This window comes from Ruditapes philippinarum, unplaced genomic scaffold, assembly GCF_026571515.1.
Source record: "Ruditapes philippinarum isolate M1 unplaced genomic scaffold, ASM2657151v2 ctg5470_1_1_1_1, whole genome shotgun sequence".
Classification (NCBI taxonomy): domain Eukaryota; kingdom Metazoa; phylum Mollusca; class Bivalvia; order Venerida; family Veneridae; genus Ruditapes; species Ruditapes philippinarum.
Genome location: NW_026861221.1, coordinates 37,607 through 109,695, shown reverse-complemented (window position 1 = coordinate 109,695; position 72,089 = coordinate 37,607). Strand labels below are relative to the sequence as shown.

The following is a 72,089-nucleotide window of genomic DNA, read 5'->3' as shown; positions in this document are numbered from 1 at the left end:
CGTCCTCAAAGGTACAGGCTACCAAAATTATACCCTGCTTTCTTACATTGAAAATTGTTGATAAATTTCTTCATTAAACCTTTAAAATGATTGTCATGCTGCATTCTTACATTAAAATTTGCATGGAAGAGTGGCTGTGTTTTCTTCCTACTCACTATAACAGTTATACTAACACGATGTTTTTCTCTCACTGCTAATGAATAGATAATACTAAATAATAAGTCTGTCATTTCACAGCTGTAAGGATCCATTCTAAGCTGATTTTGAAATATTTAGTTGAATATTGAATATGGCTTTTATTATTAAACCTCTTTAGATACTTATGTTGTGCCTGTTGCTTTTGATTGACCATATCAAAACCTGTATTTATTAAGGTTTTAAAAATGCACTGTGTATTCGTAAATGTTAACAGTGTTTTCCAAGCGAAAGCAAATTTTCAAAAATTTTGGTTTACCGCAAAACAAACGTACGTCCAAACGGGAGTTATCGCGAATGAACGAAGCAGCGAGGGCAGCAGAAAGCATTAAGGTATTCCGCTTCGTAAAACGGAAGGGAAACAAGGCGCCCCTACTAACTTAATTTATATCAAATGAAAGATTATTTAGTAAGCGTTCCAGGGATTCCATTAAAATAAAAGAAATGTACACAATATGAAGCAGGCAAAGCCTATAAAACGGGGAAATCGGGGAAAAAAACTAACAGAAAGTCAAGGGAGTGTTATAGAAGATGTTAATGTATTACAGACTACAAGTAAAATAGAACGCTGATGTAGTTCTGGTGTAACATTCGAGATAAAAACATTATTTATATATATACTTTGTCTTAGATTTCTGCATTTAGATTTATTTTTCTTGACAATAATTAAAATGCAAAGTACCTTATTACCTGTCCTTTTTACTTTTATTGCTAGAATTTAGGATCATTTCACAGAACATATTGTTACTTTGTGACTGAGGGTTTTAAATTATTTAAAATTGCGCTGACCAAGATCAGCAAATGGCACTGTTTTACGAGCATATAGATCTACAAAATTTAAGGTTATTTGACTTTTCAATTAAATGAAACATGACACCTATTTCAATTTTGTTTTATTGTTTTCGATTACGATTATTACTTTAATTATATACAAAAATAAAATGTAAATTAAAATACTTTATTCAACCAGAGATATATCTGTTTCTCTTCTAACGCTTGTCTATGCATTTCAATACACATAACTGAAAAAATTAAGTATTACTAAGTGTTAAAATGTATTTTTAGCTTCAGTTAACGTGACCTCAGTCATCTCTAGCTCCAACCAAAGTTAGATAAAACCACGAGGAATCAACCTACAAAACATAAGACATCAGGAAATAGAATGAGGCTGCATGAGCAAATATTTTAATTTATCAGTCTGGTATATAACCGAAATATTGACCTTTTTTAAGTGTTTGATTCCTCTATATTGTATAGAATCAAACCTAATTTTTACCAACCAAATATGAAAGACAACAGTTTATATCATGGCTTTGTAAGCAAAATATGAAAATCTATTTCTATCACCGGTGACGTCGCCTTTCACTACCAAAGTAAGAGGACCACCAGCATATGAATTTGTAAATACAGGATTAACAGTTCATTATCTTGAAATATACATACTTCGAAAATCCGCTATAAAATGGACATATTAATACGAAGTGAGATTCATCCTCTATATCCACAGACATACATGTTGTGCAATTCATTTGAATCTTGTTATACCTCTATGTCTTTTAGATTCAATATACTTAAACTTATTTTTGCAAGTACAAATCGGTGTTTTGCATTTTTCTAATAAATTAAGAAAAATAGACTTTACTTTAACGGGCTTTTTAATCTATCAAATGTTTATATTTTTCTCAGAAAATGAACTTTAAGCACAGTTTGTAAAAAGTATAGTCATTCATGTTGCCACAATAAAAAATCCTCTTGTATACAGCTACATAGTTAGACCAAGTTTTTATGAATATTTGATATGTATTTAAGAAATAAAAACCTACTAGAACATCTCATAAAGTTTAAATGACACCCACAAAGCAAATAACATTAAATTTATATTTTCTTGCGCGTGACATACAAGGAGATTTAAAAATTCTTGGTCTAGTTAGATAAGATCCAAGAAAGAATTATATTTTTACTATACATTTTTGCATGACGCAAATGCTTTATCATTTTAATAACATTTATTTCGGAAAAAGGTGTATTTCAAAATCAATGTGTTGTGAAATGAATACATGTATTACGTAATTAGCCATAGGAAAGCGTAATATCAAAATCGTTTGTACATGAACATTTTTCGTAGAGAAAATTTCACAATTTTATTGAAAAACTTAATGCCTATATCGGCATTGGTGTTACAAACAAAATACGTAATAAAAATAGAGAACAGAACAGAACCATACACTTTATATCTAACTTGGGCTCAACATCCACCATCATAACATATATTATACATGTACATGTATATTTATTACAATGCATGCATCAAGAAATCATGTTATTATAGATTCAATCAGTTTAAATATCACATAAAAATACATACAAAACCATATAGTTAATCAAATTAATTGAGAATGTCTATAAAATAAATTACTACATCAATAATATCATAATGAAACGCTTATCAATCTGCTACGTTGTATCGTCTTTCAAACGCGTTAATACAAGATACTGCCAATAATTTTATTATAACCAATTTTCTTTTAACAATTTGCCTCTAACAATTATATGAAATGAGTGAAAATATATACCACATTTCACGAAAAACGAAAAAATAACCTTTTTAATTAATTTCATTATCAAAGAAAAATGGTAACGAATCTCCTTGTCTGCTACATTGACCGTCAATTTCAAATTATTGAATTTTGGTTAAATTGTCATAATTTTGTTATTTATGTACGGATTTGAATTAAACTTGGACGGACTTAGACTTTCTTACCAAACAAATTTATTGAATAATTTGATAAGACTTTAAATTTAAATTTACAATGACTGTCAAGGTCAAATAAATGAAATTCTCCTATTTTTTGTAACTGGCTATATATCTAGGTTAAACGAATTTATTTCGGAAACTCTAAGCGTATTAAAAGACTGGAACAGGAACCAACCAGTACTAAGCAATGAGTGTAAAGTTTTTTTTGCTAACGGTAAAGATGTCTTGTTTAAACCCATGTGGCCAGCAATCTTTAAATTACTTATCTTACGCATAAATCACTCGGCCTGAACGCCTCTAGCATGATTATTTTTAACAAAAGCCTCATACACACATTCAATATGTTGTTCGATGAGTTCAAGACTCAATTAAACAATTAATTATTATAATACGGTCATCTACTGTACACTTACGCTTGTGTGTGCGTGAATGTGCGTTGGTGTATAAATGTGTTTGGTTACTAGCAAAAATTTATAACTAAATGGCTCAAAAATAATATTAAATTATATGTCAGTTATTACAGATATTTGTGATTTATGGACTCAAATATTTGATATAAAATATTTTGTTTACAATTTGTTATGTAACATGCACTAGTTTTCCTACGTCTGGCATTGATAAGTGAGGTATCATTTTACCTTTCACGCCAGAAAATCAGTCGACACCAAAGTCTAGATATACCCTTTCTTACCACGATACCAGGCAATTCGTTGAGCTTTCATTTCTAAAACAATTCTTTAGACTACATATCGGCAAAATTTTGCATTCCGCTAAATGTCACAACCGCAGTTAAATGTCTACTGTTAAATGTCACAAATGTTACGTTAAATATCGCAGGATTTTCCCTTACCGTTATATATCGCAACACTACTGTTAAATTCGCAATATCTCAATTCATTTACTAAAACTTGAATAATGTCAATATCAACGTTATGTAAGTGCACTGAGGACCAGTTATCTGTCAGTTAGGAAGGCTTTACTGTGATGTCTAATCTATTGGTTGAATTAAAAATTATCGTTGCCGGTTTTATAATTTGACGACCATTGGTTATGCCAAAGGGCCCCTTTGGTGATAAAACGCATTTACAATGTATATACTTTTTTCATTAATAAAACCAGATGTCATGGGTTCAAGCAAGAAGATTGACCAAGAAAGATTAAATAAAAATCTAATCTTAGATCAGTATTTTTATACTGTGTGTCGGCCTTTCATCTACAATCATGTTTGTTTGCGGTTTTAGTGGTATTATAGGTATCATTCTATATTGTCATAATTAGATTAGTTTTATAAATGTCATTGATACCCCAAAACCTGATTAGTTTATATGCTTTTCTTTCTTTGTATTTTTCATTGCAATTAAAAAAGTATTTGCGTGACCAGTGTATGCATTTGAACTTCTCGACCTAATAACCCGGTCACATATTCAAGGAATACGCCCACGGAAGAGCCACGGATTAATTCCGGCATCGTCTGTAGCTACCCGTACTGGTCAGTAGCTCTCCGTATTGTAACCGTAATCAGTCGTAGTTGTCCTTGTATATCCGTAGCGATCCTACATGCACAAAAATTTGCTACGGAAAAATCAACCGTAGCGTATCCCTACTAGTCCGTATTAATCCGTACTGATACGTACTGGTCCGTACGAAAACCGTACTAGTCCGTACTGTTTCGTTGTCCATCAACTTGTCAAGGATTTCCACGGTTTTGTACGGAGAACTACGTATTTGTACGGTTACCCTACGTATAAGCTACGGTTTTAATACGGATTAATACGGCATTGTCACGGAAAGCCACGATCGTAATACGTTGTACTACGGAGAAGCAAGGATTAGCACGTTCTTATACGGTTTATTGCGTTGCAACACGAAACGGTACGGAATGGTACGGTCCACCACTGTTTAGTACGGATGAATTAAGTATCATGTACTTTTCAAGGGTATAAATACTACCTTCTTGTTAAAACAGACACATTTGCGGAAACATTTAATAAATGATAATTGCAATTTACTGGCTGCAACTTTATATTGAAATGGCTCAGAATGCGGAGGCAGTGATCGAGCTGCTTGATTACATACATATAAGTAAATTTATACTAATATCGTACTACAATTCATAAGTAATAGAATAACATTTAATGTTACATATTTTACAAACATTGGATCGTGAAATTAGAGTAAATATGTACATAAAACGAAGTGTCTCATAAGCCTCGGAGGCTGGCACTTAAGTGATAATAAGATTAATTAACAAGCTTTTTACATATTTTTAAAACATAAACATCACGATAATTAATGTAATTGTAAGATGGACAGCAAGAGAAGCAGTATTGATCACTATTTTTCATTAATGATTACTAGTCCATAATTAATCAGGTAAGAGAAGACAGACGAGATGGTGGACTAGAAATGGGCTTTTACGAAGACCGCTTCAAGTTTAGTATGAGGCTCTCATGGCCGAACTTGTTGAGGATCCAGCGTCCTTCAAGAAATTCATTTTAATCGGACCCGATGTGTCTCGGGGGTCGGACGCGATTAGGCCGAGTCCTCTCCGCCAAAATCATTGAACTCTGCAATTCGTTTTCTAGGTGTTCTTTTCTTTTGAGGCATTTTAAAAATGAGCAAGCAAGAGGTTGTGGACGGATGCATTAGGTCCAGATAGATCCGTGGCAATTCGTTCTTCTCCGTATCAATACGTTCTTCTCCGTACTCATACCGTTATGTGTCCGTACTGGAACCGTAGCGGACTACGAAATTTCACATTTCCGTAGTAATCCGTGAACGATTAGACCGTAGCTCTTCCGTGGCATTATCCGTGAATATGTGACCGGGGCATAAATTATCTACAAAAGCGAAGGAGAATGGAAAACACCTTACTTATTGGTCCAACCTGGCGGGCTGGTGATTATAGAAGATGATACTGACATGTAAAAATAATATTATTTGATTTTGCTTACTTTTTTAAATAGCAGCAAGCCTTGTTATAAGAAATTGTTGCGCTGGTTATATCATGTATCTGAATTCTATAGTTTGATGCTGTTGAAATAAATAGAAAGGCTTTGGCATCAGTCTAAGTTATTTGCCTTTCGTTGACCACAACCGCATTAAAGAGTGCCTGTGTTTAATACCTCGAAGGTAATTTATGTCTATTCTGAGAAATCTTTAGAATATAAAAACATAATGTAGCGCACCAAAGATTGACTTTAGTACTTGACATAATAAAAAAAAACATTTAAAGATTTACTGCCAGGTGAGGTCATGAAAAGGGGGAAAGTTTTTGTCCTTAATGTTCTCGCTCGGACTATGTTCTCGCTCGAACTCCCAAACAAATGTATCCCATTTTTAGGCTTAAGCCAAAAGCAAAACTTGAGTTTTTTTCCGACCGAGGGCCAGTTTAAATTTGTGCAACTTCCTGCAAAATTTACAAGGAAGAACTGATTAAAAGAAGAGTTTTTTTTTGGTCATTTTAAAATTACAAAATTAAATCTTTGAATTTCATTGGCCATTATAAAATAAAATGTAAAAGATAGTTATTGTCATTCTAAGACAGGTCTAAACTAAAATGTAAAGGATATTTATTGACGTTATCAAATAAAATATAAAAGAAAGTTTTGAAATAAAATGAACAAGAAAGTTCTGTAGCTTTCTAGTTAAAATGCTTAGATATTTACGTTGTCTTTAACAATTCTTCCACCAAAAAGCATTTTACACAGCATTAAGATCTCATTACATTTTCTAGTGAACAATTTATTTTACGCAAGAATGTATTGAGTTTATTTTGTCCAAAATAACGAGAATAATCTCAGAATCCATCAGATGCCCTAGGATTATGAATTATATGATTCTTGATGTGTTCAATTGACATAATAATTATAATTTTCATATATTTTTGCATATCAATCAAGTATTTACAAAAATTATTGCCTACCAACTGCGAAGATGTTAGTGTTAAAAACTGAGTTCACTTACCGTCACACTTCAGGTTCGTTTAAACACACATTCACCTAAAAATGTGCCATTTTTTCAAGATTAATAACGTACAAGAAAATATTATGTCTTTGCTAACATATCTATACATGTATAACTTTGCATGGAACACTAAGAACTAACATAAGCAAGTAAACCAGTTTTACTCCGTCCGAGTATATCTTTATTAAGATACTTTTTGTTTAAAATTATATCAAGTTCTAAAGCTTAAATCTTTGATGACCTATATAATGTTTTTAATTTAATTATAACGATTTCTTAGAATATGTTTTTTATCCTCGAGTCGACAATAACTACAGTCCAGTTGGGTCCGCGATGACGTAGTATCCTACCGTGGCGATATGTACTATTAAAGGGTGAATATAGTGAAAACAAGCTCAATGTAACGCCCGAAATTGTCGCGTGGTAGCGTGGTAAATAAACGCATATCTAAACTTTGGCAACGCCTGATTTTCTCGCGTGGTAGGTAAAATGATAGGTCACAAATCAGTGTATGCTACGTAGCAAACCATTTATATTAAACACTTTTTGGAAAGATTGAAGTCTATAAATCACAAACACCTGTAACGACTGACATGAATGATATTTGGTTATTAGGTATAGCTAATTTGGGTTTTGTTTTCCTGGTGACAAAAGACAATTAAACCAAACGCAATTGTTCACACGCACACTTACAAACACAAAACCCTACCATTGTACAGTAGATGACCGGATTAAACTATTACCTACAAATTGTCAAGATTTTAGTGTTTTATTCGGTCTTGGACTTATCAAACATATTGAATATGTCTTATAGGATTATTGATAAGAAATGTTTTAGAAATAACTGAGCTAATGGCATATAGCCGCTCATTGCTTAGTACTGGTTGGTTCAAGGAACTGATTTGAGAGCGTTTTAAAAAGCTGAGAGCTTCCAACACAGTAGAACTAAAATAAATTCGTTTAACTTAAAAATAATCAAGTTGATACTCTGACAGATTATAGAACGTTAATACTTTCAGCAATATATACAAAATAAGCAGTCCGATACATCCATTGTTGGATGTTATGTCACACCAACAGAGTAAGGACATGTGGTGACTTTTCAGCTTTACTGGAAAGTTAGACCTCTGGTGCCTCTCTGTACATTATTTCAGGCATGAACGGGAACCTGTTGCAAATAAATACCACAAGCAAGCTTAATTTTATAATGAATGTACATCTTGCGACATTTAACGGTAGTGTTGCAACATTTAACGGTAAGGTAAAATCGTGCGACATTTAACGTTCAATTTGTGACGTTTAACGGTATTCAATTTTGCGGCATTTTGTGGCAAGTGTGACAGTAAGACGCATTGCGACATATAACGGTGCCACATACACGCATACAGTACAAATCAATTTATATTAGGGAATTTTACCACAATGAGTAAAAAAGGTTTCAAATTTGTGATAAGTCTCTGATATTTGAATGAATGACGGAGACTATGAATGGATTTATACTGATTGTTAAGTGTTAAAACAATATTATGTATAAATTCTTTTTTTATTTTTTATTTGACGAAGTCCGTCTGCTATCAGTTTGACTTCCTTTAAAATTAACAAGGACTGAATAAAAGAAGAATTTTCATTGGTCATTTTAAGATTACAGACTGAAATCAGTGAATCTCATTGGTCATTCTAAAATAAAATGTCAAGGACCGTTTTAACCATTCTAAAATAAAATGTAAAGGATTGTTCTTATCATTCTAAAATAAAAAATTAAGGATAGCTTTATGATAAAATGTTAGGGATAGTTTTTCCACTATAAAATAAAATGAAGAGGATAGTTCTAAAATAAAATGCACAGGAATGAGACAACGTAAAACAAGTAAATTGGTCACCTCAAATAGAAGTTGTTCTTCTTTGAAAAATTATAAATACAAATATGCTTTAATTCAATGTCAATGCTTACAATGCTTATTTTCTTAATAGCTACAAGAAATAATTATCATGTCATTGCTATGCAAGCATTGCTAACATATATTTTTGTATGTAAAATGATTTTGCATGTTAAACAGACTTACCTCGGCCGTGTATGGTTTTAAAAGATACTTCTTGTTTTATTTAACTATTACTTATGTGAATTGTGTCCAGATGATCATTTGCTTGAATGTTAGATGATGGCAACAAAATGACATTTTCTTATTTTTGATATGACGTTTGTCATAGTTACCACAGAAGTATGATATGTTTTTACATATAAGTAAAACATAAATGTAGACAAATATCACAGCTTTTGTATGAAATTGATGAAATCATTTTCTATATTATAGCATAAAATCGGCTATCTTTCCCTCTTTCGCCCATGTTATAACGGGACCAAAACCATGTGTTAACATAGTCACGCGCTCTTGTTATAGCCCATTTTTACCTATGCGCAATACACACAGGGCCCAGTAAACAAACAAAAAAATGACTATTTGGCCTTGTTTGCCAAAGAGGCATGCACTTTTGTTATATTGAAATTATTGATTCGAGGGCATCAATCGCATAAGTAACGGCGAGCAGCATTCAAGTAACTATGCCGGAAATACGGCGTATAGACATCGCCGCTTATCTTAGTTGTCGCCCTTTCTAAGAAACTACCGTTGTCAATGTAAACAAACCCTCCGAGTAACTTACAAAACAATATAACACAAATGAATATGAGAAAATGTTGTTTTATTGATGTTTATATTGATAAATGCTCTTTATATTTCTTTGAGAGAATAATGTTTAGTGCCTGATTTTTTATAAACTTGTGTGCTCGAAAAAAAAAAAAACTATTCTGATGTCATTGATCTTTTTTCTACCGTCAATCAGAAATAATTCTAGGAATTTCTGAGGGTCATGTTTTGTCTTGGGTAGAGTAATTTAATGTGTATTTTTTTCTTAAGTTAATAAATCTCCAATGTTAAGCTTTGTTAAATCATTTAAAATTCGAAATTTCGTTTGGTTCTGAGCATTTGTATTTCCAAAGATGTTGGCCCCGGAAAAATAAAACGCATACGTAAAACATGTAGAATTGGATAAATACCGTCCAAGCACAAGGATTTAATGTATGTGTTTTGTATTAAATCGACACCATAAATTTGTTTTAAAATTTTATGCTATAATAGCGTCAACGCACGTTTATTTCGTGTTATAAAGTCTGCAGAGTCCCTCGGAACTGTTAGAGCCCTCGCCCTACCGGGCTCGGGCACCAACCGTTTCTCGGGACTCTGCAGACGTTATAACACGGAAAAACATGCGTTAACCCTATATTACATAATTATATTTGAAAAGTTGAATTATCTGAAACTTTACATACATACATTCCGTGTTTTTTAAATTATGCAATAGCAAGGTGTTACCGGTCCGGCTATATTTATGGTAGCGAAATTTTGGGTTATAAATGTTTTAAACAAATACATACTCTTACATGTAAAAATTCTTATGTGTGAATTAAAAACATCTAATGCTTTTTCATTATGGGAATGTGGGCGTTATCCTCTCTTTTTATATTATTCTGTACGTTGTATGAAGTATTGGTTAAAAATAATTAAAATGCCTTATAAAAGTTATGTCAAAAATGCCAAATTTTCCTTTTGGATACAAACACTGATCTTCATTTCCATTGGGCCAAAGAGATATAAAGATTGTTGGAGATTCATGGTTTTATGTATGTGTAGCACAATATTCATAATATAAGTCCCAATATAAAATTTTGCAAAATTGGTATAGCGTTGTCGGATCATCATCAAAATTATCAGTCTATAAGGGTAAAAAATTAAATGATGAAAATCATTAATATCACTTAGATATTTTATTTGAACGTAAATTAAGACATCGTTATGCTTACTTTTGATCTGGCTCTCTTGCTAGGCAGACAACAAGATATTTTAAGAGAACAAAGACTGTGTAAATAATGCAGTAGATTTAAAATTGATGATGAGTTACATTTTATGTTTAAATGTCCGGTAATGCAAGATTTACGAAACATATACATTCCAAAAAAGTATGTTCTTGTTACATCTTTTAATAAAAGTACGTATTTTGTTAAGTAGCAGAAATAATATTTTAATGAGAAGAAACAGCTTCTTGCATTTTTACTCACAATAAAGAAAGAAAATCTTAATGAAATTCTAACAACATTTTGTTGACTATTAGCTAATATGTTAACAGAATTTTACATATAATATCTTACATAAATATAATTTTTGTGTTAACATCATTCATGATTATCATCTTTAATCTTATTATGCACATTGTAAAAAAAATAGAAATGATATTCTAATAATTAATATACTTCATACATTTTACCACAATTAGATTAGAAAATCGTGATCAAATTTAGAAAACAACACCTTATAATATGTTTACGTCATAACAGTGTAGTATTTTTACATGTGCACACCAAATTGGTTTTGTATTTTACATTTTTGGCCAGCGAACTATTCCACGTATAAATGAGTTTGAGAATGAAGCAACTGTGGTATGAATATCAGGTAAATGTATGTATATGTGTTTCTGTATCACGCACACATACTAGTGTATAAACAGTTATTGTTCTATTAATAAAATCCTGTAAAATGGCGGGAGCATAGGGGGGGGGGGGGGGTGAGGGTGTTGTTCGTTGAATTCCTCGTAGTTTCTTCTAATATAAGTAATTACATTTTACTTATTTTTTTTTAATTGGATAAAATTCCAAATTCCTGTCATGCAATCTTCTTTCACTACACGGCATTAATGTGTACTAGTGTTGAACATACAGATCTACCTGTACTTTTCGGTCAAAACAAAGGAATGACGACATAGTTGTTAACTTTTTTCAAACGTCGGTGTTCTTGCATAATATCAACGAATATCCCGGATTAATGAAGTTGAAATTGATGTTCATATAACTGAAACCATCATCCTCTGCTGATAAAATGACCACATTTGTTAAATAAAAACAGCATGTCTCCATGCTGATTCATTCTACTTTTCATTGATTTTAGTTAAATATTGTTAAATAAACAAAAAAACCCGTTAATTTTACACTGCAAATAATACTTATTATCCACGAAAATTACCAAAAAGAAGTCAAAATATGCAAAAGCCCCTACTGCGTAAGTCACACCAGAAATACTGCCAAAATCAGCCATTAATCGCTTAGAACATGTAAATTATTACTTGAGTCTTGAATCTTTTTACTTTTCTTAAAATATGAGTACATTTTTAGTACATTTTTTGAAGTTTGACTTTCTTGAAATAGTTTGGCTCATCTGGAGGCATCCAGCTTTAATTCGTATTAATAATTTATATAGATAAGTGACAGTATTCATGCATAAGTCATATAGAATTAAGATATACTGCAGATCTTGCTTACTATTCGTCCGCATACAAAAGTAAATGAACTGCAAACTTACACTTCCCCATTGTCAAGTTGATTATGAACTTTTTATGAATAATATCATGTGTGTGCAAAGTAATAACGAAGACCTCAGTACGAAGAAAACAAAAATATTTAAGTTGTAATCAATATCGTTGTTTCAATTTATTTTACCCTCATGTTTTTTGTCTTTAGATTATAATTACTCAGTTCAATCGCTCAAGATTGATCTCTTCATTCCATCGATAAACAGATGTTATAACAGGCCCATTGGTTGTTCAAAATTCATAGGTTATTTAAGCACCTATTTAAGAAGTTGAGTGGCTTGGAAGTTGAGTGGCGTGGAAGTTTAGTGGCGTGGAAGCAGTCGTCTTCTCTCTTCCCCTCGGTACGTGTGCATTGTTGAGAAGACACAGAACATCGGCAGAAGAATTGAAGACTGGGGACGGCGAAAAAAGATCGGAACTTGTCCTGCGTGCCAGCTGCCGATTTTCTGACTAAAGTCCTACAAAGTAGGCTTTGGGTCGACGAGGATGGTGTGTTGGGGTGCGTGACCCCCTAGCACATTTAGACGGCTTGAACGACAGGCCTTTTGCTGGCATCAACAACCATGTGCAGGGCTACCCATTCATATTGTCTCAGGTAACTGTACATTTAGGTTCTCTTTGACCGCGATACAGTGACCTACTGTTGGCTCAAAATTCATATCTTGTGCTAATACTCTGTGAAAATTTCATGGAGGTAAATTATCACCACTTTGTGCTTCAAAATTAACTCTGTAAGGGCATGAATGGTAACATGTCATTTAATTTGCGTAAAGCGTGTTCCATAATAGCATTATGTGGTCGACATCGGGTCACTTAAATTCGTATCGATATTTTTTTTCTTTTCACCAGCCATTGACATAATTTTTGCCAAACCTAAATTAAACATGAAAATTAATTGAAATAATGACTCTCAAACAAAAATAAATTAGATATAGTTTACGACATCTAAAATGTCGATATCCTATGAGTAACAATGCAGATAAGGAAAGACACTAAAAATAATGTACTGTTATTACCTGCGTAAAATATGGTGGCATTCGGCCAAAAGATAATGCTATTAACAAATAGCATATATACTCGTACATTCGTACGGAATATAATGTTATAGAAGCTATCTGTGGTTTTGTGTTACATGCCTATACGTATAAGATAAAAAAGTTTCAATATACTTCACTTCTATCAGTTACTAATATAGCCGTCGAGAAATAAAATTCACGAATGACGAATGAACACGTAATCTTTGCAAAAGTGGCCACGCCTTCAATGGTTTTAGTTTCCGTTTCCAAATGCTACGTAATAAGATGGGAACATTCGTGAATAAATAGTCCGGCACTTCCATATATGATACCGTTTTCTGTCACTAACATGATACGGATTTTATTTTATCCAATGAAGTATTTTTGCGCATTAGAATTGTATTTAAGGGGGAAATTTATAGGTATATAACAAAAGGCGTATTCTTACTTTGGTTTAGTTAGAACTATTTGAGAGTTTAAAAGATTTAGATAGTTAATTCGAACGTTCGGATTGTCTACAGGTTTGAAATTCAAACTTTTAAAAACTTTAAATATACTTAATTAAAATTATTATCACATAGTTTTAAGGACATACATTTAAATATATAGATGTAAAAGATCTTAAAATCATGCAAAAGAAAAATAAATTATGTACTTATTGTCAGACCAGTAAATGAATTTTTCTGACTGATCTGATGAGATGCTCTGGTCAATTCGATGTGGCTTACTACCGTGACCCGGAGTAAAAACTACCTACACCAAGAAAATATTTTAGATAGTTTATAGAAAGACATCTGTTTATTTTTTTAGGAAAAAGTCGATTCTCAAGAACACATAAAAAGGTAAGATTAATGAATGTTTTTGAAAATGATAGGTCTACTTAATATTTGTTAAAATGTAAAATGTTGAGCGTCAATTTTTTACCGGCTGTAAATAAATAAATTATACACGATGCCTCTCCGTTTCTTTTTTACGGAATATATTTCATAATTAGTTAATATTATTTTATAACATATTGTAAAAACAAAATAACGTTTCTTAAAAAGACGTAATATTAATCTTAACTACGAAATGTATTTCCTAGAAGCGAAACAATGTTGCATTTATTTAACAATTGTAGATGAAAAGCGGTTAAAATCTATTAAACATCATAAATCATAATGATACTATTATGTAACAATTTCAAGTTTCATTATTCATGTAACATTGAACTCGGTATTAGAATTATCATTTCATATTAACGAATAAATAATGCGTTTCTACGAAATGTTAAATCATATTTAAGAAATGATATGACAATTTTGCCAAATACTTTTCATAATGACGAAATACTTCGCCAAAGATCCCTACACATAAATGTAGTTGAACTTCATAGACAATGGTGCAAAAATTTTACTATACCAAAAAAAAGTGAAAAAAATAAATAAAGTAAAAAATAAATAAATAAAGTAAAACACTACTATTAAATAATAAGCATGTTTGCATTAATGTATATTATTTAGATATTTAAGAGGTCATTGCAATCAAATTTGTTTTTCAAAACAGCCTTAAACATAAAATATTAAAAGGAAGTGAAAATAGATAAGAAAGTATATTGTTACAAGGGACAGGACGTGAAGTGGATGCACACTTGGTTCAAGCGAGGAAATTGGTTGCAAACTTGACAAAATGGCTACCGAGTCATGAATATTTACAACACCCACACGTATTTTGTTCAGGTAAGTGAGTTTGTATGCTATTTTGAAATTCTTTCATATGTCTATTCCTTAAAGCAATGAGTATGGCACACTCAGTTTAAGGTCTCAGCTTCAAAACTTCTAATATGTTTGTTTGTTTGATTTGGTTTTACGTCACACCGACACAGTATAGGTCATGTGGTGACGTTCCTCCTTTACTGGTGGAGGAAGAAGACCTCATGTGCCTCTCTGTGCATCTTTTCAGGCACGAACGGGTACCTGAGTAGAACCACCGACGTTCTGTAAGCTAGCTGGATAGCTTCCTCACATGAAAGATTCCAAAGTCCCTGTCGGGATTCAAACCCACAGCGTGAGGGGCAAGTGGTTTGAAGTCAACGACCTTAACCACTCGGCCTAGGACGCCCCTACTTCTAATATGACGAAGTTATTGAAGATATAAACTGGTCATGTACATATTATGAGATTTGACATGTGACAGTCCAGGGCGATTTATATTCTCATTTATTCGCATCTGTAAGTTTTAAAAGTCACCAAACAAGACAAAGTAAGATCTTTCAATACTGTGTAAATGTTTGAATTTGCATGTTCCAAATAAGGTTTCAATACGCGAAAATATCTTGTTCAAGCGTATTTTAGTTGCAAACTTGTAGTTCAAGCATTTATGGTTGCAAACTTATTTTTTCATTCAAATATTAAACAGCATAAGGATTCAGCGAAGATCATATTGATAAGTCACAGTACTCTCCTGATTTTTGTTCGGTGCGCTACTGAATGCCTTTGCGGTTGTCCAATTTGACAGGATTTTGTCGGGGGTTGCATTCTCTTAATGTGTTCTTATATTATTCCTGTTCCATGGCCATAAAGCACGTGCGTATTTCTTCATTTACGCGTTTCTCAGTTCATTAATGAAAAAGCGTTATGGAATATAATTGAAATTATCAAAATAGCTTTACTAAAGTTGCGTGAAGAAGGATAACATATATAAGAAATGAAATGAAAGAATACTTCAGTTAAAGGAACAAATGTAAATTAATTTCTGACGCTTGTCAGCAGTTCCTTCTAAGTTTTCATTTTGGACTTTGCCACACTTGAAAATAATACATTTCATATTACTCAATAATTCCCGAACTGAAACAGAAACATTTTACAATTTTCGTCGAGTAGCATCATAATGCAACAAAGTCTTTGTGTTGCAATGTTCATGATGAATGCTTCTTTTATGGCGACACGTTTTAAACTGAGGCACTCTTTCATTTCGTTTCTTATTTATGTTGCAGTGTTCATGATGTAATTTTCATTTACATTGATACGTTTTTAACTGATGAACATTTTAATTATGTTTCTAATTTATGTTATTCTTCTTGCAACATCAGTTAAGCTATTTTGATAAGTTCCAATAATGATTTTTTATTCATGAACTGAGACACATGCAAATGGAAGAAAAAGGCACGTGCTTTTTGCTGTGGAACAGATAAAAATAAATGAACAAAGATCAACAATTCAAACCGGCATTAAGAGAATGTACATGACCAGTATATATCTTCAATAACTTCGTCACATTAGAAGTTTTGAAGCTGAGACCTTAAACTGAGTGTGCCATTATCATTTCTTTAACGAATAGATATATTAAAGGGACTCCACTGAGGTTTAAAAGCCTAAAACATAACATTTGAATTTCTTACATAAATGAGCTGGGGCACTTTAAACAGAAATATATGCAAAGATAGTTAAGAAATATACTTTGAAATAAATTGAAAATCGTATTTTTATGCTTTTCTTAGCCCGATTTGAGTGAAAAGCGTTTAAACGCTTTTCATTTTGGGTCATTTTTTTACAATTTGAATAATTATTCTGGAAAAACGAAGTGCGCGAATGATCTGAAATTTTGCACAAAGATAAGTGGTCTAAACCTACATCAAATGGTACATTTATCTGGAAAAATTATTTTCAGTCCCGTGTTGTTAAAAAACCTCAGTGGAGTTTCCTTTAAAGAATTTCAAAATATCATACAAACTCACTTACCTGAACAAAATACGTGTGGTTGTTGTAAATATTCATGACTCGGTAGCCATTTTGTCAAGTTTGCAACCAATTTCCTCGCTTGAACCAAGTGAGCAACCACTTCACGTCCTGCCCCTTGTTGTACTGCGTAACATACTTTTTCGCCACTATTAGACATTTGAAAGGTTATTAGGCAATCAAATTTTCCGATTTAATGTTCAAATCATTCAAGCATGTTGAGTAGATAATAATCTCTGCCTTTGGTTTTGAAACTTGTAAATAGCTATATTTTTTTCCATTTATTGACGATGTTTACTACGCGTAGTTAGCTAAACTTTAAAACTGGATGGCTTTATAGTCATTATGATATTTATAATCTTGATATTGCAAAAGTATAATTAGTCTCATATAATTCAATGTTTTGATGTTCATGTTCTTACACGCTTTTTATTGCTTGGGGATCATACGCCGCTTTTCATGGAATGGCACTACTGTGTCACATTGAAGGTTCCATGATAACCGCCGTATGAACACATCTGGGGATGTTTCTGAATTCAAAATTTTACTATATCATGTTTACGGTAACTTGCACTTTCCAGTACCGTCCATGAACAGGCTCAGTCAAACCGAGCCTGCAACATTTTCAATTTTGCTGTGTTGGGCTTTCTTTTAGGATTCTGTATTTATCTATTTTATGTAAGGTTATGAATTTTCAAATTTTCGTATGTACATGAATGAGACTTGAATAAATAAATATTAATCAAAGAAGGTAGAGTACAGTGTAAGTTATATGATATTATGTCAAACATGGGTAATGGAATTTTATCTCTAACGCCCTGCTGTGTAGGAGCATATTTGTCTCGGAGCACATTTGCCTCACGTAAAACCGATACGGTCGCATTTGTCCCACATGAGACGAATGGGACCTTAAATGTCTCTCCAAAAAACTCATTTGTCTGACAATTGTACTCCGATCAAGTTTTTTTAATGGACAAGGAAGCACATTTGTCTCGTGTTATTTTAAGGGACAAGAAAACACATTTGTCTCATGTGGTTTTTATTAATTATTTGTCACATATTTTTCTAACGGCAATTGAGGTTCGCCGTTTTACCGCATTTCAAATGTAATCATCAATAGGTTTGCTCATGCTTTTTAGCTCACCTGAGCTTGCCCAGGGTTAGTTTTTAGGATCGTTTAATATCCGTCGTCCGACGGACGTCGTCCGGCCAAATTTGTTCGTTAACACTCTAGCGGTCAAATGTATGCCTCAATCATCATCAAACTTTGCCAGGATGCTTGCCTAGGTAATTGCTCGGATGAGTTCGAACATGAGTCATCTTGGTCACATGAGCTAAAAATTTAAAAAATCTTGTCCACACTATAGTAGCTACTATTTTGATCCAAATATCCTGAAAATTGGTCTGAAAGTATGTTTTGATGATTTCTAGGTCAAGTTTGAATATGAGTCACCTTGGGTCAAAAACTAGGTCACACTTGAGTTTGAACATAGGTTATCTCGGATGAAAAGCTTGGTCACAGGAGCTAAAACTAGAAATATTTTTACCATAGTCAGGCCTTTGAGAAGCACATACACGAAGTGATGGGCGATATTTTACCGAAAGCGAAATTCCGGCAAAACACGAAGCGGTGCACGTACCGTGAAATCTCGTGAAAGGGGATTCTGCGACATTGCGAGATCTCTTGTTTGACAATATCGTGTCTTGCTTCGTGTCTCGTTGGACTGTCGCGTCTCGCCTGATTCTGAAAGGCCCAATATTCCATAATTATGGCATTACCCGGATTTTTTTAGGAACTCATGCACGATGCAAGTGTTTTTTCAATGGCGGATCTGAAAGCAGCAATTCTCGGAAAATGGCGATATTTTTTATGTATATATTTCTGATGAAAACAAAATACGTGTGGGATTGTCTTCTCATTTCCTGTTTTTTCTTCCCAGATCATTTAAAGGCCTCCGTAGCAGAGTGATTTCCAAATACCACTTGCCCCTTACCACTGTATGTTCGACACTCACTCGGGGCGTCAAACTATACATTCGAGGAAGCCCATGCAGGGTCCAAATGCGGAATACATATCCACAAGCGCAAGTAATAGTTATCGCTTGAGCACGCCATAACTATTACTTGAGAAAGTAATAGCTATCGCGTGCGCACGTAATTAAAAAGAAACTCCTATAAAAAAAATTCTATGTCCCCTTTATGCCACCATAGATACTACCTTGTCGTTGCTTAGAATATTTCCTAAATCATTTATAAAACTTTAAGCATTGGATAGAGATGTGTCACAATTAATAACGATAAGAATGGACTCGATGCATATGTGTTTGGGTTCCGGATACTGCATTGGTAGAAATTTTCATTGTGACATGCAGGACAGGGATATTCTTAAAGTAAATATATGACGCCTTTGCAAATAATATTTACCTTTTTAGAAGTTTGTGGAAGAATGTGAGACAGATGTGCTTCGAGTGTCATTTCTATTGTGTGTCGAACACATCTGTCTCATTTCCAATTTGTCCCCCAGATAGCACATCGGAAACACCTAGTAAGACAGATATGCTACGAGACAAATGTGCTTCTACACTCCTGTTTCAATTTAAATTACTGATTAAAAGTCGTTTAAGGAAAGAGGAATTATGCATTCGCTTTTTGATCATTGTAATTTTGGTTTTAATAAAATCCGCATATTTTCCTATATCTGTTCTGGGACATGATTTCAACATACTTGCATTATGTTCCAGATCTGTTATTTAGGAGTTCAGTAATCCAATAATGCCAACCTTCTTCCACATTTACAAAGTACTGTTAAAGATAGACATAAACTGTACTACTGATATCAACTTTATTTGCTTTTGAACATTTGGTTAATCAGATTACTTATGAAAATGTTGAATACTAACACACTGGCCATAGCTTTCGCAGAAGCGGTGGGTCCATCGCAGCGGCGGTGGAATATTCGTCGCAGAAGCGGTGGATAAGATATGGCCGTTTGCTATTGTCGGTAAGTTTATGACTGAATTTTACTTTGTGTTTTAACGTTTTAGTAGAATTACCTAGTGAGACTGGTTCTCTTCTAACTTATCACACGCACACAGTGCTATTCATGGCCATTTATGCAAACACTTCCATACAGTTTGACGAGGAGACGCCATTTTTGCTTTATTTTGGAAATAACACGTACACATGTGTACAAAAAGACACCTTAATACACCAGCACTACATCGAATGTATGATACTTGCACAAAAATCCATATTTTGGAGTTTTTTGAAAATTATTTTTGTCTTTTTCATAAAAGAATTGACAAACATTTATTACAACGCAGACAGCGTTAGCAACGCGGTACGGTGGGCCCGATAACATTATTGTCTTTTGTGGAGGGTTTAACTTGCCATAACGCTTATTTCAATAGAGTTAAACCCTTTTATTACTTTGACATCAGAGAACCGTGCTTAATTTGTGTTTAAGATAATATGATTATGTAATAATTATATATACAAATAGATGTTCGAGTTCCGCTCCCATTTTCCTTCCATTGAATATTCCTTTGCCGGTACATTTGTATTTCCATAGCAATCTTCAACATTTTCATAGAATAGTCTACGTTCAGTCTGGGATTTAAAAGACCTTAAGTTCCAGGTTCAACAACAAAAATGTAAAAGAGAAACTCATAAAGATTAACAGAACATGCTTCTTGAATATGAAGAACGATCTAAGTTTTGAATGACACTTTGTTATATCATCATACTGAGAACACCAATTTATAATTGTATATTGTATCACGATTTTGAGACCTTTTAGTTGGAAATGTGTTACAGATAAATCATATCGTATACATATATACATGCACAGTGCGTAAACTTGGTTACAGGTATTAGTTTCCGCACTTCATAGCAGGCTCATTGATTGGCTCTTTTTTTGAGGTTTACATAATATAAAGACAGACAAAATGATAACGATAGAATATCATATATATACTGTGCTCCTCTTAGTTCACGGTACTTAATGCTTTGAAACAAGAAAGAAAACAACAAATGAATCCTATGGTACAAAAATTGTCATAAGCTATAACATATAGGTATTTTCTGCTGTATGGCACAAGGAAACAACTTTAACGGACTATTGTTGCTTTTGGCACACATTTGTAAAATGTTGTTCTGTATTGCATAAAAATCTAGAGATTTAATTATTTTGCACAAAAGCTTTGTTGTTTAGGTGTATGAATAAAATATGTCGATTCTGACGAAGTCTAACTCCGGTCATATGAAAATATGCCATTATCGTGAATTAAGTGATGGCGCGGAATTAGTGATGTTGAGTATACATTTGCTCGTACATTGGTTACTTTTTCAGGGAACGTGTTTTCATTTTGTGCCTATGATACAAAAGAGCTTGTAACCGTTTTTTTTTACCAATAGCTGCAATGATATTGTTATAAACCGTGCACATCATATGCATGTAAAGATTTAACGTATATAACATTTTAAAACGAAACACAATATGAGAATTTTGTAAACAACAATCTTTGAAGTTTTCAGTTTTACTCGAACTGCACTGTACATTGTCGTTATAAGGATGAACGTACCACGCCACGTTTCATAATGATTTACAACCTTATTGTAATTACGCTAAAACGTGCCGTGATTTAGCGCAAGAAGCACACCGGTAGTAACAAAAGTTACCACAAGAACTTTAGGGCATCTTCTGAGTTATCACAAGAACTCTAGGACATATCGAGCATAAATTGCCATAAATTTGTTAGCCGGTGCTTTATTATTGCAGCTTTGCATTATAATTAGGTTATTATGTATGGCAAAGATGAAGATCATAAATGAGCAGGTCAATATGTGCGAATTAGAAAAAAGTTCGGGGATTTTACATAAAAATACCAGATTTTAAACAAGAGGCGATGAAAAATGGACTATAAAGTAGTATTTGACACATAATACAAGATGCAAGACAAGCGTGGTGATCAAACATTAATTCAGCACCTAAAACACACTTTGTAAAGATGAAAATGACTGTGGTGCCGTACAATGTCGCATTTACTGCTAAATGTCGCACCATTGACGCTAAATGTCTCAACTGCCGCACATTGTCGCAAAATTGTCTACCGTTAAATATCTCAATTGTAACGTTAAGTATCGCACGATTTATCCTTACAGTTAAATGTTGCACAAGTTTAATTCATGTCAAACAAGTAGCTGGTAATATTATGTTAATATTACCATTATATGTGTAATCTGAGAACAAACTATCTATAATGTTGGAAATGATTTGCTGTAGTATTTAAACTAATTGGATGAAATGAAGTCATCTTTAGTTAGTTGGTATTATAAATTGACGACCACAATTTATGCCAAAAGTCACTTGGTGATTTAACACATTTGTATCCGCTTTCCTCTCCCGCCTTTTTGAAGAAAAAGAGGAATATATAAAATGGTTCCGTCCGTCTGTCCGATCTTTAACTCGGCCATTCATCAAGGGATTTGTTTATATAACAAATGTTCACAAAATTAGGACAACCTGTCATACGAAACAACCAGACCTCCACGGTGGTCCCAATTGGAGATCAAATGTCACTTGGCCCAAATGCTCACTTATGAAAACGTTATGGGTTAGACAAGATATATACTCCCCATCAAACTATGGTTATATTTACAAATAGCCGTTTATATAGGGCCATATCACCTGTCAACGATCTTTATAACTAATAATATAAACGTCACGATTATCTAATGAAAAATGACGTTACAAACGTGCGAATAATGAAAAATTATATTATTTTAAACACCAAATAAACACGTTTGTCTGATGTCAAAGAAAGAAAAGGGTTGTACTCTATTGAGGAATGCGTTATGGCAAGTTAAACCCTCACACAATACATTCATGTTATCGAGTCCACCACCATCTGCGTTTTAATCAATTTTTGTCAATTCTTTATTGAAAATGCAATACCAATTTCCAAAAGTTCAAAACTATGGTTGTTTTGTGCAAGTATCATACATTCGATGTGATGCTGGTGTATTAAGGTGTCATTTTGTACACATTTGTACGTGTTATTTCCAAAATAAAGCAAAAATTGCGTCACCTCGTCAAGCTGTACAGAAGTGTTTGCATAAATGGAAATGAATAGCACTGTGTACTGAGTAAATATGTGGGCTCCAGTCTCACTTGGTGTTTTCATTTAAACATAAAGTAAAATTCAGTCATAAACTGCACATCAGCATACGGCCATATTTTATCCACCGCTTCTGCGACGAATACTCCACGCCGCTGCGATGGACCCACCGCTTCTGCGATAGCTAATGAGAGTGACTTAATTTTGCTGTACGTAAAATGCGCATGCGAGAATTGTTACTACTGTTTCTAAAGAAATATTGAATTGTAAAAAGGCAATGAAATGTAAAGTTTACAGGTATTTGTCTTTAATTACATTTTTTATGTCATTTTCTTTCAGACTAAATGGACTTATTCATTATTAAGTCTACAATTTTCGGTGTTTTTAGCTCAACTATTCGAAGAATAAGTAAAGCTACCCTAGTACCCCGAGCGTCGGCGTAACCAATTATGTTTATGTTTGCGTATAACATCAAACATTTTCAAAGTCAATTGACAAATGGTTTTGAAACATGGCATACTTGTTCACCATCATGCCCTTTGGCCCTTTATGAACTTAGATAATTTAACATTATCAAATTTCATTCACTACCAGGCACTGAGAATAGCGAGCACGCTGTCCTACCGACATATCTTGTTGTTGAATTTAATTATCCTCCGCCGATAGATTCGGGAGGCGGGTAATGTTTTGGCGTTGTCCGTCCGTCCATTTTCCGTCGGAAGTGCATATGATCGCCTTGTTCTTGGATCAAACTATTCAACACAGAGATTTGGCCGTTGATTAGTTATGCAATGTGCAGATAGAGCAATAATCGTTTCCGCGCTACTTTTTATCCGACTAATGCCTAAAATTCGACGAAACTTTATGGGAATCACCAATTCCAAAATGAGTTGGCATGTCGTCGCCTTGTTCGGGTCGGGCCCTTCAACACAGTTATGGCTTTTAATTACTTATGCAGTATGCATATAGAACAATAATCGTTTACGTGCTACTTCTCTGCAACTACATGCTGGGATTCAACGAAACTTTATTGGAAGCATCAATGCCTAGAGGAGATGCGCATTTCATCGCTTTGTTCGGGTATGTCCCTTGAATACAGAGTTAAAGCCCTTGATTAGTTATGCAATATGCATATGGTCCGAATTTCGTTTCTGCGCTATTTCTCTGCAACTACTGACTGGAGTACAAAGAAACTTTTAAGGAGCCATCAATACTAACAGGAGATAGGCATATGGTCGCATTGTTCCGGTCAGACCCTTCAACACAGTTATTGCCCTTCATTAGTTATGCAGCATGCATACAGAACAATAATCGTTTCTGTGCTATTTCTCTGCAGCTGCTGGATTGATTTCAAGAAAAATTTGAAGAAACGATCAATACAAATTGGAGATGCGCATATCATCACCTTGTTCCGGTCAGACCCTTCAAGACAGAGCTATGACCTTTGATTTGTTTCACATTATTCATATACAGAAAAAATCGTTTCCGCGCTATTTCTCTGCAAGGACTGGCTGAAATTCAACGAAAATTTATATGAACGGAGATGTGCATATCGTCGCCTTGTTTTTACTGTTTATTACATGATAAATATATAAATAAATAAATGTATGTATATATGAAATAAAGGCTTATGTACCAGTTGTTGTGTTAGTAATAACCAGTACTCGGCGGGGGAAATAAGTTCAACGAGTTTGCTTGTTTTCTTAATATTTTTGTATTATTGTTATATATTTATGCTTACAGATTGAAAATGGAACGTAGCGAAGGGAAAACGTCTTTACTATGCCTCTTTCTTTTTACATATTGTCGTAAGTTTGTTGAGAATAATTTGATTTGCACAAATATTAAACTCAAAGTAATTGTCTCAGACTTTATTTTCATAGCAAGTTTCACATGAAACAATTATCTCTGTATATTTTCATTTGAGAGACAAAAGTTCTTTTTAATATAGATATTGACAAAATTTAAATATGCAAATGACATTTAAAAAGTAGAATAAGATGATGACAATTAATTTATAGATTCAGTTTATGTTTTTTTTTTTAAATATTTACGAACTCGAATTGCCACATACGTTTATATTGATATGACCCCATATATGCTATCTATACTGATCACACTTTTACTATCTTTAAGTACAATGTCGCTGTGATATACCCGTTGTACAGAATTGGCCTAGTTCTGTCACTTTACCTGAAAACATACCTATAGGTAAGCAAAAGATTAATATATCTGAATTATTATCAGTTATGTTTTACTACGTTCTGTAAATACATATATTTCTTTTAAAAATGACCAGGTCAGAGTTGATTTTGTAAGTTTTCAAAAGAATATTTATTTGTTTACATTTCGATAAAAACTCGCTTTCATAGATGATAACAGCTATATTTTTCAACACACTGTACACAATAAATTATGTTTGTATACTTACTTTAATCAATGTCAGACACAATAGTATTGTTTAATGTTTCCCAAATAGAATAGTCGAAGCAACACATGTTTGTTTAAATCACATACACAAAACGTTAAAGTGTGCCACGAACCTAACGTCTGCAAGGTATGTGGGTATGTTCGTTAAATTTATCAACTCATTATTTGAAATGGCATGGAAAGGGCAACTGCAAATATCTTTTAGCTTACTGGTCGTTCATCGTCAATGTTGTTTTCAACTGAACCCATTGGCTCAAAATTTAGTCAAACAAAGCCTTTTAATATATTTCATTCCATACAAATATTTGGTTGACATGACAACAAAAAGCAAACTGCTTGAGACACTTCTTGTCGAAACACGCAAGGTTAACAGCATTGAATTAAAGTATCGTTTGGTTTAATTTGTCTGTCAATTATGCATACATTATAGCGCTCATCAAAATAATCGAACTAACATTAATTTTATCCTTGTAATTATGAAAAGTTATATTCGCTTAAAGTAATAATCGTCATCAGTTCACCACATTTACAGTCGATAAGTTTATTGTTTTATATGACAGCGGTAAGTAAAAGTCCTACTTTTGGTGAGAATCGTTTCTCTTTTTGTTCCCCCACATGACGTGGGTGATTTAGATTTATCCTTGTCGGTCCGTACGTCGTCCGTGCGTCCTTTTTCATGTTTTTTCGTACGTAGCTCAAAAAGTATTTGACTTAGAGTCATGAAACTTTACAGGAATGTGAGTCAGCATATGTAGCTGTGTACCTTGGTTTCGCTTATGGATTTATTTCCTTTTGTCAGAGTTATGTCCTTGACTAAGTAAAAATTTGCAATTTTGTCGCACGTAGCTCAAAATGTATTTGGCCTAGAGTCATGAAACTTTACAGGAATGTTGCTCAGCATATCGCATTGTGTTTTGCTTCTGTATTTATTCTGTTTTTTTCAGAGCAATTGACCTTGACTATGTAAAAATTTGCAGTTTTTAATTTTGTCGTGCGTAACCAAATGTGTATTCAATCTAGATTCATGTATTTCCATAGGAATGTTGGTCAGTACATGCAGTTATGCACCTGGGTATATTCGTGTAGATTTAATTAGTATTTGTAGAGTTATTGTCCTTGATTTAGTAAATTTGCAATTTTCAGCTTGTGTCGCACGTAGCTCAAAAAGTACTTGACTTAGAGTCATGAGACTTTACAGGAATATTGCTTAGCATATGACGTTATCAACCTGGGTTTTGTTTATGGATTTTTTTTCTGTTTTGTCAGGGTCAGGGTCAGTCCTTGGCTAAGTAAACAATTGCAATTTTGTCGTGCGTAGCCCCAAAACGTATTTAAGATAGTCATGAAATTTCATAGGAATGTTTGTCAGCATACGTAGCTATCCACATGGGCGTTTGTTTCAGATTTATTTAGTCAGTATTTGTAGCGTTTTTGGCCTTTACTTCATTAAAATTTGCAATTTCCATCTTGTGTTTCATGTAGCTCAAAAAGTATTTGACCTAGAGTCATGAAACTTTAGAGAAATGTTGGTCAGCATGATTGTGTAGCCGTGGGGTTGATAGTTGATCTTTGTGTTTCTTTACATTTTCTTATACATTTATCTCTAATGGATATGTTTGACTGGTATATCTTTAATATGTTTCTTTCCCTTGAGTTTGACTGATAGGTGATTCTTCTCATGTTGTTAGGAGGTGATATTAATTTGAAATTTGAGCTCTAGGTGAATGTGGAATTTTATTGTTTTGCTATTATAAAGCATCTTGCGGGTCCTTTTAAATGTTGTTTTTCTGTCTTTGTTTGGCTTTTGTTTGTCTGTATTTCAAGGTGTTATTTTAGAACCAATGCGTTTTCTCTAAGAATCAAAACGGCTACGCATGACAGTACGATTGTGACAGTACGATGGCGAAGCGCAACAGTACGATGGTGTCAATGTGTCAATACGACAATACGATGGCGTAGCGCGACAGTGACAATACGACAGCTAGGGGGCAAAGCGCGACAGAACGATTTTGACAACGTATTGTCGTATTGTCACCATTGTTCTGTCGCACAGCCACCATCGATCTGTCACAATCATTCTATCGCGCATCTCTGACTCAATCTCCATCGTATTGTCGTACTGTCACCATCGTACTATCATAAGCGTACTGTAACCATCGTATTGTCATGCACCACCATCGTACTGTCACCATCGTACTGTCACCATCCTACTGTCGTATTGTCACCATCGTACTGACATGCTTCGCTCTTTTCGTTCTCAGAGAAAACGCGCTGACACAATATGTGTTGTTCCTCTGTATGAAAGGCTGTATGCGTCTGGTCTGTATTGTTCATTGTTGAGGTTTGCCATATTTCCAAATTGTTTTAGCTGTGTTCATCTTTGCATAAAGAGGCTACCTTCTTTCTTGTTTTTTAAAGTGGAAGTGTTCTAGCACAGTATATTGAGTATCTTTAAGTTTTAAAGCTGCTTTGTATTGTGTATTTTTATTCTTTGTCTTTAATTAAATTAAATCTGATGACTATAGGTCATTGTTTGGTCTGATATCTTGAACTTTTTTTCTTTTCCTTTTATGTATGTTTTTCTACTTCAAGAATTGCATATCTACCCCTCTTAATTCCTTATTTCGCACATCTAGTCAAAAGAAGATCAGCTTATTTTCCATGAGTTTACACTGTATTTTAAGAATTAATACTAATTGCGTGCTTGTTTTTTTCTTTGGTTTTCATTTTTCGCTTGCATTTTAATAATAATAATAATAATAATAATAATAATAATAATCTACTCGACTTTTGCTAAGCAACATAAGTTATTTTTGATATTATCAGTATAAAACATGTTTCTTTCCAATTTTGAAAATTCTGATTCAGCAATGTTTTGGGATAGTCCCCTGAATCCGTGTTGTCTAATCCTTTTCAACTCTTCTAAGTAGCATGGAAAGTATTTACCCCAATATTTTCATGTTTTGTATGGAGTGTACAATCACATGTCTTTTGTTATACGGTGACATTACCGACTTATTGTCATTCAGTGACATTAGGCGGCATTTGAGAAAAGCGGAGTTTATGGAAGGTTCGTAAGGATGGTGCAGCAGGGGCCACCTTCGCTAGGTTGGTGCGGCGCATAGTGTACACCACACAGTTATCACCAGAGCCTGGAAGAGATACCGGCTACATGGTAAACCCGCCAGGAGACATGCTGGTCGGCAAAGGGCCACAACACCAGCACAGGATCGATTTTGGTCGTTAAGGCACATCACGCCACAGCATTTTCTCTTCGAAATGACCTTGCTGATACTGCGGGGGTCAGTGTTTCCCAAAAGACGTTGAAGGCTGCATGTTGCGGTCGAAATGACACTGCGTACGTATCTCTATGACGTGTCGACATCGCCAGGCGGCCCGTTTAATATGGACCATGGAGCATACACAGTGGACCATGCAACACTGGAGACCCGTTTTCTTCACTGATGAGTCCAGGTTTTGCCTTGAATTCACAGATAGGCGTGCTAGAGTCTGAAGAAAACGAGGTGAACGGCTTCAGGCTGCAAATTTTGCCAAGCATGACCGCTGCGGAGGCGGGCAGTTATGGTGAGAGGAGGCATCAGCTTGGGTGGACGAACCGACCTGGTTGTGATAAATAGAGGCACATTGACAGGTCAGCAATACAAAGACGACATCTAAAACAACCAGGTTAGGTTGTATGCTGGAGCGGTCGGCGATCAGTTCAGTCTAATGGACGATAAGGCTCGCCCCCATAGGGCCAGTGTGCTCCAAGACTACCTAGAGTTTGAGTCTATTGAGCGCATGAACTGGCCAGTTATCTAGCCGTGAGAACGAATAGAAACTTAATAAGGTATATGAGAAGGCGCTGCCAAGCTGTCATTGATAGTCACGGGTCACACACACGGTATTAAGTCTATAACTGTAAACAAAACAAAAAAGAGAGAAAAAAACAAATTTGAAAAACATATTGCATGTTATGAAATCTTCAAAAAGGGGACCATCCTCTTCTAGTGTAAAACTCATATACATGTATATGTTTTAATTCGTCCTGAATTAATAAAACAGTTTAAAAACATTCGCACGGCGTTAATAAAATTTATCCCAAAAATATTAACACTCAAACATAATGTGCTTAGCAAAAGTTGAGTAGTATAATACCGGTATATTTATTATAATACAAACACTGTTTAACGAAAACACCGACACCTCTTGAACTATGAAGTAGGCACATACATTTACTCCATATTTCTCCCATATATTTATTTATTCATTTCGAAAAATAAAACAAAAACATATACAAAAAAATAAAGTATATTCAAAGACATTTAACATTTTTTGGAGTTAAAAAGAGAGAGAGAAAAAAGAAAAAAATTAAAAGTATATTAAAAACATTTAACATTATTTGGAGTAAAATAGAGAGAGAAAAAACAACAAAGAAAAAGTCAGAGAAATATACATACACAAACTTGCATTCAGACATTCAAAAGATACTTTTTTACCAACATACATACAAAACATACATACAACCACAAAAAACAGAAACAAAACAGGAACAAGCGAACTAATTTCAATTTAATTTTCTTACGTTTTATGAATTGATTATGCTTTCCCTTACTGTTGGTTTGTTGGTTAGAGCGTTAAACAAGTTACTCCATTTTTTGTGTGATTCAACTTTATTATTTAGAAAAACAATTTCCACTTCAATTTGTATTCTCAATCGCAAAAGTTTTTAAAAATATCGAAAGTTGGTACATGCTTTTGGTATTTCATTTTAAGGATAAAATATTTCATAAGTATGATGGTATAATTTACTAAAATACTGTTAATATTGTTTTTGGTATATTATTTAGAAGCATGTACTATTTTAAAAACTCTTTCAGACCAAAAAGCATTTTCAATACCATAGATTTTAGTAAAGTCATCAAATTTGTGGAGTTCATTTTTCTAACTTTCATATAGATGTTCTAATTTTTATAGAATACTTTAAATATGCTATGTTTTATAGTACACCAATTTGATATTCGAATTATTCCATATATGATTAAGGTTATCTGTCTTATTATTGTTCTCTTGTTTAATATATAACCATGATGAAAGCACAATGTTAATGAATGAATTATGAGGAAATAGCTTATTGATATCTGATTTCGGAAGATACAGTCAAATATAAGGTCTTTTCATACTGTTTTATCTTTTGATTTATAACAAAGTTTCAATAATCCTTTATTGTCCTCATTTATATATCGGTTCACCAAATTTGCCCTGACTGCATTTAAAAAGGTATTAATGTCGATCATTTTAAACCACCATTTTAAACATTAAGTTTTACTGTTTTTCGTTTGATTTTTTTTTCTGGCTTGCTATCCCATAGAAACAGAAACATTGGTTTAATTATTTCTTTTATCTTATCATTTGATGGGTTTTTTAAATCTGAAAATGGATATAACAGTTTAGGTAAAACAAATATTTTTATTACCATCACTTTACCCATAAGGGTTAGTTTCTTTGTAATTGTTGTAATTGTTTCAAGCAATTAAAAAGTGTCTTTAGTTCTAAATTTATATCTGTATTTCTTTTGTAATAAGACGAGAAAAGAATACCTAGAGATTTTGCTGAATCAGATGTCAAATTGAACTTTTGATGTTTACATAGTTCCACATCACATGAAACTTGATAATATTTCTATACATAAAATAAATAATGAAGATAATAATGGACATCCCTGACGAACATCCGTTTCCATGTTAAAACACTCCGAAAAATGTCCATTTAGAGAATTATACTTGATATATCAGTTTAAAAGATTTCAACTAATTTTTTTCTAGATCTTTGCTAAAGTTAAATTTATCAAGTGTATCAAATATATATTAATGGCTTAGACTGTCTGATGCGTTTTCATAATCGGCAAAGAACAATAAACCCGGTTTATTTCCTTTCTGCAGATGTTTAAACACAGCCTTACATTTTTACCAATATATCTATTTCTTTTCATAAAACCAGTTTGATAAAATCTTATTATAGACGGCAGAACTTTTAAATTCTATTTGAAATTGTTTTTGTTGTAAGTTTATAATCAACGTTGAGCAATTTTATTTGTCTCCAATTTTATATATTTCTATATAGGAATGAGAGATTTGCCATGCCTTTAAAGTGCTGTAAATTTTGTAGTTTCAAAAGAATAATTAATCGAAGCAAGATAAAATTCCTTAACATTAAACCATAAGATCAAAGACTTTTATTATTTTTCATTTCTGATAAAGCTATTTTACTTTCATATTCATTAATTTTCCCTCCACATATGATCTTTTCTTCTTCCCTCAATAATTTTATAACTGTATTAAAGTATTTAAAGAAGAAGAAAAAAGGAATTTTGAAAAGTTCTATTTCTGTACAAACATAGAATGATTTTTCTTCTTTTAATTTAGCTTTTATTTCTGTTCTTTCTTTATTTTAATTTATGTACAACCTTTTTCTTTGCTTGTCTTTTTTCTAAGTTTGCAAAATATTTGCTATTTTCGTTATGAAGAAAAGCTCTTGCTCTTAAAATCGAGCGTTTTACACGATATTCATAAATTTCATCAAGTTATTTTTTGAATAAAATTTCATAACTTATTTTCGTCTTCACTTTCTATATTGGATTCAATTGTAAGTATTTTTTTATTCTAATTGTTTATTTCATTGATTAAATTTAACTCTTGTTCCTTTTCTTTCTTTTTCTAAAACTGTGCATAACGTATTGTTTCATATCTTACTGCAACCCTACAAAGTATTTGGATAAGTTGTTTTATTTATTTCTGCTGGTGAATGAATAATTTCTTTAAATTGACTTTGATAATCGTCGTCTTATGATAAAGCACTGTTCATTTTAAAGTATCTATGTCCTTTTTTTCATTGCATTATCATTTATTTTAAAGTAACTAGAGAATGATCTGTTCTAAAGCCATGTGGAATATTACTTTTTGAAATGATGTTTTTAAGCGAATCAGATATAAGGAATTAATCACGTCTACAGTAATTGACTTGTTTCCCGTTATAGTGCCATGTACATGTAAATTGCCTCTTTTCAGGGTGTTTTAAACGCCAAATATCAATAAGAGTTCCTGTTTCAATTATGTTTTTATGTTATCTCTACATTTTCTTCTTGTATGGAGATTCCCATTCTTTGTTTTTAAAGTTTTATTAATTACTGCATTGAAATCGCCACCGATTATAATGTTTATGTCGTCATTTTCAAGACTTAACTTTTCAAGTTTATCAAAAATATATATGTTATCATCATTTGGTCCATAAATGTTACTTCAATCATTATTAATATTCCTATTATCAATTCTTTTTTAATTAAAGATTTTGTATTACAATCATATTTAATAACAAAAACGAAAGGCCTTCTTTATTTGATTTATTTCCACTGAAAAAAACTGTGCCCTTCCACTCATTTTTCAATGGTTCAAATTGATTTTATGTGGGTTTCTTGTAACATATAAATAGAATATGGTTGTGAACTAAATAATTGTTTTGACTTTTTCTTAACCCTCACACATTTAAAGTAACTATTGTAGTTTTCTTGAAGAGTAAACTTACATCATATTTAAAAGTATAAAACCATAAAACACAAAAAACAAAACCAGCTCAATTATAACATGAACTATATATATATATATATAAACTGTTGCTTGTTCATCATTTACATGTAATATGATCCATATATGTAAACCTCAAACTTAAACGTAACATAATTATATATGCGATTTTATTAAACATAATATGTGTTCTTTGCATACTCTTATTTTTAACTTTCTATTGTATGATTTTTATTACTTTAATTTAATTAACTTCATAAGGCAATGCTTCCACAAATAAAACAAATACAAATACATTTAAATGTATTATTGTTATCTATTTTTTAATTATTCATAGTGTATATTATTAATCCAAAATTCATATTAAAGATTTATTCTTATCCCCTTTGTTATAAAACGCGTCTAGTAAGATTAATCATATAATACACACTACTTGATCACGTATTTAAACCAAACCAACTATAGATTGCTTAATGAAATTCAAACTTTAATCCAAAATGATCGCACGTATGCGCAGTGAGTGACGCCAAAGTGGCCCCTTTGCTGCTAATATGGATTGTTAAACTAATGGTATAATTTATCTATCTATGTAATCTATTTTTGATAAATAATATCTGAAAAGATTAAACCTTATGGTATCAAATATTTATCACCGATATTAAATACGATAAATACAATATAACCTTTTGAATATCTTCTAGTAATAAAAAAACAACTAAAAACAAACACAATCACTTGCTTATATGCCTTTTAATGATAATGAAAAGCCGAAAAGAATATAAAAGACAAACAACATGGATTGTTATGTACTAATGGTATAATTAATCTATCTATGTCACCTAATTTTCATAAAAAATATCTGAAAAGATTAAACATTATGATATCAAAGATTAATCATCAATATTAAATATGATAAAGTAACAAATGCTGCAACAAATTTGCAATTCATGATGTTTTTGGCAACCGACATATGTTTTGATGCGCGATTTTTATATCTCACTGGGACGGGTTGTGGTGTCCTGCTGTATGGATGCTGGTGTTGTTCACGATGCCGAATCCATTCATTCGTGTTAACCTGGAATTTACACCAATGTAGTAACTGTCGAAGAAGTGCTCTTTCGTTTATTTCGATGTTTCGTTTAGCATGATTTTTGCACGCTTTTAAATACATTGTACACATTTGTGGAACTTAATAGTCATTTTGCTGCGTAGGGCACGGATTTTGTTTTTATTTAGATAATGGAAGGTAATTTTCACAGGCGTTTGTTAATCGATACCTTAATCTCATATGTTTTATAGCCGCATGTACTCATGATTTATTGTGTTGTTTAGACGAAGTTTTCCTAATATAATTTATATATAAAATCGCACAAAAAATTAATGGTACACAAACATTGGATGTCGTCGGAAATAAACTTTGGCCTTTGGCGACTTTTGCTATGTTGCACTTTCAAAGCTTTAGTCTACATGTAAAGAATATTCGCTGACATTTCATGAAACTAGTTTATGACGAAAAACTTCAAAATATTGATATTTTTTCAAGGTACGGTGATGTTTAACTTCACCGTAAAAAGTGACATATTTGACGAAGATATATCTATCAACACACAAGATTCGACGACCTTTGGCGTCGTTAACATAAACCAAAACCGCGGAAACAACGTTTTCGCACAAGTCATATCAAAGACGGAGCTGGACCGAGATGGATACGGAATAGTAAGTTAAGAGAAAATAAATTAACTGTTGAACCTTGTCTCACTAAACGTATATCTTTTTAAATCATATTCTAGTAGGTTTTTGATATCTTGATGGAAATACATTTAATTATATTGTTATACTATGTATTGCACGGATTATCTTGTGTGTATTTGCGTTTATTTATACTCGCCACCGGTTGCCCATATGGGCGAGCCCTCCAGAAGAGTATTAGTCATTTTATTTTTCGGAGGATAGTGCAATTACAGATACAGAAAGATGCCCCAGTTCCAGAAGCTTCTCCTGGTTCTTTAGCGTGCCAAGTGTTAAGCACCCATACACGGGACCTCGATTTAAAGTCTCATCCGAAAGACTGATTAGTAATTTTAGTTGGCCAGCCCGGGAATCGAACCCACAATGTCGAGATTACAAGTCTCGCGCTCTAACCGATTGAGCTATGCGGGCTGGCTAAGGATTATCTTGTGCATTGACATTACTTTATATTGATAATATGTCGCAATATCATGTCATAGTGTCAGGAAGAAATAGCTACATGCATGTACAAAGCCTATTCATAAGGAAAAGTAATTCCTTCGATTTTATTACGATACTCGTGTAAGATATGCAAAAATATTTCGTCATACTTAGCATAATTATAATGCATATTACATGACTTACCCTTATTAATCATGTACATGCTTATTAATCTCTTACAGCCAGGAAAAACAACTTCTATCTTAAAGTTTGTGGTGATAGACCTGAGGGGGAACACGGTAATTAAACAATATCATGTTAAATCTATAAATACTTATTTCATTTTATATCGTTGTCTAAAATAAAACGAAATGTCTTTCTGAATTTATGTTAACATTGACCAGGATGGCCATCCCTCGTGAGTTGAAATGCGGTACAAATAAACCAACCGATGCAAACTCATTCTGTACTAGCTAGTTCTTTTATTTCAAAACAAATTTTCAAATAGATTCAAGCTGTGCGAAGAGCATACTTTATCTTTTTCCTCGGTACCATAGTTTCAATCACAAACAGGCGTGTTTTGTTCAAACATTCGAGCCGCGATTTGTTAAGCGATACTGAATTTCAACTATTGTGATTTGGTGTGAATCATACCCAATTTTTTCATTTTATTGCTTTTGGATCTTTTTTTGTGACTGCGGGGACAAATTTGCATAAATTAATTGGACCCCAAAATGCGTAACACACTCTGAAGTCGGACCCTAATGTACTTTGCACACGTAGGACTCTAAAGTGCGTGATACAGTCGTGCGCACGAAATAATTAACCAGTCAGATTCTAATTATTTCGTGCAAACGACTAAGTTTTATATGAATTTCTGAAACTAAGTGAATTATTTCAGGTTAAAGTTTTACATACAACATTAATCTTTGAATATATCGAAGATATTCACTTTAAGCTTGATACATGTCTTTAAGATCATGTTAGAAAGTCACGTTCCACTGCCCATAAATCAGACATTAATTTTGACTAAGTTAATATGAACAGACAAATTATTTATTTAACTTGCAAATGTATATGATACAGAAAAAAGTTTAGACATACAAAAATGATAATGAGCAATCACAAAAATTAACGCTCAGCATTCAACATTCTGTTTAGCCAGGGCTTCTTTAAAGTAGCATGCTTATCTTTTTGTACTATCAAGTTTTTTTGTCAAAACACTGACTGTTGTTACAGCGATTGAACAGTGATTATGATATGTAGGATTTATTAAAAATGGACTGCCCCACTTTTTTTATTAATTGCACATTACCGATTACCGAAGTATATTAATATATGTTAAGGGTTACGGGGTTATTGATTTTTATAACAACGTTAACTATGACAATGAAAAAAATATAACAAAATAATTATGAAGGTTATTTTGAATTTTACCTGTGTTCAATAATTTTAACAATTTTCAAATTGGCGGGGTACTTACGTGTTAGAAAATACACTTGTTTTGGGATTTATTACATGCCAGAAGAGGGTGATAAATAGCAGTTTTTGTATCCGGTCTGTATCTTTTGAGCCGGGGAAGGAAGTTGAAACTACTTGGCAGAAATTTTAATCATAATAAGACAATGTGCAGAGCAACTCGTTTAATTAATTTAATTAAAGTTTTACAACTGTGTACTCGTTCAATGCAATTCAGTATTGTAATCAAATATGTGTATAATATATCAAATGCAAGATATTGTATCTTAATGTAAAATAACTTTGTTTTATGCAACCTACTTTGAGGTTTTTAGGCAATGTTTTGAACTCTAAATTTCACAAAACCAATCCTTTAACATTTTTATTCTTCAAGAATAATATCTAACTGAAACACAATTTTGGTCACTGAAAATGAAAACGAGGCTACACAGAGTGCTATATTGTTTTGATATGAATGTTTTGGACTCGGAAATAAAAACAAGTCTAGATGAGGTACAATATTTATATGATTTGAATTTTCAACTCGTATTTTGAAAACGAGACTAGTTTGCTGAGATTGAGTCCAATAGATTATATTGAAAGATCACATAGTTAAAATTCTGTAGGTAAGTTAATTAGTTATAGTTCATAAGGTGTCAAATACTTACTGTCATGACAGTTCTCAATAATGCAGTTTATTTTTTAATACATATGAACATAATTTCAGTTCAAAACATTACATGCAAGTCTTGCATAAATTTTTGTACCTCCGAAATCTAATACGAGAAAGGGCCGATTTAAGCGAAAATATGACATAAATCATGATTGCTTCACACCAAATCACCATTTTCAGTTGAAATTTTGCTTCGCTTTAAACTATTATACGGAAAAGAGAGAATTGTGCTTTTTACCATGCTTCAATTCGTTTTGATTTTTTTGTATTTATTATATGATTTATAGACAGCTTTAAAATAACTTTCTCCGATAGGTTAAGATGTAATGTTTTGTAAAAAAATAAACAGTGAATATAATCATTGTTTTTTCTTCTAAAATAGATTTTCTTAGTACATTCACCTTTTTTGCTAAAAGAAAGAGATTTTCTGGAAAGCCCACAAAAGATGCATGCTTTGAAATTCTGTTGATCTTTTTTTGAGAAAACGTTGGGCAACTCGCAAATAAAAGTCAAATTAGTCTATTTTAGTTACCGTTTTCACATTTTAAAAAAAACTTGGAATTTAACGTGCCAATGCGCTCATTCAAATGTCGGATCCAAATAACTGAAAAAGAAGACAAGCTGAAAAATGTCATATTCAGTTGTAGATTTGATATCCCACATAAAAGCGATTTATAGATTATAAGATAAAACATATGTTCTCGCCAAGGTCAATATTATTTTTTTTCAGTACATATCACATCATATTCACTAGCTAAAAAGTCCACATCTGTATAATGTATCCCGCCATGTCATCTTGAATGAATGTAGTTGCGCTATCTAACCTTTGCTTAATGTTTATGTTTTGATTACGATCAACAGTACAAGTAACAAATACATATATTGCAAACATCTTTAAAAGAAGTTTTGTATTTATTGATAAACACATTTGCTATTGTTTCACAAAATAATGTAATTCACAATCCTTACAATTGTAGCTCAACTTATTAACAACACTGAAGTTAATCGATGTTAACGACAATACACCGCAACTAGAAAATACACCGTATCAATGGTCAATTAGTGAGGTAAATTAATTTCTATTATTATTTTTTTTTTCATTTTTGCTCTTTCTTAAATCAAAATATATAAAAAATAGTACTTTGATCAAATTGATTATAAAATAGCTATTAAATTTAAAGTGTGTGATATAGTGACAACGTAAACGTAAGTAAAGTAATAAATGGTGACGGATTTAGAACACTTTTTGCTAGCGACAGCACAACAAAGGGCCAAACGTCGCGTTGTCGCACTGTCGTCTTGTCGTCGTGTCATATAAATGAGTAATGCAAGTATTTTGCTTATTTAATTACAATGTACAACACTCGTGATCTCATGTCAGTCTTTACAGCAAAATAACTATCATTTCATAATCAGATTTACACTTTAATTGCTTGTGGGATCTCAGGTCTTAACAATTTTGACAATTCATTTTCACTTTCATATTACTTAGTATATTAAATATGCTGTTATACTAATGAAATTCTTTGCAACAACTCGCGTTCTTATCAATCAAAATTCTGTTTAAACAGAAAACTTATAACTCTTCTGTTATCATTCATCTGAACGCAATATCACATTAGAAATCCTTATGGTGGAGATATTTTGAACATCAAAACAATATTTAAAGAACAGGTATAAAATTTAACAAATTAGACTGCATCCGGATCGAGCTGATAAATGTACTTTGTAACGACCGACATATTGTTTTTAGTGTCTTCTATCGCCCGTCAGCAATTTAATTGAAGATTCTTTTTGTCTTGCAATTGACAAAAATATACCCGGCATCATAATTACGGGATGGTGGGGTCGCGTTTGTGGTGGGGGTGGACTTCACCCTGAATGTAAAATGTTATGCTTTAAGCCGTAAAATAACAAAATTACATCACTCACACTTCTGGATTTAGAAAACCAAGTAAGAAATGCACTAGATCTTGTTATTTTGGTTATTTTTCATCAACAAATTTCATGTGAATGTAGCTATGCGTAGCGTAGCGGTTCTCAACAATAGTGCCCTGCCAATTCAATTATACCGTTAATATGGTACTATGTTACTACGATGTTATTTGATGCAATGGTACCCAATATAAACTCTTCAACTTGATAATAAACAAAATGAATGCGTACGCATTGCAAGCGGTGCGACCCCTGGTCGCACTAGAAAATCCTCAGAAGGAAATTAAGTTCGAGTCGTTATCCGAAGGAATGTTTTACAATATGCAGTCAATATGCAGTCAAACAAAACACCTGAAAATCTCTCTTCATTCATACCAAATCCAGGTCAATTACGAAACGCTGAATACATAATAGAAATTGCATCAAGGACTACTCTGTACCACAATTTTTTCTTGCCATCAATTATTCGTGATTGGAAATGTTTGCCAGTAATTATACGGAACAGACATATACTTTCTCCATTCAAAACATTTTTAAACAGTGACAGGAAACAGACGCAAAAATACTTTTAAATAGGTAGTCGTAAACTGCAGGTCCTTCACGTACGACTTATAACGGACTGCAGAGCTTTAAATCACCACCTCGTTATAAAAAAACATTTCTGTTACCCGTCTGTGGGCAAAATGAAACTACCTACCATTTCATTTTTTAGTGTTGTGCATATGATGCCGCCCTAGAACAATCGTACTAAACCTGCAATTCTTCAAAACAAACCTTCATATACTTGTCTATAGTATGCCCCTCTCTAAAATATACAAAAACTGATGGGTTTAGAAAAGCTACGGATATTTTTTTATATTCGATTTAGATATATAAAAAATTACGTAAAGTATAACATAAAGTCTACTTTAAATGTAAACATAGGAAAAGCTCAAAGCATATTTAAAAAATACGAGTCCTAAATTTTATATAAAAGGGGCCCATTTTTGTTTTGGGAAAAGGAAAACCCCAATATATGATGATTGCATATTTCAAAAGATATATATTTTATTGATTGTTTAAACCGAAAATAAACAAAATTGATGTCGCCCACATATTTTTCGTTTTGTGCGGTCCCTTTTTTCCCTGGATAGCCAGGACAATCCCCGTAATAACCGGGGGTGATCGGGGGATCCGGGTGAAATTATGTTGTGTACACTTACCCCGTAGACTACGGTATTCCCCAAAAAAACCCCCCAGGATGCGCCCGGATCACCCCGGAGAGCCCCGGGGGGAACACGGTTCATGTCGGGGTTCCCTGGTGTTCCCCGGGGTGACGCCGGGAAAAGCCCCGGGTTACCCCGGGCGATCCAGGCGAGCCCCCGGAGAGCCAGGACGATCCAAAAAGCCCCGTATTCTTGATATTTCTGAAAAATTCCCTTTTGTCAGATGGATAGAAGGGAAATGGGAAGGGGTTTTAATACAAAAAAGTGCAATCTCGCAAATTGCATTTTTCTTTTGAAATTTAGCCCCGGGGGTTTTCAGGGGGTTTTTTCGGGGGTCAACCCCTAGCTTACCCTTTATCCCCCGCGCCCGCCCCAAGTTACCGGGTCTGCTGGATTACCGGGGGTCTACCCTACTTACGGTATATCATACCCCCGGTATCCCCCTTTGTGGCAAGCTACGGTGCTTCCCCGGTATAACCCCGATCGTTCCCGGCAGAGCTAAGGATAAAGCCGGCAAAGCCATACCTTCCCGGATCATCCCGGACCACCCCGGTGATATGATGAAACTGCGATGGCATGATGATGAAAACGCGATATTTTTATTTCTCTATCGTGTCATCGCATCTTCGTGATTTCACCATCGTGTCATCATGTTTTAATCATCGTACCATCTCAATTTCAACTTGGTACCATTGCGCATAGCTGTTCAGGGAGTCAAAAATGTTACTTTTGTCCAAACGGAACACCGGAATCGGTTGATATTGAATGATGATCGTGACTCGTTTCGCATCTCGCCAAAATCTCGCGTCTCGCTTCGCATCTTGTTTGTCGACGCGTAACAAGAAATTGATTTCCTTTATAGTCTACATAAAATCACTTAAAGGCCCAATATGCCCGAGAAATGCTTTTATTTGTATTCCTTAAAAGCTTTGTATTTTTGGTATACTTTTATAGCTCCAAAAAGTTACTCATTGACTATTACCTAAAGCATTTTTCATCTGCTGTTTTTTTGCAGTTTGTACAATTGAAGTGATTTAGAATTTTGTATTGAAGTCAAAATACTACATTTTTATGACGCATTATTTCACATTTATCGCGAATTTCTTAAGATTACAAGCATCTAACTTCATCAGAAATCATTATTTGAATATTAATAAATTAATACTTGCTCTATTTAAAGAAGTAAAAATGTATTCATTTCTGAAATATCGTGGTACGGGATACTTCAACATTGCGAGATCTCGTGTTACAATATCGTGCCTCGCTTCGTGTCACATCGGAATGTCGCGTCTCACACGATTCTGAGTGGTACGATATTCAATAATTACGGCATTACCCGGATTATTTTAGGAACTCATACATGTTGTAATTGCTTTTTCAATGGCGGATCTGAAAGCCGCAATTCTTGGAAAATGACGATTTTTACATACACATATTTCCGATGATAACAAAATACGTGTGTAATGGTCTTTTTATTTTCTTCAATAGATCATTTAAGGACCTCCGTGGCCGATTGATTAAAAAAAAAACACTTGTCCCTAACCGCTGTAGGTTCAACATATATACGGGGCATCAAACTATTCATCGAACTTTGCGAGGATCCCGGTCAGTGTGCAAATGCAGAATACATATCCGCATGCGCACGTTACAGTATAGCTATCGCGTGCGCACGTAATAGTATCGCGTGGCCACGTAAAAGCTATCGTGTGCGCACGTAATAAATAAGAAAATTGTATGTCCCCTTTATGCCACCGTAGATACTACCTTGTTTTTGCTAAGAATATTTCAAGTGCCATAAATCATTTATAAAACTTTAAGCATTGAAAATAAACGTATCACAATTGATAACGATAACAATTGATTTGCTGCATATGTGTTTAGGTTCTGGATGCTGCACTAGAAATTTTCATTGTGATATGCAGAACAGGGATATTCTTTCATTGAATATATGAATCCTATGCAGAGGCAGGACGTTTTTGACTGACTGGAAGTGACCTAAAACGGTTTTATAAATACAGAAACACTGAACAATGGCTGGTTGCCGGTAAACGGATGGGCATAATTATTACCTTTTAAGAAGTTTATGGAAAAATGTGAGACAAATGTGCTTCTAGTGTCCTTTCTATTGTATGTCGAACACATCTGTCTCATTTCCAATTTGTCGCAAATATGAATGTTCACGAACACATCGGTCTTCCTTCGTGAGACACATGTGCTCCTACATAGCACACCTCTAACAAAGAGGCTAGAATCACTGTCAAGTGTCTTTTTAACATTTTTTTATGAATCACTCAGATCCCTAATTGAAGAAAAATTGTTTCATTTTATTATATAATTATTGTAGGTATTTATTTGCTAAATAATGCCAAATATAATAGCAAATATGGTACAAGAAAGTTTAATAAAATAAAAACTACACGGTAAAAGTATTTTATATTTTGCAAGACAAACCAATATACATTTAAGAAAATTTAGGTAAACTTTGAAAACAGCTCCTCGTTGTGGAAATTTTTAAGAATATTTTAAATAAAGCTTTTCTAAACGAAATCTGCTGTAATCATAGTATTATTTTTACAATAGCTTTAGCTCTTACATTTGGTTCGCTGAATTGCTAATCATGGTCATGCAACTACATAATTAGGTTAAGAAGCAGACGCTTGTTTTGGTTGAGTCTATTATGTTTTGCTGAGGGGGTGAGTTGTCATACACAGATTTACAATTTATATGCATTTATCTTTTTCTAATGATTGTTATTATCTTAAATACTTCTGGGATTGTTGTTTTATCAAGTTATTTGTAAATAAAATTTTTATATGTCTATTAACGGCATAATTTCCATGAACACACCTACATGTGTATTGATAACGTGATGGTTTAAGCCAATGAAAAAAACATCAATATTATTCGAGTCAGGCAAAGAAAAGTTTGCAGAGTAAATCGATAATATTTATGTAGCAAACAAACTATTTTTTCATATCTTTTCGGCAGGATAAACTGTCCGAGGAGGTTCAGGCATTTTCGTATCGTAAAATGGCTGCCGTGATTATCCCAAGCACCACCGCGACTTAGCGCGGGAATTATAAATACCCTCGGCGCGTCGCATAGGATGCACATTACCTTTTATATTATTGTAATAAATATTTACAAACTGTGTCCTTCGGTTTGTTTTGATCAATCGATAACCAATAATGAGGTTAATATGAATAAATAATCATATCTCAAATCTGCGTTTCTGATTTAAAATGAAATTCCACCGTTAGTTTACCTTTAATGTATTAAAAAGGTTTTCAATTTCCTGTAATTTTATTTTGTGATCAGTCTTAAAAGCAGTCAATTGACCATGAATTTTCTTTTTATATTTTGATTTCCTTGAAATTATTTTTCTCATCTGAAGGCATGCAACTTTAATATGATGATACATTAATTGCATTCCATCAAAGTTTAAAGATATAAAATATCTCATGACATGTTTGTTCATTTTACATACACCTTTCATGTCGCAAACATAAAAAAGTCTTTACAGAAAGTAGTATGCAATCGAACCTATATTACATGCAAATGTATGTAATATTTTTCTTGTTACATTAGAAATGGTCAAATATAACTAAACAAACATAACTTAACATAATGAATTGAGTAGAAATCGTAAAGCTTATATGTAACTCTCTCATGACAACGTGTTTAAACATGATTTAATTTTAGTCTGGTTCCACGGTACTGAGTCTCGTTAAACTATCCGCATTACATGAAATCAACAGTTGTACATTCCATTATTTGTATAACGTTGCCTGTTATTTGAAGAAAATGTAAATAGAAATGTTTTGCTACAATTCAAGAAATTTAAATTGATTTGAAGCCGAAAAACTATGGCCGTGATTTGAATTTCCATTAGATTGAGACGTACCATTTCTTAGAACATATTCGTTTTTAATATGGATTGATGTTTAAATAAAATAAGTATGAGGGGACATTATTTCTTTCATGATGAAACAAACAGTCCATTCCAACATGCAATTATAGCTCAGAAGTAGCGATAGAGTGATTTAACGTAAACACCAAACATAAATATATTTCATTTCAAAACGGTTCTAAAATGCGATGAATGGGAAAAGAAAACAATGTTAAGCCATTAATTGGTGGCGTAAATTTGAATATCAGTGGTTCCGGAACGATGGAAACATTGCGCATACATGTTATACTTTGAAAGTTGCGTTGTTGTACAATAACAAATTGTCGAATTATCAAGCTTGTACGGCTTTAAAATGATAAAAATACAGGAATATGTTTACTTTAAAGTATTCTAAGAATGGAAATGAGACGTTTAGAAGAATAAAAGCGACTGACTTGGATGAGGGGATCAACGGAAACGACGGAATCGTTTTTAAAATGGAGGTAATTTGTGTTAACAGATTATTCTTTAATTTTAATAATAGCTTAACATAATATCCCTTTTCTGATTTATAAGAAGTAACAAGACAGAGAGGATAAGTATACGATTACGCACAATCAAAGGTTGATCAAAATTTATAGTAGAAAGTAAACCATAAAATTCACAATGGTACTGCTTTTCTAATTTTATAATTTATCATTTAGTTCATACACACTTATTTTAGTTCGGTTGTGTCGGAAGCTATAAACTTGCTATAACACTGTTCCTCGAACCAACCATTACTAAGTAATGAATGTAAAGTTTCTTTCTCGAGGCAACAACGGCCTGCCCCTGACAGGGTTTAAACCCCCGCGATCAGCAAACTTTAAATTACTAGTCTGACGCGTTAACCACTCGACCGCACCGTCACATTTAGTTATTTTATAATATTTTTGTTAATTTTGCTGTGTTTCTGTTTACTTTCAGCCAATAGTCGAGGTAAGTTGTATTTTTCAATTATGTTAATAATTGTATTTCAATAAAGACACATTTTATTCACCTTTACAATGTAGTCTTATATTAGAACTACACACATACCTGCACACGCCGTAGAGTCAGAGATATTAAAAACTAAACTGTAAGATAACCACACATTCATGTGTTAACCCAATTCACGGTCTTTTAATAAAAATTCTGTAATTGTCTTTGAAAATAGAAATTCAGTAAATTTTGCATCATGACAGGGAATAAAGTACATTTGTATGACGAATATAAAGGTCTGTAACAGAAAGATGCAAATGCATAAGAAATGATCAATTCTTCACAATTTTGGGAGACCAGATTAAAAAAGTTAAACAGTGACCCCAGTCTTGTTTTTTCATCAATCATGATTTTATTGAAATTTTCGTCTTTAATTATTCACAGTTTAAGACATTTACTACAATGGTTAATTTTGTCTATGTAAAAATGCAGCTCCGAGAAACATCTTTTGTCGTGTTACTTGCAATTTTCTGAGGGCACAATATAAAATATTTCATCACAACCAGTTATGACATCTTGCGTACATATTACTCAATAGTTCCAGGTATCTTATCAATGTAAAAGTTAAATATATTAAAATATAGATGACTTCACAGTGAAATTAATAGGTGCCTTAACTAACACAGTTTAGAAATACAATAAAAAATAACAATTTCATGAATAATACACATACAACCATGTAAAACTAAATGTTCTTATTCTTTCAATTTAGCCAGAATCACTCGTCCTGGAATACTTATCAACGTTCAGTATAGATTCTTCAACTGGTGTGATAAGACAAAAGCGTGCATTAGACTACGAAGAACATAGTGTGTACCATTTCAATATAAGCGCTACGGTAAATATTATTTTTGCTATATCTTCATAATTCCAAAATGGAAAGAGTATACTAGTACTCGCCACCATGTCCGTTCTTCTGACCGTCTGTCCGAAACATGTTTTTTTTTCAATTTAAAAATTAAACAAGGCCTTGCTTATATTTCAAAACCGTTAGGTGTTAGATGAGAATTAAATAAAAATATTAATTTCGGAAGCCACGCTTTGTTTGGTGGTTCTGTAATTTCAAGTATAGTTCGGGTAAAACGTTTTCCCACGCACATTAGCTAATACGGCTATTGTTTATTGACTGATGTGTTAATATTTTGTAGGTAGGTATCACGAGTGGCCCTTTAACTTTTGTTGACGTACTACCGTTAAGGTCACAAGTGCTGAAAATAGATTTTTTTTAATTTTTTAAACTATCTGATAGCGATTATTGCTATTTATATTTGATTGTAGACCTATTAGGCATTCCCCTAACTTTACTTGGGTCGAGTAAAGAGTCACTGAAATCTAGGTTGGTTGTGCTAATTAGTTTTTTACACTTTTCCTATGTATCCTTTATCCATGCACTGATGTTCTCCTTATTTAGTAGATAAATATCTTTATTCAGCCATTAACTTTTTTGGAGTTATGTGTAGTAGTATTTTGTTTTAAGGTCAAGGTAACAAAAATAAATATTTTTTTTTACACTTTTGCTCATGCAGCTTTTATTTTAGATACTTGCTACATCCTTGGCCGTTTCTTTAACTTAATTGGAGGTAGGGCCACCTGGTCCCTTATGCTAAAAGTACATTGTTACTTTGACTCTTGCTGCCCTTATTTATTGACTGATGTGTATTTAATTAATGAGCAGATTCATGAATCATTCATCGCCTTTAACGATATGTGTTGCTGATTATTTCTTATGCATCACTGTTGTTCGCAGATCAACATAGTTTGTTCTGTGATGATTTTGAAAAGTCTCTCGTTGATTTAAAGAGACTCCACTGAGATGGGACTTGTAATAATTGGATGGTTCATTTTCCCAATAACTTGAGTACAAAATTTCAGATCATTTGCTCACTCCATCTTTTATAGAATAATTATTCTAATTGATGAAAATGAACCAAATGCTATTGACTTAAATGGGACTGAAAAAAGCACAAAAATACGATTTTCAATTTATTTCCGAGTATGTTATTATACCCGCACAAAACAAAGTTTTAGGAGGGGTTGGTGTATAGGAATGTTCCGTTCCGTCCCTTTCGATCTCTAGATCCCAGGAAACACAGATTAAGAATTGAAACTTGGCACATCAAAGCAATACCACAATGCCATTAACTATATCACGTTTCAAGAGAATGTTGCCCTTTTTATCAAATATGTATTGCTTAGGTGGCTATTTCTTTATTGTTGATTAATGTATTGTCTTTATTCTTGGACACATCAATTCACAGAGATGTTCCTTAAAGTTGATCAGATTAACCTTGACCTTGAGTAATAAATGACCTTGAAATTTATTGTCAAAATATTGAATTTACTTTAGGTTTGGCTTGAACTGATTAGACATTTGCTATTTATGAATGGATTATCTTAATAATTATTTAAACACAGCATACTTTAGGACAATACCTTTATGAAGATCAAACCAACTTTGACATTGACAGAAATGGACGATGTGCAGAGCGCAGGATTGACCTCTCCCTCCCAGGTCAAGGTCACACTTATTGGTTTTGAATGAAAATAAAACATTTTGGCAAAAATATTACTTATGATGAGACGGTGTGCAGATTATAGGTTCGGGCTTCCTGAGATTAAAGTTGGCCCCACATCGGGGAGAACTTGACTTATATTTGACTTGTATAGGAAATCACATTTTAGTTTCATTTTTACCATATCCAAAGCTAAGATATTTAGCATGTAACATTGACTTTTTAAATCATGTACCTTGGTTCAATATTAACCCGCCCCAGGGGTCACTTGATTTATGTCGTCCAGTATAAGAAAGCAGATCTGAGACCTTTTGTTTGAAACTATGATGTCCAGAGATATTGGACATGTAAAATCACTTTGTGGACCACAAAATAACTGGTATTAATTGTGTTCCTTGGGTCAATATGGCCTTCGGAGTTTACTAAATTAATATCATTTTGTGTAGGAGACTATTTTTAAGTCTTACTTTGGTGAAAATTCAATGCCTAGAGTTAAGATATTTGACAAGTAGCGTTGCCTTGTTTGCCTCTACAAAAAGGTATTAATCATGTCCCTTGGGTAAATAGTTGTCCCTCCTTGGGGCCATTTACTTTATATAGTCTTGTACGAAAAACACATTTCATTCTGTTGTTTGTGAAACTGCATAGCCCAGAGCTTAGATATTTTGCATATCAATTTGTAGATTTCAATAAAAGTTATATTCATCATGTTCCTCAGGTCAAAATTGGCTTTTGCCCCGGGAGTCACTTGCTTTAACTAGAGTAAGGAATAGGAAAACACATCTCTCTAATTTATAAACATACACTTATATCAATATAATTGTCATTGATTAAAGGATCAAAAAGGCAACGGAAGAACGAGCGAAAGTACTATATTAACAATTACAGTAATAGACGTTCAAGATACACCCCCAGTCTTCACAAGTGGGTCATACAAAGCTTTAGTACGTAATGATGCTGAAATAGTAAGTGTCCTATTTTGCTGAAAATCTATACTAGAAGTATATAAAAATATTGAAACAAAGACTCGACAAACTAAATCGCGGTTTCTTAATGACTCAAACGATAGACGATAAAGATATTTGAAAAGTTTTTCACCAAATTAACTTGGAAATATTAATACTATTAAAAATTTTGTAGGAATCATATTTTATCTTAAAGATATACTTCTCTTGCCGTATTAATTAATGAATTATCTACTTTTTCTGATATTTTTTCAAAGCATTTTGTTAGTTTTGTTGAAAATACATAAGTGAAAATATGTATTACCATTATGAAAGAAATCCTAACATGTTACTTGACGTTGGCTCGTTCACAATCAATGAAAGAAACACTGCTTTATTTTTGTTTTGTTTTGCAGGGTACCCATGTCATCACTGTTCATGCGCTAGACGGGGATACGGGATATAGACCGATGAACGCAATTGGTTATTATATCTCCCCAGGTTGCATTTTTAACTTTTACTAAAATGACTTATTAAAGTTAACTTTTCATATCTAAGATCCCTCACAATATTACACTTTTATTTTTTATAAACAAACTAGGAGAAAATACAGGATTTAGAATATGCGTGTTTTTATAGCATAAATAGAATGTTAGTAATGAAAACGATTACAAAAAGAAACGAAAATGTTTGACATACTATAATTATGCAATATTCAGTTAATTATTACAGTGAACATTGCTAGTCTGAAACTTTCTAATCAAGAATCTATTCTGATCCGAATCTGCTTTCATCTCATCAACGATTTTTTTCACATGTAAAGTACTGATAATTACATTGCCTTTTAATTGGTGTGCATGTTTTATCTTGTTTGAGTACAGTATACAAATAATATCCAAATAAAAATACTGTATATTCATTAACATCACAAATTGAATCTACTTTGAAAAAGGTGGGTGCTCCGAAGTGTTCACAATAAATGACCAAGGAGGAATAAACACTAGGCTACATATCGACCAAAACACAGACGCTTTTGAATCAGCATGTGAACTTGATGTTGTAGTAAGTCGAATATAATGCGTATTAAGAGATTACTAGAGACTAATATTTTTGTGATAAATGAGTGTGTAAAAATCTTAGTTTGCATGAGCTGTTTGTAAACATTTGTGCATCTAAACGAGGAAGAAAACTGTGTACTATTAGAAATTTTCAAGATGATTTCAATTTCAGTATGATCATAAACATGACGACCTTAATTCAACTGATAATAAAAGTAAATGAAAACAGAAAGGTGTAGCTACAACACTTATTTTACCTTCAGCATTTATTAAAAAGTAGCTTAACGTTATTACAATATACGAATATAACAAACTTTTAATAATCCCCCGCCGAAAAGGCGGCGGGGGATATAGAAATAGTCTCCGTCCGTTCGTCCTTTCATCCGTCCGTTCATCCGTCCCACATTTTGTTTGGAGCACATCTTAAAAAGTATTTGAGATATCAACTTGAAACTTCTTAGGTGTATAGATGATACTGAGGAGGAGTGCAACACTTAAGAACGATAACGCTACCATGCAGATTTTTTTGTTATAGCCCTTTGTTATTTTTCATACTTAATTTTTGTCCAGAGGATAACTCAAGAAGCATGTGAGATATCAACATGAAATATCATGAGATATCAACATGAAACTTCATAGGTGGAGGAGATGTGCAGTAAACAAGAATGATAATTCTACCCCTCATAATTTATGATAATTTATTGTCCTTTGTTAATTTCAAGGAAAATTTTTCCTGAGTTGAGCATAACTCAAAAACTCTTTGACTTTGTCAATATGAACATTCATAGGTGGACATATCTTATAAAGGAGGAATGATGTGAATAAAAATGATAACTCTACCCGTTATAATTTTTGAGTTATTGTCCTTTTTATTTTTCATACTTTTGTCCGAAGCTTATACAAAAAAGTATTGCAGGTATTAACTTAAAACTTCATAGGTGGATAGATCTCATTAAGGAGGAGTGCAGGGCACAAGAAGGATAACACCACCGTGCAAAAAGTTTTCAGTTATTGCCCTTTAATATTTTTCATGCTTATTTTTGTCCAGACAGTAAATCATTAAGTATTTACTTTATAAGGTATTCACTTGAAACTCAAAATATAACTAGGTGGCTACATGTACTATGAGAGGTGGAGTGAGCAATAACTGAACAAGAGATTGACTTGATACATAGAGTAATGTAAAGTGAATAATAACTGTAATCTCTTTTTTTCATATTTTTTTCTGGGTAACCCTTTGTTTGATTTCATATATATTTAAAGAATAAGACAACTAATGCCATGTCACGTAAGCATGAATGTTGGTCTATGTGTATACTTTGATTTTGCACAACTAACCCCTAAATCATAAATTTCCTTGCAGAACTAAACTCAAAACTTGCTAAAAGCTTCCGCATGTATTTAAAGAAAATAAAATTTTTACGAAGGTTTATACTTGCATATTACTTAGAGCGCAAAAACGTAAACATTAGACCAGACAAACTCTATATAATAGGAGCTCAAAATAACCTTAACAGTTGTCCTTGAGATTAAAAAAAATAGAGAATTTGTATTCAGATAGGTTTCGAATATGTAATCACTGCAGCCATCAGTAATTACATTGGTTTCAAATCTGTATGCACTTCAGCCATCAGTTTTCATTACCAAAAGACCTCTTAAGGACGATTTTGGGATTTTTCATATAGAAATATAGGCATAATTAAAACTGTTCAATAAGTCAATATGAAAAAAATCCGAAAACGTCCTTAAAATTGAATTAATCTTCTCTACTACATAAACATTCTTCCAATGAGCAAACATATTCGGCAGGGGATGTCCATGTTTACTTGGCTCTTGTTGCTTTTATTGGCGACGCCGGGGAGCGGCGTCGTCTATTATGGAATGCTTTTTATTTTTGCCTATGGAAGGAGCTGTTATTATTAGCAGTTAATTTCATGTTGTGTTAATTAGTTTTATTTTGATTCGTAAAAATCAAGTAAACAAATGTGTTGTTAGATTTGTATTTAATAACTTTATGTAAAAAGCATGTGCATTGCGATATTATTTTCACGAAATTGCAGGTTAAGTTTAACAGCTTGTCCCTTAGTTTTAATGACAATACTAAAACCCGGATTTCGAATATCGTTGTGGTCTAGATTGAGGCCGTATCAGTTCATTCATTCATTTATACATTTTCAAAATTTTCCTACAAGAAGAAAGTTCACCTGCAATTGAGTATAAGGATAGGTAATGGAACTGTTGTGTAAACGATTATCCTATTGATTTTATCCTTATTACATTTATCTGTTGCGCAGAATGGTTGTTTTTACAAAGTGTACCAGTATCGGATGTTGAAAGCTATCCGATTTTCTGCAATTACTGCTGACACATGGCCATCTATTTTTTATGAATACTTTACCATTAATTTGCATGGCTTGATAAAACTGAACCTGCAGCATTTCATAATTTTGCTGTTTAGGGTGTTCTTTTGGGTTTCAGGTTTTCTTTATTTTAAGGGGAAGTAACTCATGTTTACTAAATTATTTGTCCTTTTCTGTCTATCTTAGGTATTACTTATAATACTATTTTTGTTGTATATAATTCACCAGTTGTAAGGTCATCAAAAGCATGTTAATGTTAATGTTAGGATTTTATATTTATTTAATATAAACTGGGAGTGCATACATGTATATCTTAGACAGTAGTATATTGATATGTTGAGACTTATAATTTTTCTGCATTTAAAGAGATACAGTTATGTCATTATTATTAAAGGGATGAGACTTTCATTTAAAGTTATAAATGATAAAACATGTATTGATTGAAAATGTCCTTAAACTTGGATCAAGCAATATAATTAATAAAGTCTCAAAAAATCATATTCTGAATAGTTATTCTATTTTTTTTCTAACATGTGCATAGTTTGAAAAGGACAGCTTCTGTCTTATCTATTTGTAATGAAGGGACACCTGTCTCAACCTCCAGGTCTCCTGAGTCAACCCGACAACAGACTGTACATAGAGTAGATTGTTACTTGCCCGTGAATAAATTTGTGCACTAAATTTATAGTGGGTGATTTGTGCAACAATGAAAACCAACATAGTACAAAAAGGTAACTGGGCGCCAGATGAAAACAATGAAAATACAATCTACACAAAGTGTTTGTTTGTTGCATTTTCATGTTTTTGCCCGGTGCCCTTGATGCAAAATCACAAATCAGCCTTCATAAAATTTCTTAATGTTGGTCACAGGTTTGAGTTCTGGTCAAGCTCAAAGTTGTTCTTCATCCTGTGACTGCATATAAGCATGAGTTCAATTTCCTATGCTCTGTAACATAAGAAATTCACGAACACAAATCGATATAGTTGGGAAATATGTTGTGGTTTAGAACTGTTTCATTATTAAAGAGAAAATGTGTAGCAGGCCGGATAGCTCAGTTGGTCTTCTGAAAGTCATGGGTTCGAGTCATGGTCAGGCAGTTTCAGTCAGGGTTTAGAAGTGGTTTTTCAATTGACACATGTTTGATTCATTTAACAGATTATTTGAAATGGACAAAGGCAGTATTGCATGATACTTTTAGATCTACAAAGGGCATTTGATACAGTTGAACACACTATACTGCACATGAAGAAGTTGTTTTTCTTCTTCTTCATGAAACTTCAAGCATCTGCCATATACAATGTATAATGACATTCTTACATGGTTTAAGTCTTATCTCTGATAGTAGCTGGTTGATGTGGCTGGAACTCATTCTACTACTGCTCCGAGTACCTATGCTGTCCCCCTGATGTTCATTTTAGGTCCTCTTTTATGTCTAATATATGTCAATTACATGTCTTCAACCCTAAGCAATAAGCTTTTATTATAATGCACAGGCACGAGTATCAGACCTTGGAAGAAAAATATGGTCAGATTGATAAAAAAACCTGTGAAGTGTCAACAACCAAAATAAAATGTAAATAATGACCCCTTTAAAAATATACTTCAAGTTGATAGTATATTTTTAAAGGGGATCATTATTTACATTTTTTTTTTTTTTTTTATAAACACAGTTTTTTTTATCAATCTGGTCATCTGGTCATATTTTTTCTTCCCAGGTCCGATACTCGTGCCTGTGATTATATGCTGATGACTCAGGAATCCTTGTGTCTCATAAAATAAATCTGAAGAAATTCTTTCTTATAGCATGAGTCTTATAAGATTGCTTAATTGACTATAAATTGTCTTTGCATCTTGGCAAGACAGATTCTATTCTTTTTTGGTTTAAGTTTCAACTTAACTGGCCCTAGCCTCCAGGTCACATGTAATGGTACTGCTATAAGTACATATCTTTTGTTAAGTATTTAGGTGCAAATCTGGATCAAATTCTTTTGGCGTCGCCCTTTGATGCTTTGCATCAATGCTTTTCTTGTAATCTTGTATTTATTATCATATTATGTTTTAATTATATACGTGTATACTGTATACTACACAATAATTGTCAATTATTGTCATATAAGCAATTTATCAATTTATCTAGTCACAGTATTCCCATTGTAAATATGTGAACTTTCTAATTATTGTCATGCATATAATTTACAGACAGATAAAATGTAATATCTTAAAATAACTTCATTTTTCAGGCACAGGAAGTACTTTATGACGCAAATCAACAATACGGACCAATAAAAACTAAAGCTACAGTATATGTTATGTTACGAAGCAAAGGTAAATAAGCGTTTAAATTTGTATAGCACACATGGAACTATACAGTAAATAATTAACACATGGGTTTGTGGGTAACAGTAAAAATATCATCCCGAGGAAAGTAAGGGGTGATATTTTTACTTTTACTCACAAACCCGTTACGTAATAGAAAGAGCACCGAAACACGAGGCTATCTGATTTGTACGAGGGGGCGTAGCCCCCGAGTATTAATCAGATTGCCGAGTGTTTTGGTGTTCTTTCTCTTTTGTATCATAGTCAAACATAAAAGCACGTTCCCTGTTGTCATAATATGAAACCCCGGCAAAAATGAACCAATGAACGAACATCTGAATATGACATTTCTGTCGCTTTCCCTTTCTCTGCCGTCACAATATGTAAACCCAAGCAAAAATGAGCCAATCAATGGGCATGCTCTGGAGTGCGGGTAACTAATACCCGCACTCCAGTTAACGCACTGTGCATGTATATGTATACGATTTAACCCTGACACATTTTCAACAGAAAGGTCTCCAAACTATGATACAAATTCATATTGTATCATAGTTTGGGGACCTTTCTGTTGAAAAAGTGTCCGAGTTAAATCGTATACATATACATGCACAGTGCGGTAACTGGATTGCAGGTATTAGTTACCCGCACTCCAGAGCATGCCCATTGATTGGCTCATTTTTGCTGGGGTTTACATATTGTGACGGCAGAGAAGGGAAAGCGACAGAAATGTCATATTCAGATGTTCGTTCATTGGTTCATTTTTGCCGGGGTTTCATATTGTGGAACAGAGAACGTGCTTTTATGTTTGACTATGATACAAAAGAGAAAGCACACCAAAACACTCGACAATCTGATTTATACTCGGGGGCTATGCCCCCTCGTACAAATCAGATAGCCTCGTGTTTCGGTGCTCTTTCTATTACGTATTACATCTACCCCAAACAATAACTGTGAAGATTAACAGTACAAATTTCTTAGTTACATGGAACACTTGCATAAACAGGGGCCACTAGGGAAATACACATTACACAAAAAGTTAGGTGTAATGATACAATATGTTTAGCATGATTATTTCTTTTCTATTAACTCTCGTATTATATCATTTAGAATAAACATTCTAGCACATATAATGTCCATTGTTTTTGTAACATTTGTGATATCTGTAATATATTCCAGCTCTAGGCCGATATTCTTGGATAAGGTCACGCATTTATTATCCAACTATCAATCTCCAAATTAAAGAGTATTAAAGAACGAAAACTTATGTACTCAAGTTTTACATACAAGACCGGAAGAGTTGACTTTCTTGAATACTTAATACACTACATTCCTCCCCTTATTAAATATGAAACCCTTCATTATTTTTCAAGCATAACACATATAAATCTGTTACCATTAATTACAAAAGTTTGCCAGAGTTGAAATGCAAGACCTTATTCATTTATAAAATAAACACACAATTCTTTAACATATGAACATTTTAAACAAAATTCTAAACAATTTGTAATGTAAATACTTTTATAAATACGAGTTAATAATACAATGTACCTCATTGTTAAAAAAACAAAGTTTAACTTTATGTATATGAACTTTCAGTTAATTCTTATCCATTACAAAGTCTTCATATCTCTTAGGCAATGTTTTTACTCTTGATGGTCTTGTCATAATCTTTGTAGGTGTTACACTTTTAGTTTTTATCGGAATTGCTTCCCTTTCTATAGACACATTTGGATTACTGTGAATTGAATCTTCTCCGTTCCCTTTCTCATTTTCAATTAAATTTTCTACACTCTCATTAATAAGCTTTTCATTTCTCAAATCAACATTTCTCTGAACAGAATTTTCAAGCACATTTCTATTTTCTGATTGAACATATTTCTTATCATTTTGCGACACATTTTCATCTATATTAGCACTACAACTTTCATTGAATTTTTTCACATGTGATACATTTCTTGAATATCTAGTTCCATCTTTGGATTCTATCATGACACTATTTCCTTGCCTTTTGGTCACTAACATTGGCTTTGGATTGAATACTGTATAGATAACTTATTTTGTTTCCTTTGTTTCACTAATACATCTCCTTTGATATCACTCTCCATAGCTCGTCTTTGTCTGTCCGCATATATTTTCCCTTTTCCTTTCCTTTCACTGTCTCAATCCCTTACTTCCTGATCATAATTCATATATGAAAAATCTGAAATATCTGGACTTTTTTTTCCACATGTTTCTCCGAAACAACATGTAGGCTGGCGAGCCACCAGTTGTACTTTGTGGAGTTGATCTATACATCATCAAGAAAGTCTGCAGCTCCTCTTGCCAATTTCGATTCTCTGCATGTGATGTTCTTATACGTTTCATTATTGATTTATTCTGAATTTCGACTTCCCCATTTGCTTGAGGCCATAACGGTGTTGTATTTCTGTGTTCTATATATTATGTTTCTAGATATTCCTTTAGCTCTTAACTGTTGAAATTCTGAGCATTATCTGTTTGTATTGAAAATGGCAGTTCATGTACCGCAAACAAACTTTTAAAACACTTAATTATCTTGTCAGATGTTATTGTCTTAAGAATAAATATTTCAATCCATCTCGAGTAGTAGTCCACAACGACTAAAAGATTATGTCCTGATGGTAGTGCCTAAAAAGTCTGCACATAAGTGTTCCCATGGTTGTGACGGTAACTCTCTTCTCTTCATTGGTTCCGGTTTTTGAGTGTTACTAACTAGTTGGCAACCATAGCACATTTTACAATACTTTTCTATGTCCTTGTCCATTCCAGGCCACCATAATTTAGATTTAAGTCTTTGTTTCATAACAACAATACCTGGGTGTCCTTCATGACCTAGAGCCAAATTCACTTCGAAGTGCATTAGGAACAACGATTCTCGTACCGCGTAATATCAATTTTCAAAGAGCAGATAAGACATGTTTAATAGGTAAATAGTTCTTATTAGTGACTTCAAACCATCTACCAGTTTTCAGTATTTGTTGAATTTCATTTAGTTCAGGATCTTTTGCTGATTCTTCCTCAATCTTTCTTGCAGTCATAGCAATGGGTATGTCTTCAGACGTAACAAATCTTACATATTACTCTGTTTGCAAAAAATCATAATTATCTTCTGATATCGCTTTTTTCGGAATCAATCGTGACAACGAGTCAGCAATATTTTCTTTACCCGGTATATATTTTACTGTGTATGTAAATGCTTGTAATCTTTATACCCATCTTTCTATTCTAGCACATGGTTTGGACCTCCTTGAAAACAAGAATTCTAAGGCTTTATGATCTGTCATTTATTCAAAATTCATTCCAATTAAATACATTTGTAACCTCTCACACGCCCAAACTATTGATAAAGCTACTTTTTCAGTTTGTGAGTATTTCCGTTCAATTGGTGTGAGCGAACGACTTGCATATAATATAACTCTTGATTCCCCTTTTTTGTTTATTTGTGTCAACACACAACCTAGACCTGCTGGTCCCGCATCACATATACCTTGTGTTTTGTCTGAACGATTGAAATATCCTAAATTCTTTGCATTAGAAAGCACTTTTTTCAATTGGTCAAAGCTTTCTTGCTGTTCAGTGTCTCATTTGAATGCAACATCTTTTCTACTCAACTTTCTTAATGGTTCTGCTATTTCAGCTAAATTTGGAATAAAACGCGAACTGAAATTTACTAGTCCCAAGAAGCTTTTAACTTCAGATACAGTTTTGGGTTCTCTAGTTTCTAGTATAGCTTTCACTTTCTCTTCAGATAGTCCTACTCCATATTTTGACAAAACAATACCCATGAAATCAATGTGAGACATGTTAAACTGACACTTGTCTAAATTTAAAGTCAATCCCTTTTCTTGTAATCTCTGTAATAATGCATGTAGTCTAGCATCATGTTCTGCAGTATCTTTTCCATGTACAATTATATCGTCAAAGACATTGTTAACGCCTAACAATCCACTTAACACTTGTGAAAGTACCTTGTTGTAGATTTCTGGTGCACAACTTATTCCAAACAAAAGTCTTTTATATCTATACATCCCTCAATGAGTCATGAATGTAGTTATCTCCCTTGATCGTGTATCCAATTCAATTTGGTGATACGCCATCTTAATGTCTAGCTTTGAAAATACAGCTGAACCATTCAAATCTTGCAAAACCTCTTCTGTTGTTGGTACAGGGTATCTTTCCCGAATTACAGCTTAATTTGCACGCCTCATATCTACACATAGGGTGACTCCTTCATTCTTAGGTACTACAACAATTGGACCAACCCAATTACTTGGCGAATCTACTTTCTCTATTATATCTAATTTTTCTAAATTATCATGTTTTTTGTCCAGTTTTTCACGTAAACCATATGGAATTCTCCTTAATGGTTGAATAACAGGATCAACATTCTCATTCACGGGAATATGTAATTGAAAATCTTTAAATTTTCCTACTCCATTAAAGCAATTTGGAAATTTCTCCCTCAGTTTAGCTTTTTGTGCACTTTCTACAATCTGTAGAAATCTTTAAAAGTCCTAATTTCTAAGATGTACTTTTACTAAGCAATGCTTTACCTTTCTCCTCAATGACAAGAAATTCAGCTGCTTCCCGTTTGTCATTCACTGAAATAACCGTACTGAAACATCCTGCAACTGGTAATGGTTTCTTATGTCCATATGCATTAACTTTCTTGTCTGTTAAACTTGGACTTACATTTCACTTTATTTTGTTCCAATCTTTCCACAATTCCGATCAATTACGTTTACAGAAGCTCCAGAGTCTACAATCACAGGTACCATAATGCCTCCAATATTTACAAGTATATCTTCATTCTTGCATGACAATTCACTAACTGTAAAAACATAATCCGAATCTTCGGAATCATTTTGCTCTTCATCACAATTCACTTGAAGAACTTTATTCTTACTCTTAGATTTCCAGTATTTAGCTTTACCCATACATTTTAATTTACAATATCTTTCTAAATGTCCAACCTTTTTGCATTTCCGGCAGTTTTTTCTTTTAGCGGGGCAATGTGGATCTGATTTGATATGTCCTTCATGTCCACATGCAAAACATAATACTTTAGTTTTATACCCATGATTTACATGCATTCTGCTGAATCTTGTGGACACTTTATTCACATGTTCATGATTTGTTGATGTTGTTTGTTCCATCGCAATAGCTTGAGATTCGGATGCTTCTAAAGCAATAGCAATCTGTCTACATTCATCTTATGATGGATTATCTTTTTCTAACAGTTTTCTTGTCAGTCTTTGTGAATAACACTTTTCAATTAATTGATCACGAATATTTTCTTCAATATTATGAAAATTACAGTTCACAGCTTTCTGTCTCAATCTTGTTATATACTGGTCAACTGATTCATTTGGTAGCTGTGTAATTCCCCTGAATTCAGACCTCTCAAACGCAGATTTCACTTTCGGTTTAAAGTACGTATCCAACACTTTCTTCGCAACCTGATATACATCCTCTCCCTCCCCAGGATCTGGCACTTCCTGTGTGAAGAAAATGTCCTGAACACTTAGGCCTGCTGAATGCAATAACAAAGCTTTCTTTTGTGCGGCGTCTTTTACACCTTTCCCTTCAGCGTAAAGTTCAAAACTTCTCAACCAACGAGTCCAACGAAAACCCAACGTTAAACGATCACCAAGTTCAAATCGTAAACTACCAGAAATGTCCGATAAATTTACAGGAGCCATCCCGTAAGCATCAAAAGGAAGTTTTGATTGATCCTCGTCGCCAAATATTTATGTAATATATTCCTGCTCTAGGCCGATATTCTTGGATAATCTAACTAAGGTCACGCATTTATTATCCAACTATCAATCTCCAAATTAAAGAGTATTAAAGAACGACAACTTATGTACTCAAGTTTTACATACAAGACCGGAAGAGTTAACTTTCTTGAAAACTTAATACACTACAATATCTACATGTTTCTACACAGTTACTTAAATATTTGTTATATCTATTAACAGAAAGCCAAGATGAGTTTGACAGATGCAGTAGTGATAGTCCAAAAGTGGTTGGAACATTGTTGGTTACACTTCTTATTGGCATACAAAGATTCATTTAATATATATACAATAATACATGTCTTAAAAAAATAATTTATTAAAATATTTATCAGTATTGACAATTTATTTATCAGTATTGACAATTATTATTTGAGCTAAATGTTTCTATATATTCTAATTCTTAGATGAATTTGCAATGATGCGACCCGACATTTTTGTGATATGACATTGACAAACGGGTACAGGTTTCCAATTTTTCCCACTGGGTTTTATTTGGTTTTTCCTGGGCGAGTCGACCACAATTTGCAAGTTTCATGGTATAGGAAATCAAAAATGTTTTTATTTTACTGTTTTTCACATACCTAACTTTATTGATCATAATCTGAAAACTGGAATTTATCTTCCATAATGCAAAAACGTTTATATAATTGATACATTAGTGTGTTAAATCCAGTCGTGACTTTATATAGTATTCATGTAACTTCTCCAAGTTAAATAATGTTCAAGACTTTTCATTATCATTGCGAATATTTCATTGTTAATAGATTTAATTTGCAATTTGCCCTGATTTCTTTTTAGCTTTGTTATTGTTTTACTCTTGTAAAATGCTACGCCGCTTTACATTTTAAATCGTTGTCCTCGTAGCGGCAAGCACAAACAGAGTCTAGCACTTTCAGAGCTTATTATCATAGTTTACAGCATTTTGCGTTGTTAAGTAGCTTTCCATGCATTTAGCTGGGAGCTGTCTTTCATATTTTTTCTCATTACATTTTTTATTTCATTTCATATTTTTTGTCGATGATATTTGTTTTCACCAAAATGCACAATAAAGTCACGGCCTTATTCCAATCAATTTGTGTTCTGTTATTTTATTCACAATTGACTATTTATAAAACAGTTATGTTTTCTCCTGGGAAATATAACCATTTGTATAAGAAGTGTTGCGCAGTTCCAGACGGTGCTATATCTGCCATGCAGAGATATGTGAATGAGGATCTTTAGTTCTACCGTTTTAATAGCTTAGAAATGCTACTATTGGTTTTTCATAAATACGTATCTGCTATATATGGTTTTGTTCATTTATAAAGATTGCGTCATCTAAGACCCCATATCTTCCAACGAAAGATTTCTCAGCAATAACTAAAGTTCCGTCTGCTTTCGAACCTTGTCGCTGGAAAACTACTTAGTAGTAAGAACACCCGTTAATAAATTAAGCAACGAGAACATCGTGTCACATGGAGTTGAAATTGCATTTATATTTAAGCGTTATACAGTCTCGATAAATTTCAAAATAGATCTTAAAGTTTCTAAACGTCACGACAAATTCACATTCGGAAGATCCCATCGTATGAAAATGTGGTATATATATGCGATTTCTAACGTCAGTTCTTACGAAAAGTTTTTTTCGGGCCCCAACAATCAGGGTGACACCATTTATTCGCCCCGTTCCAATGATCGGTATTGGTTGGGGAACCATACCATACTGACCTTACAAATTCTCTTGTCTATATGCTTATATACATGTAGCGAAAATTTATAATACATGATACATGTTCATAACAAGAGTTTATGATTTAAAAGAGTAGGCTGTGATGGTACATGTACCCTAATCGTTGGCTCCTTTTTATTGGATAAAAAAATTTAAAAGAAAAACATGAGAGAAAAAATAATAAAAACTAGAAATGAGTCCATAGGACACGGGTGCCCCAACACTCAACCGATTTGTCAATCTTATGTCACTAGATCAAATATTGTTCTGGCTATGTGTGCCCAAGTTGAAAACTAAAAATCTTTTATTAAGCAAAAGGCAAATACTACAAATACTGAATAAATCCACAAGAAAACCCCAGGGTGCATAAGTACACATGCTGACGAACATTCTTGAAAACTTTCAGGCCTACAGGTCAAATATTTTTTGAGTTATGTGTGACACAAGTTGAATATTGTAAAGTTTTACTAAGTCAAGGGCAATAACTCTAAAAATACTAAATATATCCACATGAAAATACCCAGGTACACAACTACACATGCTGAGCAATATTCCTGTAAGGTTTGATGAGTGTAGGTCAAATACGTTTTTAGTTACGTGCGACGCAAGTCGAAAATTGGAAATATTTACTAATTCAAGGGCAATAACTCTAAAAATACTAAATATATCCATACAAAAATACCCAGGTGCACAACAACACATGCTGATCAACATTCCTGTAACGTTTCATGACTTTAGGTAAAATATTTTTTGAGTTACGTGCACACAAATTGAAATTTGGAATTTTTTACTAATTCAAACGAAATAAATCTAAAAATACTAAATATATCCACACAAAAATACCCAGGTGCACACCTTCACATGCTGATCAACATTCCTGTAAGGTTTCATGACTCTAGGTCAAATACTTTTAGAGTTATGTGTGACACAAGTTGAAAATTGCAAATATTTACTCAGTCAAGGTCAATAACTCTAAAAATATCCACACGAAAATACCCAGGTGCACAGCTTCACATGCTTAGCTACATTCTTGTAAGGTTTTATGACTCTAGGTCAAAATCTTTTCAGAAACGTGCGACACAAGTCCAAAATTGCAAATTTTTACTAAGTCAAGGGCAATAACTCTAAAAATACTAAAATATCCACACAAAAATACCCAGGTGCACAACTTCACATGCTGAGCAACATTCCTGTAACGTTTCATGACTTTAGGTCAAATATTTTTAGAGTTATGTGTGACACAAGTTGAAAATTACAAATTTTTACCAAGTCAAGGGCAATAACTCTAAAAATACTATAAAATATCCACACGAAAATACCCAGGTGCACAACTATACATGCTGAGCAACATTCTTGTAAGTTTTCATGACTCTATGTCAAATACTTTTTAGTTACATGCGACACAAGTTGAAAATTGCAAATTTTTACTAAGTCAAGGGCAATAACTCTAAAAATACTAAATAGATCCACATGAAAATACCCAGGTGCACAACTTCACATGCTGATCAACATTCCTGTAAGGTTTCATGACTTTAGGTCAATTACTTTTTGAGCTACGTGCGACACAAAAAGGGAACGAACGGACGGACGTCCGTCCTCGGGAGCAAACATTTTGGGTTTAGGGGCTATTTTCTTTGTTATTTTCTTTGCTACTAGCCCCTTAACCCTTTGATCACGGAATGAACCTATTGTTCTCTTTTGTTCTCTTTACTGTTATATAGCCCCTAAATCCAAAATGTTTGCTCGGACGGACGGACAAGGGCAAATCTTAATCCCCCCCCCGCCCTATAGTGGGGGCACAAAAATAGATGATTGGGATTTGGAGTGTTTGCACCATGCTAAATGAGTCTTTTATAAGGTGTGAAAAGTTTGCCAAGTTTTTTTGAATATTTCTACATTATCGTTTTTCAACGCTATCATTTGTTGTATTGGAAATTTTGTAGTTCAGTTCAGTGTCCTTACAACATAAAAAGTATTTGTAAAGTATCTCTCTACATCTTGTTCTTTTAGGTGACATTGAACTAAAACTTTTCCACCTTTAAATTTTAACTCATTCATATAGATAAGCTTCCAGTCACCGTTGAATTCCTAATTAATTATCTTTTTTACCCACGATGCTTTTATTGAATTTAAATATATATCCATCAATTTTAGGCCCCCATTTTCGTACTCTTGAATGAGGATTTCCCGCTTAACTTTGTCTTTTTGTCCCCCCCCCCCCCAAATGAATTCAACGGAATTTTGCTTTATAAAATTTAGTTCAGTTTCACTTGGATTCGGAAGTACCGATCACAAGTAAGTCAATTTAGGTAGAATAAATGTTTTGAAAATTAAATATTTGCTATTGTATTTAACTTGACATGTATCTAAATTTTCAATATATTGATTGTGTTTATAAAGGCTTCTATTTTATTTTTATAATGGATATCATTTATAAGTTTTGGGGTTGAGTTAAAAGTAATTCCTATAGTTTTAGCTTGTTTATATTTGCAGTCAATTTTTTACCGTGAGTAAATCAAATCATGCTGATTTCGTAATGATCCTATATTTAGTATAATGCACTTATTATAGTTAAGTTTAAGACCGGTGTAGCGTGAGATTCGTCAGACCCGTGAAAAATGTAAGATCTTACGAATCTCACGGGAGGGTCGTGAAAAATGTCAAACGTGAGAAACGTAAGACTATTTTAGTGGAGAACATTTCCTGTTGCAATTAAATTAAATACTGTCAATATTTCATTGCATCAATAAAGTAATGGTTAAAGCGAAGGAGTTTGTCTGTTTTTACGAGTAAATAATAACAATTTTAATCAATGTTCGGCTTTAAAAATAGCCGCTCGGATGTTCATGATTTTCTACAAATTAATTCGTATTTATATATTTTGCATAATTACTAAGAAGTTAATATGAAGTAACTAATGGACCACTCCTTATGTTTTTAAAAATAAAATAAATACAGTAGTGAATGTTGCTGTCCATCTATGAGTGAATTACACAAATGCCGAGTAGTAAATTGAAATCATCTTGTTCGGCCCTAAATGAACTCGACCGAGTCGATCATCTCTGCCAAGATCTTAATGTATCCATTCAAATAATCCTTATGATCTGTTAGGAAATTATGAAAATAAGTTTTATAATAAATAATAAAACCAGCGGGTATTAATTAATTTCACATATGGTCATACTTGAACCCTCACCTTTCTTTAAACCTATAGATACCGTTTACCACAGACACCTGGGGTGCCTTTAAAATCCAAATAAAATATATCTTTGTCAATCCCAGCTTATGTACTGGTTATATATGTAAAAAAAACCAACTTAATATAAGCCGTTTTTAAAAAAAACATATTTCAAGGTCTATAATAATACACACACACGAGCTCCACATCCCAAGTGTCTGTGCCTTTACCTTTACACTGTGCTGTCCTATAAACTTACATGTTAGAAGATCTTTCGTTGTAGCAGGAGACTGTACATTTGGTGTCAGTCAATATGATGCCAAATTGTTCAAAAGTATCAATTGTTTTTTTTCAAAACTTTGTATTGAACCATCTTATAATATTGTTGCATCATCAGCGAACATTACATTTTTAAAAGTTTTCCAATATATCTATATGCCTTTAATATTGTTCCGAATTTGATAAGACACGATTACAATTGTTTAAATTATCATATAAGGTGATAAAGGACATACTTGTCTAACGCCCCTTTCATCAGATCCATGTCGATTATTTGATACACAGGTTGTTGGGGAGTTGTAAAAAAAGCTAAACCCAATTCTTTAAAGATTCTCCGAATTCAAAATAGTATAATGTTTCATGAATAAAATTGTAATCAATGGTATCAAATGCTTTCTCAAAGTCGGTAAAAAAGTATTCTAGGTGTATTATGGTTTGAAGTGTATTCTATTGTTTCACCATATAATCTGATATTTTCTCCTATATATCTGTTTTAAGCAAAACCTGTCTGACTTTTATGGATGATATTACTTAAAACATTTTTTATTCTATTTGCTATAGCTTTTGCTGCAATTTTGTAGTCAATATTTAATAAACTTATAGGTCTCCAATTTTCAATAACAGTCAAATCTTTGTTTGGTTTAGGCAAAAGAGTTATTAGATTTTGTTTTTGTAATTCAGAAAAATGTCCTATATCTAAACTTTTATTCAGTGAAGTTAGCAGATCGTCTTTTATTGTACTTCAATGCAGCTAGAATATCATCGAATACAAGAACAAAATATTTCACAACCAAATTTCAGCGACAATCAAAAAGAGAGTAAACCATTTGGCCTTCGCAAAAAGGATACTTAAGAAAACCTTAAAATAGACATAAAACATATTCTTAAACATGTTAAAGAACATGTTCTTCCATTATCTTACAATTCTCAAGAAAATTGTATAATACTTATTTAATCTGAATGGAAATCAAATTGGAATAAAGCCATATTGGTTGGTTTATGCATTGAGACGTGCAGAAAACTCCTCCGATCTTTACTGGTAGTTCCTACACCTAGATGTCCAGGATGCTCTTTCAGTCTTAACAAGTTGGTTATACACCTTGGCGTATTTTAACTTATCGTATGTCTTGAAAAGTCAACTAAATATTAAACGACATTCAACATTGAAACATAATCATAATAATTCAAATGTCATTTATGAAAGATTGGAAACTGGTTTGCATCAGGTCCCATTTTTGATGGCCAAAATAAGGTTATTCTTAAATAAAAATTTTCAGATAGCGTGTAGTCAATTAAATGGGAGATAAACCTATTTGTCTTTATCTTGTCCTGATTATGATGAATTATCTACCTTAATGCTCATTTCTGCTTCTTGTCATGTCACAATTTATTATTGTTCCCTGTGTTTATATATATATTTGTATTCGAATAGTTAGAAGTTATATTATTTAAAGATCGTGCGATGTTTAATATTTTTATAAAACAGTATTTATTCTGCTTCTATATCCACATGAAAATATAGCATACGCCTTTAGAAAACCTATTACTGGTCCAATGTACAACGCATGGTACTTTAATAGAACATGTAAAATATAACTTTGTAATTCTTAAAATCAGAGAAAAACGGAAACTCTTAAGAACGCACAAAAAACAATTTATCACAATCAACTAAACTTAGTTACATTTTGTATCTTTATCTTGATTTCAACAATTGCTGATGTCTAGGTCCATGCTCAGATCTAATAAGAATAGTACAAAAAACCTTTTTCATAAAAACATTGTATGATAAAGGTATATGGTTTATCAAAGATATTATGATTGTGAATGGTACTTTCCTTGAACGGAATAAATTGGAAGCAAGATCAGGTATTTAAATAAACTTTATTTACTATGAATTAATTATCAGTGCTGTCAAGAAATACGGATGTATATTAATTTTAAAGTTATGTGATTATTAAGAAATTGTTTCCTATTCTCTTATTATATGTTGTTATATAAAGCCTATACTATTTTGTGTTAAAGGTAAATCAGACATGTGCAATATATACATTACAAAGTACGATATTTGAACATGTCAGACTAAATGGAATACCTGCTTTCAAATAAGTCAATCTGACAGGAATAAAGTTAATAGCTGGGTTTTTGACATAACCAGTGATTCTTACTTGCAATGGTTTCAGACAAGACTAACACATAGAACTATATTCTTTAGGAAATTAATTTATCAGAACTTTCTGTAAATCGGAACATGAAACATTGTTACACCTATTTTGGAAATGCTCATTTGTCAAAATATTGATTACAGAGATTATTAAAACTGTTAGGAATCATGATGCTTTATATGATATTGATTGTCAAACTTTTATATTAGGTAATACAAAAAAGAGCCAGTCAAAATACAATATAGTATGTCTATAGATAAATAAATATGTTTATTTATGCAGGAGAAAAAGTATTATACCAAATATAGATGGATTAATTAGAAGTTTAAAAATAGCGTCTTCAATTATTGATGCATTAGCAACAAAAACAAATTTAAAGATGGACAATTGTTCAAAAAATCATTTGATGATTTTTTTAAAAGTAAAGTAAATTTATAATTAATAATATACAGCACCATTGCTTTTGTTGAAAGTTTGGGTATAAGCAATACTTAACATGTTGTCTCTATTATGTAAGAAATGTATAAGCTACTTTTTCCTTTTTTCTTTTTTTATTTCCCTTGTTATTTTGTTTGTATATTGTGTTATATATGTGCGTGTGTATATATTATTGTTTAAAAAATGTAACACGTTGATAAATACTCAATGCCAATAAGTGTTAATCAACAAATATTTGATTTTGTTTGTTTAATTGGATTTTAAATAGCACCGACACATATGTCATATGGCAACGTTCCAGCTTTACTGGTGGAGGAAAACGTCAGGTACCCTTCCGTACATTATTTCAGGCACGAACGGGAACCTGAGTAGAACCACCGACGTTCCGTAAGCCCCACCTGAAAGAATCCAAAGTCCCTGTCGGAATTCGAACCCACAGCGGTGAGGAGCAAGTGGTTTGAAGTCAACGACCTTAACCGCTTGACCACGAAAAATATTTGATACATGTGTATATATGATAAATAGAATCTTTGTGAGGTATGGAGGGGGGGGGGGGGGGGTGCCCTCGACCCCCCACATACCTATGACAAGGGGAATAAAGTTCTCTATAAAATAAATAGACAAAAAACGGATTATTCGCATGACACATCCAAGGAGCGACAATACCCAGGCGTGTGAACCATCTTGCGATCAATTAAGTAAAGATATTGTGACATTTATCTGCCGAGTAATTTATACAGCAGTCAATTATGAATGATTTTAGCAAAATGACAAAAACATATTCATTCCATTGTTCTCCCTTCCATTTTTTTCAATTATCTAAAGTAAACTTGATTTCATGTATTGTAATTGAGGTCTTAATATTCTGAATTCTTTGTAGAAAGTAATTTTATTTAATTTGAAATATGTCAAAAAACTTAACATTCATAATATTTATTATTCTGTAATTAAGATAACTGTAGTTTTATAGCGATCAAACCCAGACAGAAAGTAAGACCAAAGTAACGAAATATTTTGATGCTTATATTTGAAATATGTATATTAGGCTCTCATAGGCAGTATGTATTTCTGTGCTTTTGATGAAATTCGTACTTTATTTCAAAGAATATCCATCAGTTATGGATAAGTTTTATAAAATAATATATACTCAGCTATTGCAATTATACATACAATTTTATTTTCCTTTTGTACGTTTGTTTTATTATTATTGTAACATGCTCTATGAAACTATCAGGCTTGTGTGCTACCATCTTTGTCATTACGTGAGAAAACGTAATTGGTACAATATATGCACAAGAAGTTGATTTTGATCCAAGTAAGCAGTATGGATCCACAAAGACTGAGAGTACTGGATATATGGCTAAGAAATCAAGGGTAGCTATTTATTTATGCCAGATATCAGAAATATAGTTATCAGGCTTTGTATGCGGGACTTGTATGGCATCACAACATATATTTTACAATACATGCCGCAATACTTATGTCACACAGATATAATGTCGTCTTTTTTCCTTAATATCTTATGGAATTTCTAATAGTTCACCTTAGAAAGGGGGCTTTTAAAGTGACATTATGCTCATATTTCCATAGTCAAGTTGAGCTGAATTGACATTATATTTCTAAAGATTGACTGTCAAAATGGTGTTTGATCAACAGTTGATATTCGAAAATGTTTAGGATAAAATTATAAATCTGCCTAAAATTTAAAAAGACTGCCCCACTCTTTTTATAAACTAAGCGTTATACGTACATTCTAACTGATATTTACAGAAATTTCATTTGGATTTGTGTCTTATTTATTGTTTGTGTGAACTTAATTATTAAATTAAAAGGGAGTATGGCAAAATGAAAACATATTTTGATCTTCACCCGTTCACTCACTATATACCCCTGGATGGGCATAATGTCACTTTAAGATACATGTCTACAAAATCATCAAATATATTTCTATCCGTTCTCAATCCCTTTGCGGGATTTCCTAACTCATAGAATAATAATACCAATAACAAGGTTTTTAACCCTAACCTGCTGTATTACTCACTGTCGCTGGCTTAATACTACTTACAAAGGGTTATACCTTTCTGTTCCAGCATGTTAAAGGTAAAAGGTTAAATAACATAGTACCCATAAATGCACAGTGCGTTATTTGGAGTGTACCCACACTCTAGTTCCCGCACTGTCTGTCGGAGATAAACAAACTTGTATCATAGTTTGGAGACCTTTCTGTTGAAAATGTGTCAGGGTTAAATCGTATACATAAACGTGCACAGTGCGTTAACTGGAGTGCGGGTATTAGTTACCCGCACTCCAGAACATGCCCATTGATTGGCTCATTTTTGCTGGGGTTTACATATTGTGACGGCAGCGAAAGGGAAAGCGACAGAAATGTCATATTCAGATGTTCGTTCATTGGTTCATTTTTGCCGGGGTTTCATATTGTGACAACAGGGAACGTGCTTTTATGTTTGACTATGATACAAAAGAGAAAGAACACCAAAACACTCGGCAATCTGATTAATACTCGGGGGCTACGCCCCCTCGTACAAATCAGATAGCCTCGTGTTTCGGTGCTCTTTCTATTACATAGCGCATGCACATTCACTGGCTACAGTTTGCTGGGGTTTACTTACTATGACGACATAGAAAGGGATAGTGATAGAAAAAACGTATTAAGATATTCTTACATTGGTTTATTTATGCTGGGGTCCTTTTACACAAATTCTCATAATTTTATTGTATTTTCCTTTTGCTATCATTTTTGTACATTCAACTGTTATTATACTAGATAGACAACCTGTTTATATTATCTTGGAGTGTTGATATATTGTCAGTTATAATTGCTTGCTGATTTCACTAAATGGTTACGTGTTGTGTTATCCTTTTAAATAAACTTGTTTAGATATCCCAGGAAAACTGAATACAATAAAATCAGTTCTATTTGCTCATAGTCACATGAATAGTTATCTGTATATTCTATTGTTATATTATAAATGAATTACTATGAACTATAAATGTTCTAGTATTCGTATCATTGTCAGTTTCTGAATATCTCTCGTTACGGTTTGATTTTATCCACTGGGAAAACAAAGTATAATTTAAATAACAGGATGAGACTTATGTCTGAACAGAAATGTTATCATTGAATACTCTATTTAAATATCTTAAATAAATATATTTTATTGTTTTTATAAACATGCAAAGCTTCACAAACCTGTTATAAACATTTCAGTATTATCATAAACATTTCAGTATTATCCTAAAGGACTTATTAAAGTCGACACTTATTCTTGTTCTATTAAACGTTCTTGATCAAACAACATACACATATTTAGTGACGGTTTAGGAAGTATGGTCCAATACATGAATGCATTGTGGACATTAAAGCACTGTACCATATGAGGATCCCATTGATTTAAGAAGTACAGATTATTTGAATTTTTTCAAATATGGTTAACACCAATATGGACGCTTTACAAACTTAACCACACGACACGTTTAGGTAAAAGCAAGTAAAATTCCAAATTGGTGCTTTTCCAACTCGTTACTGTGTATGACAGACTCTATAAGGCTTGTCATGTTGAGTTGCAAACAAAGGGAATTAATTATTGATACGATTATAGTTAAAAGACGACTTACTGAGAGATACATGGCTAGCGTTGATGCAATGTATCTAGAAAGAGTTCATTCTAGTACTACGGAGGTTAAGAAAAAAAAATCTCAGACCCTTTAATACTTTAGATTTTTGACAGTTCATCATAGACACACATGA

The 72,089-nt window shown here is 33.0% G+C and overlaps 1 protein-coding gene across 2 annotated transcripts; it reads left to right on the top strand.

Annotated features, from left to right (window-relative positions):
• Window positions 1–13,790: 13,790 nt before the first annotated feature.
• LOC132714934 (cadherin EGF LAG seven-pass G-type receptor 2-like) lies at window positions 13,791–60,933 on the top strand. Of its 2 annotated transcripts, XM_060697864.1 has the most exons (15): window positions 13,791–13,871; window positions 14,161–14,192; window positions 24,929–24,993; window positions 25,322–25,396; window positions 34,739–34,911; window positions 35,607–35,663; window positions 38,473–38,562; window positions 44,932–45,027; window positions 45,491–45,502; window positions 46,257–46,382; window positions 48,894–49,022; window positions 49,418–49,502; window positions 49,954–50,063; window positions 54,661–54,745; window positions 60,736–60,933. In XM_060697864.1, exons 3-15 carry the CDS (start codon window positions 24,936–24,938, stop codon window positions 60,831–60,833), a joined length of 1,194 nt encoding a protein of 397 aa, XP_060553847.1. In that variant the 5' UTR covers window positions 13,791–13,871; window positions 14,161–14,192; window positions 24,929–24,935; the 3' UTR covers window positions 60,834–60,933. The 2 variants fall into 2 exon arrangements, with proteins under 2 accessions (XP_060553847.1, XP_060553848.1); XM_060697865.1 differs by lacking the exon at window positions 45,491–45,502.
• Window positions 60,934–72,089: the final 11,156 nt, after the last annotated feature.

Coding starts and splice junctions, on each gene's coding strand:
- LOC132714934 (XM_060697864.1), top strand. CDS start 24,936: ATGGAACGTAGCGAAGGGAAAACGTCTTTACTATGCCTCTTTCTTTTT. Junction 24,994..25,321: donor CTTTCTTTTTACATATTGTC/GTAAGTTTGTTG, acceptor ACTATCTTTAAG/TACAATGTCGCTGTGATATA. Junction 34,912..35,606: donor ACCGAGATGGATACGGAATA/GTAAGTTAAGAG, acceptor AATCTCTTACAG/CCAGGAAAAACAACTTCTAT.